Here is a 71,113-nt window from a genome sequence, read left to right as displayed (position 1 = left end):
GATATTAAAAGGATATTAGAACATCTGAAAGGAAATGGTGACGGAAAGGTGAAGCAGAACCGTAAGAAAGGCTCTGCAAACACGTCTCCTACCAAGTCAGGTTCTCCTGATCGGGGAGAAGATAAGAACAAATCAAAAAACTAGGTGTGGCGATGAATGATTCAGGCCACACTCATCGCTCTGTTTCTGAATGTCGATGGTCTGAGAAACCTGAACCCTATGTCATGATTCCTACTGGACCAACTAGAGCTGCTGTCAAATACCTAATAGATAGAGGTGCACAAATTACAGTGCTAAATGCACAACTAGCAAAGCATCTGAAAATCTTGCCTTCCCGGAGAAAGGTAAACATAACAGGTGTTACAGGACAACCTGAAACATGCTATTTAGCCAAAGCACAACTGTGGCTACCTGGGGAGAAAAGAAGTACCCTGGTAGAGTTAGCATTGGGCTCATGTAAACATAATATCCTTGGATTTGATGTTCTAGCAGGTAGAAGATGGCATCTTCCTGACGGAACATTGTGGAGCTTTGGTGCTTATGAAGTGAGGAATAAGAGGCAAAGGTTAGTCCGTACTTATGTTCGCTTGTTGCAAACAGCTCCTCCATTGCCAAAGTCACACATTACTTGTGTTGCACAGTATCCATTGCCAGCTGCAGCTAAGCAAGGTATCACTGAAGTGATAGCTGATCTTGAAAAGAGACAGATTATCACTAGAACTCATTCTCCTTACAATTCACCTGTTTGGCCAGTCCGAAAACAGAATGGCCGATGGAGATTGACAGTAGATTTCCGGAAGCTAAATAGTAACACTCCTCCTCTTACTGCAGCAGTTCCTAGTCTTTCATCCACAGTGACAGCAATCCAAGCGGCTTCTCACACCTGGATGGCGACTCTAGACGTGAAGGACATGTTCTTCATGGTGCCATTGAGAGAAGAGGACAAATCACAGTTTGCTTTTACCTGGCAAGGTATTCAGTACACATTCAACAGTCTTCCACAAGGGTACAAACACAGCGCAACCATTGCACACAATGCACTTGCAGCTTTGCTTGACACTGTTCAGCTTCCTAAGGATGTTAAGATGTACCATTACATTGATGATATCTTGGTGGGAGGGAATGACAAGGAGCAAGTTGGTGCAGTGGCTGAGAATATCCGAGAGCTGTTGACTAACCAGGGTTTGACCATTCCAAAGGAAAAGTGTCAAGGTCCAAGTCAAGAGGTAAAATTCCTGGGATCATGGTGGGTAGCAGGTGCAGTGTCTGTGCCAGACGACACTCTTCAGAGCATTGAAAAGGGTCAAATACCCCAAAATAGAAAAGAGTTACAACAATTGTTGGGTACTCTGGGTTACTGGAGGAAACACATTCCAGGTTTCTCTGTAATTGCCCGTCCTCTGTATGATTTGCTTAAGAAGAACAAGCATTGGGATTGGACTCCAGAACATTCTGATAGCCTGAGGTTTCTCAAGGATGAACTAAAGGCATATCAGAAGTTGGGGCCCTTACACCCAAAAGATGCCCTGAGGGCTGAATGGGGTTTTTCCGCGAATGCCTCATACTGTGGAATTTTCCAGAGAGGACCCAATGGTCCTAGTAGAGCTCTCTTGTTTTCCTCAACAGCATTCAAAGAGGCCGAGATTCGGTACTTGGATTGGGAAAAGGGACTTCTTTCCCTAACTCGAGCTGTTAAGGAAGCAGAAAAGCTTCGTACTACACAAGATGTTGTAGTGCAAGGCCCATTTCCTCTGCTAAAAGCGATCCTTAAAGGATCTCCTCCACCAGAAGGAATTGCCCAAAAGGCTACTGTTAGAAAGTGATATGCCTACTTAGAGGGAATTTCACAGCTGATGCCGCTGAAAGAGGGACCTACAAAGGTATCCAAACTACAGCAACCCATAAATCCTGATAAAGCTCTGATTGGTCAGCCATATAAGCCTTCTCCTATTCAGGTAGCCCTAGAGATGACCGCAGACTCCGACAAATCGGGAGTGTGGTTCACAGATGCATCCTCTCGGAGGGTGGGGGCGAAGTGGCACTACAAAGCCGCTGCCTTGGAGATTGCTACAGGCTGGACCATCACTGAAGAAGGTGATGGCAGTGCACAAGTAGGGGAGTTGCGTGCTCTCATGCTAGCAGCCGAGAATGGAGCAACAACTATTTACACTGATTCTTATTCCACGTTCAAAGGCGCCACTGAGTGGATTTGCCAGTGGGAAGCGAATCAGTGGAAGGTGTCAGGTGCGGAAGTCTGGAGAGTCGAAGACTGGAAAAGGCTATTAGAGATTGGCCGATCCAGACCCCTCAAGGTTGGTTGGGTAGAAGGGCATTCCAAAAAGCAAACACCAGCTGCCGCCTGGAATAATCAAGCTGATTTCCTGGCAAAGATCAACATAGTGGATGAGGAGAAAAGAGAGTGGTGGAGATTAGCTGAGTGGCTTCATATTAAAAGAGGTCATTCAGGAGAAGCAGACCTTTACTTCGAGTGTAGGTCTAGAGGATGGCCAGTTTCTATGAGTACCTGTAAGGAACTCATTTCATCTTGTCCACAGTGTAGAATCAGGCTTAAAGCAAATCATCCCAATCTAGCTCCAGCACAGCATATCAGAGGGGACAAAAGGTTATGGAGCACATGGCAAATTGACTATGTGGGACCCTTAAAGCCCTCACACGGGAAGAAATACATACTGGTGGGGGTGGAGGTGGTTTCAGGATTAGTCATGGCTACAGCAACTAGTGCTGCCACAGGAGCTCAAACTATTGAGGTCTTGAAGCAGTGGTTTAGTGTCTTGCCAATGCCAGAGTACATCCAAAGTGATAATGGATCTCACTTTACAGCATCTTCTGTACAAGACTGGGCTAAGAGTGAGGGGATTACATGGGTATTCCATACTCCCTATTATCCTCAAGCTAATGGTATTGTAGAGAGAACAAATGCTTTGATTAAGAAACATGCCATGGTATCCAAAGGTAACTGGGATAAACGCTTGCCATACGCAGTTTTCATTGTAAACAACAGATGGGGTAATTATGGTAGTCCTAAAATAAGGGCATTTTGTCCTGACAATCCAGTGGAGAATGTTAGTCATCCACCGGATAAATCTCAGCACCCTCAACAGTCATTACACAAATTACAGGTGGGACAACCAGTAATGGTAAACTTACCTTCAATTGGAGTTGTGCCTATGACCCTGACAAAACCAAATGGGTTGTATGCTTGGGAAGCAACTGATGTAAGTGGGAAGACTCATCGTATCAGTGCACGATGGATTCTCCCAGACTTCTGAACTGCTTTTGCATATACCAGGTTTTCTGCTTTGTAAATATTCAATAAAGCTTTGTTTATTCAGGGGGGTGGGCATAAGTATTAAGTTAGTTTAAATTAGAGTTATGCTTATGTATTAGTTATGGTAAGAGTTAATTAAAAGTTGTATCTCATTTTTGCTTTTTCGATTCTTGGCTTAATGTGAGCCAGGGGGTGGAGTATGTCATGGAGAGTAGCAAAGCTCTCTCAGCTTTTGCTATATTGTGTAGTTTCTAATGTCTCACATTCAAGCAGAAAGCATCAAAAAACCCAAAACAATCTTTCAGTCCCATGGGAAGGTTTCGGCCTAAGGCAAGTAGAGGGTAAACACTGGCCATGTTTTCCTTTTACTTGGCGTCAAAGTGGGATGAGAGTGGCCTTGCTTTCCAGACAACAGGGTATTGTTTTGGTTAGTAGAAACGACTTTCTCAAGCCTGCCCCACACCTGCAGGTGGGCTGGCTTGAGGAGTGGTCTTTATATTGTTTAGGTAATGTTGTCCAATTGTATAAGTTGCTTACTGTTTTTTACCAATGTATGTGAACAACGTAAAAGTGGTCCGAATTGTGGGCTAGTCCTATTTTGGAACATTATAAAAATGGTGGACAGGCCAGGATCGAGGCCCCTTGCCCTTGCCCTTGCCTTCTGGGTTTTTCCAGCCTTTCTGGTTTTTTCCCGTCCTTCTGGACCTCATCCTCACTCCTGTCCTTCCTCGAACTTCTAACAACAACAAACTGCTTGCCGATCTAGCCTCGCCTCGGGCGGACACGTAGAGCCACAGAGGCAGGAAGCCTGCACATGCCTGGACCCTCACCGGGAGAAAGGGACTCCCTACCAAGCTACAGACTGTGAGTAGCTGACGAACTATTAACTCAAACCAGAGACTCAAAGAACTCTCTTTAAACATCATAGACTCTTTAATTTGCCATTTTCGGAAATGTTACTTTGACCTCGATCGAAAGAATTCACAGTGGTGGTGTAGTTTCGGGAAGAGGGAATTCGCATTTTTGCAATAAATCACTGATAAAATAGTCAACGTCTCGCGTATTTCCCCCATAAACTCTGCCACAAAACTGCGTTCCACGACAATTCCAAAGATAGAAATGGACTCTGTCCCTTTGCAATTAGATGGCAATAAAGTACACTCAGCTCCTGTGTCAACTAAAGCCCTGTATTTCCAAACTCTTGAACTGCCAGGCCACCTAATGAATACATTCCAATAGATTTGGTTCTCTCCACTATCCCTTTCCTCCTCCTGGCTGGAGGCAGGGAACCCCTAATGCTGAACATGGCATGTAGAGTGTACACAGTGATTGGTGTTGTTGTGAGAGGAACTGCAACTGTTGGAACAATTGCAGTTGCACTCGGGAGCTGAAGAAGTGACAGCTACTTTCCTGGCACTATTGCCTCTGTTTCTGCCACTCTGCAGATCCCTGACTCTCTTTGAAAGAGCTGAAGTAGGTTGACCATCCCATTTGTTCATGTTCTCCCCGTATGTGTCACGCAGAAGTATCCACAGTGACGCACGTGATTGCTGCTGTCTGGGTGGAATTTGTCTCCTCCTGGGCTGGAATTGCCTTGCAGGAGGTGGGCGTCTGTTCCTGATGACAGAAACATGCACCCATTCAGATGATGCAGGAATGGTGTCCTTTACCAGATTGGAAATGGAGGTTTTAAGGTCCTCCTTCAGTTCTTTCATGCTCTCTTTAATCTCTGTGGTCATAGTTTGTATGGCAGAGATTAGGCCAGAGTGTGACAAGCTGTCCTCTATCTGCCTGAGCTGATCAGTGAATTCACCAACAGTGAAAGACCTTCCATTATCACTCCTTGGTAGAAATTTACTGGCCAAGATGTTAGCATAGGATGTAGGAGCAAGCTTAATAAGCTTCTTCATGAGACCTGTTCCCAAAGGAATATCATCAGGCTCATGAGTACCATGATCTCCATAAAGCACTTCCTTCACAGCAAACTCCTTCAGAAGCTTAATTCCCTGCTCAACGGTGTTCCACTTCTTGGCAGCCCATGGCAAATCATCTCGGGAAGGATATCTCATAGCCACAGCCAACAGAAGGCGTGTCCACAAGCTAACCCTACCAAGAGGACTTGCTAGGTGTTTGTCCACTCCACTCTCCTTGGTGAGTGGTCCCAGCTGCTTAGCAGACTTGTCTCCTACCTGCAGGGCATTAGCACCAATGCCACGGCATCTCACTAGCCAGCTCAGGATTGGTTCACCTGATTCCCTTGAGTATTCCTTTCTAACTTCCCTGACTTCTCTGAGTGGATCATTGGAGTCCTGGATTTCATCGTCCTCCTCTTCCTCCTGTTGATCTGGTTGTCCCTGGCCTAACAGAACCTTCCTCATAGCGCTCTTAAACTCATGGGAACCATCCTCTCTCCTGGCAGCTAACCTCACAGCACTCCTCTCACTTGAATATTGTTGTCTCAGCACATCTACAAGGTCTCGCAGACTAACTATCTCCTCCTCCTCCTCTTTCTGCTGATCATCAGAGGTCTCCTCTCTTACATCCTCCTGTGAACCACTCTTTGTCTTAGCTTTTGCCTTAGCAGGTGCCAGAAGGGCCTGAACAGCAACAGACTTGGATGTGTCTGCTGGAGGGTTTGAATCATTAGGGGTCTGACTTGGAGCTTGTGAGTTCAGATCTGCCTTACTTTTAGTAGGAGGATTTTGGTTCAGGTCTGCTGACTGGGGGTTCGAATTGGCTGAGCTGGTGTCATTAGGATTTGGACTGACTGGGCTAGTGTTACCAGCATTAGTGGGATTATTTGCCTGTCCTCCTGGGATGCCTGCCAAGCCTGACATGTTATCATTGTTGCTAGGAACATTCTGATTTTGGGTACCTGCCTGTGCTCTTGGGACTCCTGCCAATCTCTGCGGATTGTTGTTGTTATCATTATTATTGTTTATGTTACCGGCAGGAACATTGGCTGTGTTCCCAGATTTTGGAGAAGGAGGGCAGAGGCTGGCAGGGGGGAAGCAGATAACTGTGTTCCCTTGTTTTGTTGTGAAAGAGACTGCTTCTGAGACACAGAATTTTTCCTAGTTCTTACAGAAGCTGGTTTTGACACAATTGTTTTTCATTTCACTGCCCATTATCTAGTTCTTTTACCAAAACATTATAGCTTGCTTCAAACTAGCACACTGGGCAACCCATTCCACGCTGCTCATTCAGCACTCTCATGCTGAACAACTTCCTCTTTACATCCACTCTGACTCTCAGCATCTCCAGATTCGTTCCATTCCCCCCCAGTTCTGTCACCTACTTACAGCCTGAAAAGTCCCTCCCCAGCAGTTTTGTAAGCCCCCTTAGATCCTGGAAGGCCACAAGAAGGTCACCTGGGAGCCTCCTCTTATGCAGACTGCATAGCCCCAAATCTTTCAGTCTGTGCTCACAGCAGAGCTGCTGCAGCCCTCTGAGCATCCTTATGGCCCTTCTCTGGACAAGCTCCAGCATCTCCATATCCCTCTTGTAATAGGGGCTCCATTGCAGAAAAGGGCAAATAAGAGAGTCTGTGTTTTAAAAAGAATTCTTTGAGTCTTTAGAAGTTACTCAGTCCTTAGATAAGAGTTCGTTGGCTACTCACTTTTCAATGCAGTTCAGCAGAGTTTCGAGGTGTTTATGAAGTTCAAGGCATTGTCTGAACCTTTCCACAGGATCGGGCCCAGGCAAGCCCTGGCTTCAGAGGATCAGGCGTCCGCTGGTCTCGTGGTAAGCAGGTTCAGCAGGGTGAGAGACCGTAGGAGCTGGAGCAGCATGAGCGAGAGTGGACGAGCGGATGAGCAGGCGAGCAGGCTAGAAGGCTGAGGCTGAAGCTGAAGCAGGCGCAAGCAGGCTCCCAATCAAGGCAGACACACCATTTTATAATGTTCAAAAGAGGTGTGCTCACCAGTTCAGGCGAATTTTACGTTACTTTTACAGATTGGTGCAAAGTTACAACCAACTGGTACAATTGGACAATTCTTACCACAAACAACCCGTAAGACCACCCAGAGTTCGGCCCCCTGGCAGGTGTTGAGCGCACATGAGAACCAAGGTCCCCTCTAACCAAAACAGAGCCATTGTTTACCTTTTATCTGCACTAGGGAGGAATCTTCTCAGGGGCTAGAAATATTGTTTTGGTTTTTTCGATGGCTTTTGGCTTACAATGTGAGACACTGTAACATTCACGGCAAAGGTCCTACAAAAGAGCTTTGCAGCTTTGCTACCCTCCATGACAGTGGTGAGAGTTGAAAATATTAAAGTTAATAAATATAAATTCTTATAAAATATCCTCTTGCACCAATTAATTTCTTTCCTCCGCCACAACCGGCGCAGGCAGCAGAATCCCCCTCCGCAACAGAGGCCTTGCTCAGGTCCAGGTAAATGACATCAGTTACTTGTCCCTCATCTATTGATATGGAGTTAATGAATTGTGCTAGTTTGAAGCTAGCTAGAATGTTTTGGTATGCTATTTTGAAGCAGGCTAGAATGTTTTGGTGAGAAAAACTAGATGATAGGCTGTGAAAGGAAAACAATGGTGATGTCTCCTTCCCTTGGAGTCTTGCTGAACAAGAATGTAAACATTAGATAACATTCTCGCCATTTTGTGGCACTCTGGGGCTGGGCTTTGACTGAGCTGCAGCTCCCTAACCTCACCTGCCACTCACCTTTGCTTCTTAACCTTTTGGCTGAACCTCTATTCTTCCTTAGGACTGGGGTAAGGTTGAGAGGGGTAGGGGGAAGGTGCAGGGGTGGTTGAAAGCCCCTCCTGGGGACTCAGGTTTCTGGGAGGGGAGTTATGTTTCTATATTACTTTTACCTTGTATATTTCTGTCTATAACTGTATATACTGTAAATATCTGCTTGTATATTGTGCCAGCTGTAAATAAATAGCTTCATTTATATTCCCAGAGCAGGCTGAGTCTAGTTGGATACTCCTAAAGTGTGGGGGGGCAGGTAACACCCAAACTATCACATGAATATAATTAATTAATGGAGTAATAATCATATATAAGTTATCTAATTAATATAGAAATCCAACACCCCCCCTCAAACAGCAAGACTGCCCAGGAGGGCTCCCAACCAAACCCTCCTTTCTTTTCCCCCCATCCTTATCTCAGCAATCACCAGATAAGCCCTCATAAAGCTTACATGACTCCTTTTGCAGATAAGCAGAGGTGAGATGCCACAGCTGACAAGGAGGTTGGAGGAAAGGGTTAGATAGGGTTACACAGATTAAGGCAGACACAGTGAGCAAGGCAAGCTGCAAACCACAGGCAGGCAGAGACCAAAGTGAGAAACTTTGTTATGGCTTTTTATAGCTCTCAGCAAAGCCAATGGTGGTACAGACATCGCTATCAGGTTTTTTTCAGCCAAGGATCTCATTTCCCACATTAAAATATTCCAATTAGCCTCAAACCAGCACCTTCACGGAGACCTCACCGCACATGAATATGAACCACAAGAGCCCTGCAAAGTTCTGTTTCATCTCCTCTGAGGAGCAGAAGAACTGTTTGCTGAGTGAGTCAGTGGCAGTTCTGAGGGGTGCCAGGGAAAGGAGTGATTTGCACCTGGACTTTGCTGCATGTCACCTAGAGACTGACTCATGTTTGATGCAGGAATCATGTGTCCTGGAGTCCTGTATACCCCTAAATTGCTCTCCTTCCATGGCTTGAATGGGAGAGAAAAAGCCGCCTGGTTCCCCCCCCCCCCACCTGCCCTGCAGGCGTGAAGGGGGTGAGCAAAGGCTTTTCCTTCCTGAACGAGGGGTGCCCTGTGCAGTGCCCAAGCTGGAATCGGGCTAGGATTGGCTGTATCCTTCACGCCTAAGGAAGTGGTAACTCTGCTCTTTGTCTAGAGAGGGTATAAATATTGGGGCACTTCCCACCTTTGGGGTTCCCACCTTGGAGTTCACTCCTGCCTGAACTTCGTGCCTGCCTGAGAGTTCTCCCCCCCACTCTCACCTGGCCTGGATACAGAAAGAGCTTCAAAGGACTGCTACAGCCATTAAGGTCCCTTTGTGAAAAGTCTAACGACCATTAATGACCCTCCTGCAGCTGCTGAAAGGGAACGAGAGGGACAGGCCACGCAAGGAAGTCAGCCTGACCGTGAGTTATTTTGGCTCAGCTTTATTAGTAAGAAAAATGCTATTAATTAATAGCTAAAGCCTTTTCCAACTTCTGACTTCCAAAATAGTCAGATTATTGATGGCATCCCTTTAGATATTCTCGAGGCAACTGAATCTGTTAATGAAACTAAATTAATTTCTGTATATATAATTTTGGGGGCAGGCTTTTGGGAAAATAAAATGTCTTGGGTTCAAACTGCAGGTTCCCAGAGACTCTTATAAATTTAAGAGACCCAATGACAATTTATAGAATTTATAGAGTGCCCTCCCCTCTTCCCCCTCCTTTCCCCAAAAGACAGGGAGAGAGATAAAGGTAGGGACACCCAAATAAATCAATCTCACTCGATTTGGATGTTAAAAAGGAAAAGTTTAACAATAACTTAGAAACAATAACTTAGAAAAAGGGATTGGAGGTAGGGAGTTTACAAAGTATAAGGAAGGGAAAACAGCAAAATACAAACAGGGATGGATACAACCCGAGTAGTGTGATGGTGTCTCTGCCTCGTGGCTGCCACGTGGTGTGCTGGTATGCAGTATCAGGGTATGTGTGTGTAGCGTGCACGCAGGAAAAAGAGGGTGAGGAGCAGGAAGTGCTCCCCTTTTATACCGCAGGAAGTGGGGGGAGTGGGCTAACCATCACCTGGAGTGTGGCCCACCCCTGGGGAGGGGCCAAGACCCCTAGGGTCAGGTTCAGGGTCACTCCCCCAGGAGTGTTAACCCTATACATTCCACCCCTTGGTTAGACCACTTCCACCTTCCTACGAACAGTCTTCTTCTCCAAAGATGGGAAAAGTGTCCAAGGGTTAAGAGTTCGTGAAGTTCTTCTCAGTCCCTGGCTGTATCCCAAGGCGATGTGCTCCTCTGGTCCGGTGCAGGTTGGTGAGGTGTGAGCAGGACAGGAACAGAAGAAAAGTCAGTGAAACAGGAACAGTTCTTGTTGGAACTCAGCAAAGAGTCTTTTCCCTCTGTGAAGAAAACATCAAGAACAGTCTTTTGGTGTCTGGCATCAGGGGAACAGGTGTAGATGAGATGGCTGTAGACATCCTCTGGAGGGAAATCAGGAACAGTCTCTCACTGCAGGGCATCAGTGACGAATCAGATGCAGGGTTCTGGTTGGACGCCGTGGTGTGATGCGATGTTGTAGGACTCTGGATAGCTGCTGGTGTGATGTAGCTTCTGTTGGATGCCGTGTAGTGGTGAGGGTATAACTACAAAAACAACTTGTAACCCCTTATGAACTATAATACAAGAATTGAACAACTATGATACAACTATGATACAACTATAATACAAGATAACCTGAAATATCTGGAACACATGGAATCAACTCTGAGATTTCAAAACCTTTTCAGCTAAAGAGAGATTTCTCTGGGGGACACACTCAATAGTACCAGTTTCCATCATCACCCAGTATGTGTGACCAGGACCCTATGCAGATACCACCCCTTTGATAGGTTTTCCCCCACCAGAGGCAGGAGCAACCCACACAGTCTTTCCCAGTAGATTCCTTTCACAGACCACAGGAACTCCATCTCCCTCAACTATGGGCAGTAGGGCAGACTGAGCAGGACCAGCTCTGTTAACTGTCCCCCTGCTGTTCACCAGCCAAGTGGCTTCTGCAAGGTGCTTCTCCCAGTTTCTGAGAGTTCCACCTCCCATAGCCTTCAGGGTGGTTTTCAGCAGGCCATTGTGTCGCTCAATCTTTCCTGCAGCTTGTGGGTAGTATGGGATGTGATAAACCCATTCTATCCCATGCTCTTTTGCCCAGTTGCTTACAAGGTGGTTCTTGAAATGGGTCCCATTGTCTGACTCAATTCTCTCTGGGGTACCGTGTCTCCACAGGATGTGGCTCTGCAGGCCCAGAATGGTGTTACGGGCAGTACCATGAGGTACTGGGTAGGTTTCCAGCCACCCCGTGCTTCCCTCCACCATGGTTAACACATACTGCTTGCCACTGCGAGACCGAGGCAGAGTGATGTAATCAATCTGCCAGGCCTCCCCATACCTGTACTTTGACCACGTCCCCCATACCACAAAGGCTTCATGCGTTTAGCTTGCTTTATGGTGGCACAGATGTCACATTCATGGATAACCTGAGTTATGGCCTCCATGGATATGTCCACGGATCTGTCTCGGGCCCATTGGTATGTGGCATCTCTTCCTTGGTGACCAGAAGAATCATGTGCCCACCGAGCTAAGAACAGTTCACCTTTGTGATTCCAGTCCAGGTCAATCTGGCAGATGTGGGCAGCCAGGTCAGCTTGGTGGTTATGCTGCTGCTCTTCAGTGGCTCTGCTCCATGGGATGTGAGCGCTGATGTGTTGAATTTTAACTGGTCGGTTGTCCACTTACTCCAAGTGGCATCTGTGGCATGGTGCGGAGATGAACCCTTCCCTTTAAACATCCAAGTCAGGACTAGAAGCTTTGGAGCTAAAAGGAGTGGTGACTCTGTCCCAGTCACCTCAGAGGCAGCTCTGACTCCCTCATAGGCAGCTAGGATTTCTTTCTCTGTGGGGGTATAATTGGCCTCTGAGCCTTTGTACGCCTTGCTCCAGAACCCCAGTGGGCGGCCTCATGTCTCATCAGGAGCTTTCTGCCATAGGCTCCAGCTAGGACCATTCTCACTGGCTGCTGTGTAGAGAATGTTCTTAATCTCTGGGCCGGTTCGAACTGGTCCCAAGGCCATGGCATGGACCACCTCTCGTTTGATCTGGTCAAATGCCACCTGCTGCTCAGGTCCCCACCCAAAGTTATTCCTCTTTCTTGTAACGTCAAAGAGGGGTTTCACAATTTGACTGTACCCGGGAATGTGCATCTTCCAAAAGCCCACAAACCCCAGGAAGGATTGAGTCTCCTTCCGGTTAGTGGTTCCACCATAGTGGCCACTTTATTCACCACATCCATAGGGATGTGGCGTCGGCCATCCTGCCAGCGAACTCCCAGGAACTGGATCTCTCTGGCAGGCCTTTTCACTTTGCTTCTCTTAATGGCAAAACCAGCATCCAACAGGATATTAATGATCTTCTCACCCTTCTCGAAGACCTCCTCTGCTGTCTCACCCCATACAATGATGTCATTGATGTACTGCAGATGTTCCGGAGCTCCACCCTTCTCCAGTGCAGTCTGGATGATGCTATGGCAGATTGTAGGGCTGTGCTTCCACCCTTGAGGCAGTCTGTTCCAGTGGTACTGGACTCCTCTCCAGGTGAAGGCAAACTGTGGCCTACATTTTTCTGCAATGGGGATGGAGAAGAAAGCATTAGCAATGTTGATTGTGGCATACCATTTGGCCTCCTTCATTTCCAGTTCATACTGCAGCTCCAACATATCAGGCACGGCTGCGCTGATTGGAGGAGTCACTTCATTCAGGCCTCTGAAGTCCACAGTCAGTCTCCATTCCCCTTTCTCCTTCCGCACTGGCCATATCGGGCTGTTGAAGGGCGAGTGGCTCTTGCTGATGACAAGCTGCTGCTCGAGGTGGCGAATCAGCTGCTGTATGGGTAGCAGGGAGTCTCTGTTGGTGCGGTATTGCCTGCGATGAACTACACGAGAAGCAATAGGTAACTTGACATCTTCCACCTTGTGTGTACCAACCACGGAAGGGTCATCTGACAAGCCAGGCATGATAGACAGCTGCTCTTTGTCTGCAGTCTCTACAGCTGCTATGCCAAAAGCCCACTTGTTCCCCTTCGGATCTTTAAAGTACCCTTCCCGGAGAAAGTCGATCCCCAGGATGCAAGGTGCATCAGGGCCAGGCACTATGGTGTGCTTCTCCCACACATTCCCGGTGAGGCTTATCTCAGCCTGCAGCACAGTCAACTCCTGAGACCCCCCTGTGACTCCTGCAATTGTAACAGTTTCAGTCCCCCTGTGGCTGGAGGGGATCAGAGTGCATTGGGCACTGGTGTCTGCCAACGCTCTGTACTTCTCGGCTTCAGAAGTGCCAGGCCATTTCACAAACACGTCCCAATATACTCTGTTATCCCTGGCCTCCGCCTGGCTGGAGACAGGGCACCTCTAATTCTGAGCAGTGTGACCGCATGAGGCACATGGACCTGAGTTACTGGCTTCACCACCCCTTGGGCGAGAGGGCTGCCTGCGGGACACTGGGGCAACCCCTCTTCTGGAGGAGTTATTCCCTGTGTTTGTCCCCTGCAGTTCCCTTACCCTGGCCCATAGAGCTGAGGTGGGCTGGCCATGCCATCTGTCCATGTTTTCCCCGTGTTCACACAGTATCCTCCAGAGTGAACCCCTGTGTGTACCCTGTCTGTTCTGGGCTGGTCTCCTGCGGGGAGGAGGAGCACGGTGTGTGTTCCTTACAGCTGAGACTTGCACCCATTCTGAAGGTGAAGAGCAGTCGTCCTCTGCCTTCTGCAGTTCAGAGAAAGAGGCTTTTAGCTCGTTCATTTCTTGGGTGAGGGTCTCTACAGTGGCAATTAAGGTTTTCCTCGACAAACTGTCTTCAAACTGTCTCAGGTCATTCACAAACTCCCTGATTGTGGGAAGGTTGTTGGGGTCTCTGCCCAGCAGCAGTGCTCCCAGTGTAGGGGCATATGTGGAAGGGGCACACTGGGTCAGTTTCTTTAAGAGGGCTGGCTTCATGCGGACATCATCAGGGTCCGAGGGTATCTGGCCGGGTCCATAGATTATCTCCTGTACAGCCATTTGCCTCAGGTATGAGATACCCTGTTCCATATCTCTCCATTTAAGGGGATGGAAAATCATGTCATCCTTAGTCGGGTACTTGTACCTCACGGCGATGAGAAGCCTGGCCCAAAGTGAGTGGGTACCATCGAGCCTTCCCAGCTCCTTATCCACACCTCCATCCCTCGACAAGCATCCCAGCTGCTTTGCCTCCCTCTGATCAAGGTCCACGGTTTCTGCTCCTGCATCCCAACATTTCAAAAGCCAGGCTAAAAGGGACTGTCCGTTTGCCCTTGCATACTCCTGCCTTGTGTGCCTGATTTCCTTTCTGGGCGTGGAGCTGATAAGGATAACTCCATTATCAGGTCCATTTCCAGCTGGTTGCTGTTGCTGGGGGGTGCTGGTTCCCAAAGAGGTCCCTTGCCCTGGATCTGTGTCTGTGGGAGGGTTCGGGTTTGATCTGGCTGGCCGCGTGGTAATTGGAGCCAGATGGAGGGGGCTGGGCTGTGGGGGCAGGGTCCGGGGGGCTGCCCTGGGTGGGACCGGGGGCGGAGTTCGGGGCGGAGCCGCGCTAGGGGCGGTGCCTGCGCTCGGGGCGGCCGGACCAGTCTGACCTGTTGCCCACCCCCCGCAGCTGCAGCTCGGGCAGTGAGGGCCACCCCTCCCCCTAAGCATCCTAATGGCGGCGCCCACCCGATACTTCCACGTGTCCATGTTCAGAGCTACCTTGTTAATTCCCAAACCCACATTTACACACAGTGAAATAACAACTATCCAGTAGCATTTCTCCCCCAAAATATCTGGAGCTTCTGTGTCCCAACACATATACTCAGATTGATTCCATGTTCCAGAAACATTTCTAAACACAGTGAGATTACTAACAGAATTCAGGAAATAGGCATAGACTCGGACAGGCAAATGCTTAGAATATTCCCAGAGCATATCAATGACAATCCAGAAGACATAGTAACTTATAAACTTTAACAGCCAGGACCAAAAGAGCCATGCAAAAGCGTGAATGATGAAGACTCTCAGAATATCCATTTTTTTAACTTCCAAATCTTCTCTGAAAGAATTCTTTCTACCTAGCCCCACGTTGGGCGCCATATAAATTGTCTTGGGTTCAAACTGCAGGTTCCTAGAGACTCTAATAAATTTAAGAGACCCAATGACAATTTATAGAATTTATAGAGTGCCCTCCCCTCTTCCCCCTCCTTTCCCCAAAAGACAGGGAGAGAGATAAAGGTAGGGTCACCCAAATAAATCAATCTCACTCGATTTGGATGTTAAAAAGGAAAAGTTTAACAATAACTTAGAAAAAGGGATTGGAGGTAGGGAGTTTACAAAGTATAAGGAAGGGAAAACAGCAAAATACAAACAGGGATGGATACAACCCGAGTAGTGTGATGGTGTCTCTGCCTCGTGGCTGCCACGTGGTGTGCTGGTATGCAGTATCAGGGTATGTGTGTGTAGCGTGCACGCAGGAAAAAGAGGGTGAGGAGCAGGAAGTGCTCCCCTTTTATACCGCAGGAAGTGGGGGGAGTGGGCTAACCATCACCTGGAGTGTGGCCCACCCCTGGGGAGGGGCCAAGACCCCTAGGGTCAGGTTCAGGGTCACTCCCCCAGGAGTGTTAACCCTATACATAAAATAACTCTATTTTGGTATAAAAATTCCTGACTCGGCCACATTAATTCCCTGCCTCTGCAATATCATGGTACAGAATAAAGGGCTGGAATGTGCTGGTTTGACCCAGGTCCCCTTAAGAAACCCATAGATTTCTCCAGAAGGACCAGAGAGGTCCAGGAAGTGGACCCCAGATATGGTAAATTTATTATTCAATCCCATAATGCTGGTATCACTTTATCAGTCGGCAGCAAAGTCAAACCTTTCTCTTTTCTCTGTCTCTTCCTTCAGCTCTCTGGAGGGAGTCTCATCTGGGTGACTATGGAAGAGTAACCTGCCTGTGGCCTCCAAAGCTACAGGGAATTGCTAGCTGCACAATCAGGCCTGCTTGGGCCTAACATGATACAATGTGGGGGGAGAAACTGAGCACTGGTGGTTTGTGGTTTAGCTTGGCTGGGGGGAAGGCTTTGGAGGAATTTTCATGTCTCCTGTGCCTGTATCAGGTGTTCAGGATTCCTGCATGCTGTAGTTTTCTCCTTGCACATCTTTCAATACACTTTTCTGTATTGCTCTCCAATTCAGCAAGAGACTTTTTAGTTTACTGCCTTTGAGAGTAAAATAATTTCTAACTTCTCTCTGCTCTATAAACCATCACCAACAGGTCACAGGGCACCAGTGCACCCCCTCCTCAAGACAAGGCTATAAAAGGGGCAAGGCCAGCCCAAGGTGTTCAGCCCTCACTGGGGGAATCCAGACACCTTCTATCAAGTTTCTTCTCTGGATGCAAGAGAGCTTCTCCTGACCTTCTCTTTCTCTTTCCCATTTCTTCCCTTCCTCCTACTTCACTGTTAAACAGGAAGTGTTCACTTTTGTATTAAGTTCTGTTGCTGGAAGTGAAGCTTTTTATTCTGGAGCTCTGCCACACCAAACCCAGGCACACTTTGTGTGTTAGGCCAAGCATCGAGCAGCCATTGTGCAGCACTCTCTGACTCCCACCCTGTGTTCCCCAATGTGGCCGTTTGAGCTGATCCTCTAGCTCAGACATAGGGGAAAGATGAACATTCCAGGGATAGGCCACAAAAGTGGCAACAATAGATAAATTAATATAATTTCATTGGAGCATCAAGAACTTAATGTCTAGAAGCACAGCTTGTTTCTCCCTTCTCTCCTGTTGACTTCTGCTGCTGCAGCTTGGCCTATCGTCCTGGCTGCTGTTTTGGATACTGCTGCTTCTGCTGCTTTGCCGCCGCTTGACCCCTCCCCCATCTCCCTTAAGGTTATTGTATTGTTTTGTTTTCTTCCTTCCTTCTCTAGTTATTATCTCTCTTTACATTGTTATACTTATACTATAAGAAAATACAATTTCATCTTTCCCTGACTTTCAAAAAGGGGGGGGGTCTGTGTTGCAAATTTTTCTTCCCGGGGGAGGGATCAGCCCAAACATGGGACAGAATTCTTGGTGCCCAACGTGGGGCACAATCTTGGCTTGGTTTTTTTTCCCCTTTTGATTGATAATCCGAATAAGAACATCAGGGAAAAATGAAGTTGTTTGATATATTCTGGGCTATTATTGCCTCAATTCTGACTCTATCGGTTCAGCAGTGTTTTACAGCTATGGTGCACTACCAGGTGTGTTCATTCTTCACTAAGATGGTCTGGGACTCGGTAAAAGCTGTGCTAAGGAAGGTTGGAGATGTTGTTAGGAATGTTTTAGGGTTTAGGAATGTCATTGAGGGTGTGCCATATGTGACATTGGTGTCAGAGACTAGGAGTTATTTGGAAGAGATGAGCTACCCAGTAGCCTGCCTAATATGTGTGAACTTGATGTTTTTGGCTGCTATTGTAGGTCTGATTGCAGTGTGGAGATGAGAGAGATGCAGGAACAAACAGGCTGTAAGTGAGGTTTTTACCTTCTCTGGAGGCAATAGCAGGGAGTTAAGGGTTAAAGAAACAGTCTGTGACCGAAGCAGAGGAGGGAGGGCCACAGCACTGGGCAGACGGACTGCTCACAGAGCAGCAAAACGTCCTGCCTCGGAGCCTTTGAGAGGAGGAAAAATTGTTGGACATGGCCCGTACCCCACTGACCCTGAAGCATGGAGGCAGGAAACTATCTGGTTCCCGTTCATACTGAATAGAACAGAGAAAAGTAAAGGTAGAAGCGATGGAACCCCTGCAGAAGTGCAGTCACAAAGGGCTGCAGCGGCAGCAGATCTGGCTGCAGATGGTGTGGGCTGTGGCAACGTTCCTCGCACAGATAACGTTGAGGAACTGGTTTGTGGAAAATGCGACTCGAATGTTTTGATCTGTAGGAGGGTTGCTGACACCAGAGCCTCTGCCAGTAGAGAGGTTGCTGAGGCAAAGACTCTTTCGCCTGCAACCAGGGGACCGGAAGCGGTACCAGGGGATGCGGCGAGGTCCTCGGAAGGCAAGCCCACTAACGCCATCGAGCCTGCTAATGCCACTGCTCCTGCCTTAGCCCTGCTTGTCTCTGCTGAGCCAGCTGCTGTTGCTGCTGTGGGGAAGAGTCCTTCTGCCTCAGCCTCAGCCCCACTACCACATGAGGAACAGATCCAGGCAGACAAACAAAATTCAGATGATTCAGTAAAAGCCACCTCCCAGAGTAAGATGCAGTTTACTTTAGATAAGGTCTCCCTTGCCCCGGTTAAAACGAGGAGAAAAATGGCAGCTAGCCTTGGGGGTCGAGATAGCTCAGATGACGATGGGGATAAACCAGAGCAGGGTGGGCAAAGGGAAGAGGATCCAGGAGAAGGTACATCAGCTGGTGTGAAGGCCAGTACCCTTGTGGGCACAAGGAGTGGAAAGGCTAAAGCAAAAGAAAAATATATTCAGGAGATGGATGATAGTGATGATGAGGAGGGAGCCCCGTTGCCAAGGAAGGAGGTCAGGCATATTAGGCAAGACTATGCCCGGAAAGAGCGAGAACTGCTGATGAGTTGGCTGAACAGATGCTGGGATGGAGGCATGGACACCATAAAAATAAACCCTCCGACAGTAAGGCAGTTGGGAGTTTTCTCAAGAGACAATTGCATAGATAAGCACTTAGGACATCTCGGTGGCAACTCTAACCTCTGGTCATGCATATTGACAGCTGTGGTACTGCGGTACCCCAGCAGGGATGATTTACCCTGGAGACCCTTACGCTGGAATACAATTGAACAGGGGGTTCAGTGCTTGCGAGAGATGGCCATAAGAGAGCTAATCTATGGAGATTATACAACGGAGGACCCTGAGGAGATACCAATGAGCCGAGCTCTCCTAAAGAAACTTATTCAGCTCACCCCCTCTAATTATGCCCATACATTGGCAAGTAAAATGGTGGGGAAAGATGATGCAACAACTTCTATGACTGTGGGTGAATTCGCTGATCAAATGAGGCAAATGGAGGATAGCCTTACAGTTAATGCTATGGTGTCAGCCATAAATACTATGACTGAAGAGATTAAAGATAGCATGAAACAACTCAAGGAGGAATTTAAAACCTCCCTATCCCAGTTGGCAAAGGACAGTGAACTTTCTTCTTCACCCTCAGAGTGGGTACATGTCTCGGCCATCAGGGATAGGCGTCTTCCTAGAAGACCAATTCAGCCTAACTCACTAAAAAATAGACAACAGTCACGTGGGTGTCTGTGGTTAATCTTATGTGACCAGTTTGGTGAAAACATGGATAAATGGGATGGAAAACCTACCTCACTTCTCCTAAAAAGATTGAGAGAGTTACAGAGTGAGAAGCCTAAAAGAGTAGTTGCCTCAGTTTCCCCACATGACTCAGATGGTTCTGGCGATGATTCAACTAACACCATTAAACACTGTGCCAATTGCAATTGTAATGGCCAACATTAGGGGGGCCCTGCCTCACACCAGGCGGAGGCCAGGGACCAGGAAGACAACAGGATATACTGGAATGTGTATGTTAAATGGCCTGGTACCTTGAAAATTCAGAAGTACAGGGCTCTAGTGGACACGGGTGCACAATGCACATTGATGCCTTCAAATGGTAAAGGAATGGAGTCTATTACTATTTCTGGAATTACAGGAGGCTCTGAAGAATTGACAAGGTTAGAGGCAGAGATGAGTTTGACTGGGAGTGACTGGTGCAGGCATGCCATTGTAACGGGTCCAAATGCACCTTGCATCTTGGGAATTGACTTTCTGAGAGAAGGGCGCTTTAAGGATCCCAAGGGTTTTAAGTGGACCTTTGGAATAGCAACTGTAGAAGATAAACTGAAGTTGTCTGCTAGGCCTGAGCTCTCAGATGAGTCTGCAGCTGTTGGGCAGCATAATGTGGAGGATGTGAAGTTGCCAGTTGCTACTCAAATTGTACACCACAGGCAATATAGAACAAACCGTGACTCTTTGGTGCCCATACATGATCTGATTTGTCATCTGGACTGCCAGGTTGTCATTAAAAAGACCCATTCACCTTTCAATAGTCCCATATGGCCTGTGCGAAAGGCAAATGGAGAGTGGCGACTTACAGTTGATTTCTGTGGCCTAAATGAAGTGACTCCGCCCATGAGTTCTGCTGTGCCAGACATGTTAGAACTCCAGTATAAGCTGGATTCCAAGGAGGCCAAATGGTATGCAACCATAGACGTTGCTAATGCTTTCTTTTCTATTCCGATAGCAGAAGAATGCAAGCCTCAATTTGCTTTCACTTGGAGGGGGATTCAGTATACATTTAACCATTTGCCCCAGGGGTGGAAGCACAGCTCAACGATCTGTCATGCAGTGATCCATGACGCATTGGAGAAAGGTGGAGCTCCAGAGCATCTGCAGTTAATTGATGACATCATTGTCAGGGGGAATACAGCGTAAGAAGGTTTTGAGAAAGGTAACAAAATAATTGACATTCTGCTGAAGGCAGGTTTTGCAATAAAGTGAAACAAGGTGAAGGGACCTGCTAGAGAGATTCAATTCTTGGGAATTCGTTGACAAGATGGTCACCATCACATTCCAATGGATGTGATAAATAAAGTTTCTGCCATGGCAAATCCCACAAATAAGAAGGACACATTGTCTTTCTTGAGAACAGTTGGATTTTGGAGGCTGCACATCCCTGGATACCACCAAATTGTAAAACCTTTATATGATGTAACTTGAAAGAGGAATAACTTTCAGTGGGGACCTTGTGCTAGTTAGAAGCAAGCTGGAATATTTTGGTAAAAGAACTAGATAACGGGCAGTGAAATGAAAACAATTGATGTCAACTTCTCTCACAGTCTCGCTGAGAGCTCTGGGAAGAAGAAAGACTCTTTCTCCATTATGTCACTCACTCTTGCTTTTGCCTTAGACCGAGACACATCTCATTAACCTTGCTCCCACTAACCTTGCTCCCTAACCTCTTGGCTGCACGTCTCTTCTTCCTGAGAACTGGGGTAAGGTTGAGAGGGCCGGGGGGAGGTGTTGGGGTGGTTTGAGAGCCCCTCCTGGGAACTCAGGTTTCTGGGAGGGGAGTTGTGCTTTTGTATTGTTTATCCTTTGTATATTTCTGTATATAATTGTATATAACTGTATATATTGTAAATAGCTGCTTGTAAATTCTGCTAGCTGTAAATAAATTGCTTCATCTATATTCCCAGGGTCCGTCTGAGTTAGCTGGGGCAAATTCAAAAGTGTGTGTGGGGGGGTAAGAGCCCAAACCATCACATTTTTAATTGGCTTTCCCAACGTGGGGCTAGATATAGTTGAGTGATTGGAAATTAGCTCTGGGAATTAAGATGAAGCTAATCAAGCAGCTATTGTATTTGGTTGGTGCATTGCTCTGGTCTGGTTTTGTTTACTTGGCATTTAATTGGATAAAAGCTCAAATTGTTGCTTATTTCATTGATCTGGCTTATAATAAGGCTAAAGCTAAGGTTTCAGATATGTTCTGGAGCTGGGGTGATTTGATTCTTGGTTATGCTGGTTTTAATATCTCTGAGAATATTACCAAAGACATTACAGGAGCTCTGGTCAGTAATATGACAATCAATGGAAATTCTGCTTTAAATATGGCTCTAATGAGAGTTATTCAGCCTAAGACAGGAATTCCAACTGTTTGCTTAGGGACATGCTCGTGTAAAACTGTTTTTCTTCCCACAGTTTTTAATATTTGCCTCATGATTTTAATATTCATATTAATTTTGGCATTATTGGTAAAAAATTCAAAACCAGCTTCTGTAAGAACTAGGAAAAATTCTGTGTCTCAGAAGCAGTCTCTTTCACAGCAAAACAAGGGAACACAGTTATCGGCTTCCCCCTTGCCAGCCTCTGCCCCTCCTTCTCCAAGTGCTGGGAACACAGCCAATGTTCCTGCCACTAACGTAAACAATGATAAGGATAACAAAAACAATAACAGGCAGAGTTCGGCAGGAGCCCTAGGAGCACAGGCAGGTATCCAAAATCAGAATGTTCCTAGCAAAAATGATAACACCTCAGGGTTGGCAGGCATCCCAGGAGGACAGGCAAATAATAATACTACTAATGCTGGTAACGCTAGCCCAGTCAGTCCAAATCCTAATGACACCAGCTCAGCCAATTCGAACCCCCAGCCAGCAGACCAGAACCAAAATCCTCCTCTTAAAAGCAAGGCAGATTTGAACTCACAAGCTCCAAGTCAGACCCCTAATGATTCAAATGCTCCAGGTCAGACTCCTAATGATTCAAATCCTCCAGCAGACACATCCAAGTCTGTTGCTGCTCAGGCCCTTCTGGCACCTGCTAAGGCAAAAGCTAAGACAAAGAGTGGTTCACAGGAGGATGTAAGAGAGGAGACCTCTGATGATCAGCAGAAAGAGGAGGAGGAGGAGATAGTTAGTCTGCGAGACCTTGTAGATGTGCTGAGACAACAATATTCAAGTGAGAGGAGTGCTGTGAGGTTGGCTGCCAAGAGAGAGGATGGTTCCAATGAGTTTAAGAGTGCTATGAGGAAGGTTCTGTTAGGCCAGGCACCACCAGATCAACAGCTGGAAGATGACATCCAAGGCTCCAAGGATCCACTCAGAGAGGTCAGGGAAGTTAGGAAGGAATACTCAAGGGAATCAGGTGAGCCAATCCTAAGCTGGTTAGTGAGATGCCGTGGCATTAGTGCTAATGCCCTGCAGGTAGGAGACAAGTCTGCCAAGCAGCTGGGACCACTCACCAAGGAGAGTGGAGTGGACAAACACCTGGCAAGTCCTCTTGGTAGGGTTAGCTTGTGAACACGCCTTCTGTTGGCTGTGGCTATGAGATATCCTTCCCGAGATGATTTGCCATGGGCTGCCAAGAAGTGGAACACCGTTGAGCAGGGAATTAAGCTTCTGAAGGAGTTTGCTGTGAAGGAAGTGCTTTATGGAGATCATGGTACTCATGAGCCTGATGATATTCCTTTGGGAACGGGTCTCATGAAGAAGCTGATTAAGCTTGCTCCTTCATCCTATGCTAACATCTTGGCCAGTAAGTTTCTAGCAAGGAGTGATAATGGAAGATCTTTCACTGTTGGTGAATTCACTGATCAGCTCAGGCAGATAGAGGACAGCTTGTCACATTCTGCCATAATCTGTGCCATAAAGACTATGACTACAGAGCTTAAAGATGGTATTGAGAATGGCATTAGAAATGGCATGAACGAACTGAAGGAGGATCTTAAAAACATTACCAATCTGGTAAAGGATACCATTCCTGCAACATCTGAATGGGTGCATGTTTCTGCCATCAGGAACAGATGCCCACCTCCTGCAAGGCAATTCCAGCCCAGGAGGAGACAAATTCCACCCAGACAGCAGCAATCACGTGCGTCACTGTGGATACTTCTGTGTGACACATACGGGGAGAACATGAACAAATGGGATGGTAAACCTACTTCAGCTCTTTCAAAGAGGGTCAGGGATCTGCAGAGGGGTAGAAACAGAGGCAGCAATGCCCGAAAAGTAGCTGTCACTTCTTCAGATCCTGAGAGCAATTGCAATTTTTCCAACAGTTGCAGTTCCTCTCACAACAACACCAATCATTGTGTACACCCTACATGCCATGTTCAGCATTAGGGGTGCCCTGCCTCCAGCCAGGAGGAGGAAAGGGATAGTGGAGAGAACCGAATCTATTGGAATGTATTCATTAGGTGGCCTGGCAGTTCAAGAGTTTGGAAATACAAGGCTTTAGTTGACACAGGTGCTCAGTGTACTTTATTGCCATCTAATTGCAAAGGGACAGAGTCCATATCTATCTTTGGAATCACTGGTGGATCTCAAGAGTTAACTAAGATACAGGCTGAGATCAGTTTAACTGGTAAAGAGTGGAAGACACATACTATTGTAACTGATCCTGATGCGCCTTGCATTTTGGGATTTGACTTTTTGAGACAAGGTTGTTTCAAAGATCCTAAGGGTCACAAATGGGCTTTTGGAATAGCATCTGTAGAGATTGAGGATGATAAATTGAAATTGTCTATTAGACCTGAACTTTCTGATGAATCTGCAGTTGTGGGACATCATGACATAGAGGATCTGGAAGTGCCAATTGCAACTCAAACTGTTCATCATAGGCAGTACAGAACTAACTGTGATTCTTTGTTGCCCATTCATCAGCTGATTCGTCAACTGGAGGATCAGGCTGTCATCGAGAAAGCTCATTCACCTTTCAACAGTCCCATCTGGCCTGTGCGTAAACCTACGGGCGACTGGAGACTGACAGTTGACTTTCGTGCCCTCAACGAGGTGACACCACCCATGAGTGCAGCTGTGCCGGACATGCTGGAACTCCAGTACGAGCTGGAATCGAAGGAGGCTAAGTGGTATGCAACCACAGACATTGCTAATGCTTTCTTCTCTATTCCCATAGCAAAGGAATGGAGGCCTCAGTTTGCATTCACCTGGAGAGGAATCCAGTACCAGTTCAATCGTTTGCCTCAGGGGTGGAAACACAGCTCAACCATCTGTCATTCAGTCATCCACAATGCACTGGAGAAAGGTAAAGCTCCAGAGCACATCCAGTACATCGACGACATCATTGTGTGGGCCCAAACTGCTGAGGAAGTCTTCGAGAAAGGTAACACAATCATTGACATTCTGCTGCAAGCAGGTTTTGCCATTAAGAGAGACAAGGTCAAAGGACCTGCCACAGAAATTCAGTTTCTGGGAGTGCGGTGGCAGGATGGTCGCCGTTACATTCCTCAGGATGTGATTAACAAAGTCTCTACCATGGCAGTTCCCACCAGTAAAAAGGACACTTTCTTTTCTTGGTGTGGTGGGATTTTGGAGACTACACATTCCTGGTTTCAGTCAGATTGTCAAACCTCTGCATGATGTGACTCGTAAGAGAAACAATTTCAAGTGGGGACCTGAACAACAATCAGCCTTTGATCAGATCAAATGAGAAATAGTCCATGCAGTGGGCTTGGGACCTGTGAGATCTGGTCCGGACATTAAGAACATTCTGTACATGGCTGCCAGTGACAATGTCCAACTTGGAGTCTTTGGCAGAGAGCTCCAAATGAGACACGTGGTCGTCCACTTGGTTTCTGGGGACGTTGTTACAGAGGTTCAGAGACAAATTACACTGCAACTGAGAAAGAGATTCTAGCAGCCTATGAGGGAGTGAAAGCAGCTTCTGAAGTGATTGGAACTGAGTCACAATTGCTTTTAGCTCCTAGACTGCCAGTTCTTAACTGGATGTTCAAGGGCAAAGGTTCATCACCGCATCATGCCACAGATGCAACCTGGTCTAAATGGATGGCTTTGATAACCCAACGAGCACGAATGGGTAATCTTGACCGACCTGGTCAGGTGGAGGTGATCACCAACTGGCCGGAAGGCACAGACTGTTCCAAACCTCCGGAGGAGAAAATAACTCGTGGTGAGGAAGCTCCTCCCTATGGTGATCTCTCTGATCAGGAAAAGAACTATGCTTTGTTCACAGATGGTTCCTGTCGTCTTGTTGGGAACAAGCGAATATGGAAGTCAGCAGTTTGGAGTCCAACCAGGAGACTTACTGAAGCGAGAGATGGGGAAGGAGAATCCAGTCAGTTCGCTGAGGTAAAAGCTGTTCAACTTGCTCTTGATGTGGCTGAACGTGAGAATTGGCCTATCCTTTACCTCTACACCGACTCCTGGATGGTAGCCAATGCTCTATGGGGTTGGCTAAAGGACTGGAAGAAGCATGGTTGGCAGAGGAAAGGAAAGCCTATTTGGTGTGCTGATCTATGGCAGGACATTGATGCACGGCTGGAGAAAATTCCAGTGAAGGTGCGGCACGTAGATGCACACATGCCTACGAGCAGAGCTACTGAGGAACATCAACATAACCAGAAGGCAGATCAAGCTGCTAAGATTGCTCAAGTTGATACCAACTCTGAACTTGACATTGACCTTGATTGGAAACACCGAGGTGAGCTGTTCTTATCTCGGTGGGCCCATGACTCATCTGGACATCAAGGCAGAGATGCAACATACAGATGGGCTCGCAATAGGTCAATTGACTTGTCCATGGACGCTATCACCCAAGTCATCTATGACTGTGACATTTGTGCTGCTATTAAGCAGGCTAAGCGATTCAAGCCCTTATGGTATGATGAGAGATGGTCAAAGTACAAGTATGGTGAAGCCAGGCAGATTGACTACATCACTTTACCTCGATCTCGTTCTGGCAAGCAGTATGTGCTAACGATGGTAGAAGCCAGCACTGGATGGTTGGAAACCTATCCAGTTCCACATGCTACTGCACGTAACACCATTCTTGGTTTGGAGAGACAGATCATGTGGAGACATGGAACTCCAGAGGGAATTGAGTCAGACAATGTGTGCTAGTTTGAAGCAAGCTGGAATGTTTTGGTAACAGAACTAGATAACGGGCAGTGAAATGAAAAACAATTGTGTCAACTTCTCTCATAGTCTCGCTGAGAACTCTGGGAAGAAGAAGAAAACTTTCTCCATTTTGTCTCTCACTCTTGCTTTTGCCTTAGACCTGGTCACATCTCATTAACCCTGCTCCTACTAACCTTGCTCCCTAACCTCTTGGCTGCACCTCTTTTCTTCCTGAGAACTGGGGTAAGGTTGAGAGGGCTGGGGGGAGGTGTTGGGGTGGTTTGAGAGCCCCTCCTGGGGACTCAGGTTTCTGGGAGGGGAGTTGTGCTTTTGTATTGTTTATCCTTTGTATATTTCTGTATATAATTGTATATAACTGTATATATTGTAAATAGCTGCTTGTAAATTCTGCTAGCTGTAAATAAATTGCTTCATCTATATTCCCAGGGTCCGTCTGAGTTAGCTGGGGCAAATTCAAAAGTGTGTGTGGGGGGGTAAGAGCCCAAACCATCACATTTTTAATTGGCTTTCCCAACGTGGGGCTAGATATAGTTGAGTGATTGGAAATTAGCTCTGGGAATTAAGATGAAGCTAATCAAGCAGCTATTGTATTTGGTTGGTGCATTGCTCTGGTCTGGTTTTGTTTACTTGGCATTTAATTGGATAAAAGCTCAAATTGTTGCTTATTTCATTGATCTGGCTTATAATAAGGCTAAAGCTAAGGTTTCAGATATGTTCTGGAGCTGGGGTGATTTGATTCTTGGTTATGCTGGTTTTAATATCTCTGAGAATATTACCAAGGATATTACAGGAGCTCTGGTCAATAATGTGACAATCAATGGAAATTCTGCTTTAAATATGCCTCTAATGAGAGTTATTCAGCCTAAGACAGGAATTCCAACTGTTTGCATAGGCACATGCTCATGTAAAACTGTTTTTCTTCTCACAGTTTTTAATATTTGCCTCATGATTTTAATATTCATATTAATTTTGGCATTATTGGTAAAAAATTCAAAACCAGCTTCTGTAAGAGCTAGGAAAAATTCTGTGTCTCAGAAGCAGTCTCTTTCACAGCAAAACAAGGGAACACAGTTATCGGCTTCCCCCTTGCCAGCCTCTGCCCCTCCTTCTCCAAGTGCTGGGAACACAGCCAGTGTTCCTGCCAATAACGTAAACAATGATAAGGATAACCAAAACAAGCCGCAGAGTTTATCAGGAGCCTCAGGAGCACAGACAGGTACCCAAAATCAGAATGTTCCTAGTAAAAATGAAAACAAGTCAGGGTTGGCAGGCATCCCAGGAGGACAGGCAAATAATCCCACTAATGTTAATAATACTACTAGTGCTGGTAACACTAGCCCAGTCAGTCCAAATCCTAATGACACCAGCTCAGCCAATTCAAACCCCCAGCCAGCAGACCAGAACCAAAATCCTCCTGTTAAAAGCAAGGCAGATTTGAACTCACAAGCTCCAAGTCAGACCTCCAATAATTCAAATGCTCCAGGTCAGACCCCTAAGGATTCAAATCCTCCAGCAGACACATCCAAGTCTGTTGCTGCTCAGGCCCTTCTGGCACCTGCTAAGGCAAAAGCTAAGACAAAGAGTGGTTCGCAGGAGGATGTAAGAGAGGGGACCTCTGGTGATCAGCAGCAAGAGGAGGAAGAGGAGGCAGTTAGTCTGCGAGACCTTGTAGATGTGCTGAGACAACAATACTCAAGTGAGAGGAGTGCTGTGAGGTTAGCTGCCAGGAGAGAGGATGGTTCCCATGAGTTTAGGAATGCTATGAGGAAGATTGTGTTAGGCCCGGCACCACCAGAACAACAGGAGGAAGAGGAGGAAGATGACATCCAAGGCTCCAAGGATCCACTCAGAGAGGTCAGGGAAGTTAGGAAGGAATACACAAGGGAATCAGGTGAGCCAATCCTAAGCTGGCTAGTGAGATGCCGTGGCATTGGTGCTAATGCTCTGCAGGTAGGAGACAAGTCTGCCAAGCAGCTGGGACCACTCACTAAGGAGAGTGGAGTGGACAAACACCTAGCAAGTCCTCTTGGTAGGGTTAGCTTGTGGACACGCCTTCTGTTGGCTGTGGCTATGAGATATCCTTCCCGAGATGATTTGCCATGGGCTGCCAAGAAGTGGAACACCGTTGAGCAGGGAATTAAGCTTCTGAAGGAGTTTGCTGTGAAGGAAGTGCTTTATGGAGATCATGGTACTCATGAGCCTGATGATATTCCTTTGGGAACAGGTCTCATGAAGAAGCTGATTAAGCTTGCTCCTTCATCCTATGCTAACATCTTGGCCAGTAAATTCCTAGCAAGGAGTGATAATGGAAGATCCTTCACTGTTGGTGAATTCACTGACCAGCTCAGGCAGATTGAGGACAGCTTGTCACATTCTGGTATAATCTGTGCCATAAAGACTATGACTACAGAGCTTAAAGATGATATTAGAGATGGCATTAAGGAGAGCATGAAAGAACTGAAGGAGGATCTTACAACCTCAATTTCCAATCTGGTAAAGGATACCATTCCTGCATCATCTGAATGGGTGCATGTTTCTGCAGTCAGGAACAGACGCCCACCTCCTGCAAGGCAATTCCAGCCCAGGAGGAGACAAATTCCACCTAGATAGCAGCAATCACGTGCGTCACTGTGGATACTTCTGCGTGACACATACGGGGAGAACATGAACAAATGGGATGGTAAACCTACTTCAGCTCTTTCAAAGAGGGTCAGGGATCTGCAGAGTGGCAGAAACAGAGGCAGCAATGCCAGGAAAGTAGCTGTCACTTCTTCAGCTCCCGAGTGCAACTGCAATTGTTCCAACAGTTGCAGTTCCTCTCACAACAACACCAATCATTGTGTACACCCCACATGCCATGTTCAGCATTAGGGGTGCCCTGCCTCCAGCCAGGAGGAGGAAAGGGATAGTGGAGAGAATCGAATCTATTGGAATGTATTCATTAGGTGGCCTGGCAGTTCAAGAGTTCAGAAATACAGGGCTTTAGTTGACACAGGTGCTCAGTGTACTTTATTGCCATCTAATTGCAAAGGGACAGAGTCCATATCTATTTTTGGAATCACTGGTGGATCTCAAGAGTTAACTAAGATACAGGCTGAGATCAGTTTAACTGGTAAAGAGTGGAAGACACATACTATTGTAACTGATCCTGATGCTCCTTGCATTCTGGGAATTGACTTTTTGAGACAAGGTTGTTTCAAAGATCCTAAAGGTCATAAATGGGCTTTTGGAATAGCATCTGTAGAGATTGAGGATGATAAATTGAAATTGTCTATTAGACCTGAACTTTCTGATGAATCTGCAGTTGTGGGACATCATGACATAGAGGACCTGGAAGTGCCAATTGCAACTCAAACTGTTCATCACAGGCAGTACAGAACTAACCGTGACTCTTTGTTGCCCATTCATCAGCTGATTCGTCAACTGGAGAGTCAGGCTGTCATCGAGAAAGCTCATTCACCTTTCAACAGTCCCATCAGGCCTGTGCGTAAACCTACGGGTGACTGGAGACTGACAGTTGACTTTCGTGCCCTCAACGAGGTGACGCCACCCATGAGTGCAGCTGTGCCGGACATGCTGGAACTCCAGTACGAGCTGGAATCGAAGGAGGCTAAATGGTATGCAACCACAGACATTGCTAATGCTTTCTTCTCTATTCCCATAGCAAAGGAGTGCAGGCCTCAGTTTGCATTCACCTGGAGAGGAATCCAGTACCAGTTCAATCGTTTGCCTCAGGGGTGGAAACACAGCTCAACCATCTGTCACTCAGTCATCCACAATGCACTGGAGAAAGGTAAAGCTCCAGAGCACATCCAGTACATCGACGACATCATTGTGTGGGGCCAAACTGCTGAGGAAGTCTTCGAGAAAGGTAACAAAATCATTGACATTCTGTTGCAAGCAGGTTTTGTCATTAAGAGAGACAAGGTCAAAGGACCTGCCAGAGAAATTCAGTTTCTGGGAGTGCGGTGGCAGGATGGTCGCCGTTACATTCCTCAGGATGTGATTGACAAAGTCTCTACTATGGCAGTTCCCACCAGTAAGAAGGACACACTTTCTTTCCTTGGTGTGGTGGGATTTTGGAGACTACACATTCCTGGTTTCAGTCAGATTGTCAAACCTCTGCACGATGTGACTCGTAAGAGAAACAATTTTGAGTGGGGACCTGAACAACAAGCAGCCTTTGATCAGATCAAGCGAGAAGTAGTCCATGCAGTGGGCTTGGGACCTGTGAGATCTGGTCCGGACATTAAAAACATTCTGTACACGGCTGCCAGTGACAATGGTCCAACTTGGAGTCTTTGGCAGAGAGCTCCAAATGAGACACGTGGTCGTCCACTTGGTTTCTGGGGACGTTGTTACAGAGGTTCAGAGACAAATTACACTGCAACTGAGAAAGAGATACTTGCAGCCTATGAGGGAGTGAAAGCAGCTTCTGAAGTGATTGGAACTCAGTCACAATTGCTTTTAGCTCCTAGACTGCCAGTTCTTAACTGGATGTTCAAGGGCAAAGGTTCATCACCACATCATGCCACAGATGCAACCTGGTCTAAATGGATGGCTTTGATAACCCAACGAGCACGAATGGGTAATCTTGACCGACCTGGTCTGGTGGAGGTGATCACCAACTGGCCGGAAGGCACAGACTGTTCCAAACCTCCAGAGGAGAAAATAACTCGTGCTGAGGAAGCTCCTCCCTGTGGTGATCTCTCTGATCAGGAAAAGAACTAAGCTTTGTTCACAGATGGTTCCTGTCGTCTTGTTGGGAACAAGCGAATATGGAAGTCAGCGGTTTGGAGTCCAACCAGGAGAGTTACCGAAACGAAAGATGGCGAAGGAGAATCCAGTCAGTTCGCTGAGGTAAAAGCTGTTCAACTTGCTCTTGATGTGGCTGAACGTGAGAATTGGCCTATCCTTTACCTCTACACCGACTCATGGATGGTAGCCAATGCTCTATGGGGTTGGCTAAAGGACTGGAAGAAGAATGGTTGGCAGAGGAAGGGAAACCCTATTTGGTGTGCTGATCTATGGCAGGACATTGATGCACGGCTGGAGAGAACTCCAGTGAAGGTGCGGCACGTAGACGCACACATGCCTAAGAGCAGAGCCACTGAGGAACACCAACACAACCAGAAGGCAGACCAAGCTGCTAAGATTGCTCAAGTTGATACCAACTCTGATCTTGACATTGACCTTGATTGGAAACACCGAGGTGAGTTGTTCTTAGCTCGGTAGGCCCATGACTCATCTGGACATCAAGGCAGAGATGGAACATACCGATGGGCTCGCGATAGGTCAATTGACTTGTCCATGGACGCTATCACCCAAGTCATCTATGACTGTGACATTTGTGCAGCTATTAAGCAGGCTAAGCGAATCAAGCCCTTATGGTATGGTGATAGATGGTCAAAGTACAAGTATGGAGAAGCCTGGCAGATTGACTATATCACTTTACCTCGATCTCGTTCTGGCAAGCAGTATGTGCTGACGATGGTAGAAGCCAGCACTGGATGGTTGGAAACCTATCCAGTTCCACATGCTACTGCACGTAACACCATTCTTGGTTTGGAGAGACAGATCATGTGGAGACATGGAACTCCAGAGAGAATCGAGTCAGACAATGGCACTCATTTCAAGAACAATCTTGTGAAAAACTGGGCCAAAGAGCATGGTATTGAATGGATCTATCACATACCCTACTATGCACCAGCTTCAGGGAAGATTGAACGCTACAATGGTTTGCTGAAAACCACCCTAAAAGCCATGGGGGGTGGAACTCTGAAAAACTGGGACAAACATTTAGCACAAGCTACCTGGTTGGTAAATAGTAGAGGTTCAGCAAACAGAGCAGGACCTGCACAATCAGATTTGGTCCAAACAGTAGACGGTGATAAAGTTCCTGTTGTACGTGAAAAGAATCTGTTAGGGAAAACTGTTTGGGTATTATCTCCTTCGGGCGAAGGGAAACCTGTCCGAGGGGTGGTTTCTGCTGAAGGTCCTGGTCATACATACTGGGTAATGCAGGAGAATGGTGAAATCCAGTGTATTCCACAGAGAAATTTAACCTTAGCTGAGAGAGTTTAAATTCAAGTTGTTAGGAGTTTTCTGTTCTAGGTAACATCGGCGCCCAACACTGAGAGAATCTACGATAGAATCTACAGTACGTGAGCACGAACCCAACATCACCTGGGAGTCCCTGTTCTGAGCTTTTGAATCACCTACATCTGATTGAAGTGTGAACTGAACTTGTATATATTGTTTTAGTGTAAATATTGATTTAGATTAGATTGGATAATTCTCAGCGATACTCTGAGCGAAGTAGACAGGGGTGGATTGTGCTAGTTTGAAGCAAGCTGGAATGTTTTGGTAACAGAACTAGATAACGGGCAGTGAAATGAAAAACAATTGTGTCAACTTCTCTCATAGTCTCGCTGAGAACTCTGGGAAGAAGAAGAAAACTTTCTCCATTTTGTCTCTCACTCTTGCTTTTGCCTTAGACCTGGTCACATCTCATTAACCCTGCTCCTACTAACCTTGCTCCCTAACCTCTTGGCTGCACCTCTTTTCTTCCTGAGAACTGGGGTAAGGTTGAGAGGGCTGGGGGGAGGTGTTGGGGTGGTTTGAGAGCCCCTCCTGGGGACTCAGGTTTCTGGGAAGGGAGTTGTGCTTTTGTATTGTTTATCCTTTGTATATTTCTGTATATAATTGTATATAACTGTATATATTGTAAATAGCTGCTTGTAAATTCTGCTAGCTGTAAATAAATTGCTTCATCTATATTCCCAGAGGCCGTCTGAGTTAGCTGGGGCAAATACAAAGTGTGGGAGGGGCGGGGTAACCCCCAAACCATCACACAATGGCACTCATTTCAAGAACAATCTTGTGAAAAACTGGGCCAAAGAGCATGGTATTGAATGGATCTATCATATACCCTACTATGCACCAGCTTCAGGGAAGATTGAACGTTACAATGGTTTGCTGAAAACCACCCTAAAAGCCATGGGGGGTGGAACTCTGAAAAACTGGGACAAACATTTAGCACAAGCTACCTGGTCGGTAAATAGTAGAGGTTCAGTAAACAGAGCAGGACCTGCACAATCAGATTTGGTCCAAACAGTAGACGGTGATAAAGTTCCTGTTGTACGTGAAAAGAATCTGTTAGGGAAAACTGTTTGGGTATTTTCTCCTTCAGGCGAAGGGAAACCTGTCCGAGGGGTGGTTTCTGCTGAAGGTCCTGGTCATACATATTGGGTAATGCAGGAGAATGGTGAAATCCAGTGTATTCCACAGAGAAATTTAACCTTAGCTGAGAGAGTTTAAATTCAAGTTGTTAGGAGTTTTCTGTTCTAGGTAACATCGGCGTCCAACACTGACAGAATCTACGATAGAATCTACAGTACGTGAGCACGAACCCAACGTCACCTGGGAGTCCCTGTTCTGAGCTTTTGAATCACCTACATCTGATTGAAGTGTGAACTGAAATTGTATATATTGTTTTAGTGTAAATATTGGTTTAGATTAGATTGGATAATTCTCAGCGATACTCTGAGCGAAATAGACAAGGGGTGGATTGTGCTGGTTAGAAGCAAGCTGGAATGTTTTGGTGAAAGAACTAGATAATGGGCAGTGAAATGAAAACAATTGATGTCAACTTCTCTCACAGTCTCGCTGAGAGCACTGGGAAGAAGAAAGACTCTTTCTCCATTTTGTCACTCACTCTTGCTTTTGCCTTAGACCGAGACACATCTCATTAACCTTGCTCCCACTAACCTTGCTCCCTAACCTCTTGGCTGCACGTCTCTTCTTCCTGAGAACTGGGGTAAGGTTGAGAGGGCCGGGGGGAGGTGTTGGGGTGGTTTGAGAGCCCCTCCTGGGAACTCAGGTTTCTGGGAGGGGAGTTGTGCTTTTGTATTGTTTATCCTTTGTATATTTCTGTATATAATTGTATATAACTGTATATATTGTAAATAGCTGCTTGTAAATTCTGCTAGCTGTAAATAAATTGCTTCATCTATATTCCCAGGGTCCGTCTGAGTTAGCTGGGGCAAATTCAAAAGTGTGTGTGGGGGGGTAAGAGCCCAAACCATCACAGACCTGAACAACAAGCAGCCTTTGATCAGATAAAACAGGAAGTAGTTCATGCAATGGGTTTGGGACCTGTTCGAACTGGTCCAGACATTAAGAACATTCTGTATACGGCTGCGAGTGATAATGGTCCAACCTGGTGCCTATGGCAGAGAGCCCCACGAGAGACACGTGGCCAACCACTTGGTTTCTGGAGTAGAGGATAGAGAGGGTCAGAAGTAAACTATACACCAACGGAGAAAGAGATCCTTGCTGCTTATGAAGGTGTGAAAGCTGCTTCAGAAGTAATAGGAACAGACTCTCAGCTTCTTTTGGCTCCCAGATTACCAGTTTTGAACTGGATGTTTAAGGGAAAGGGGTCATTGCCACATCACGCAACCAACGTTACCTGGTCTAAGTGGATGGCTCTCATCACACAGCGAGCACACGTGGGGAGTTTTGAATGACCTGGCATAGTGGAGATGATCACCAACTGGCCGGAAGGCACAAACTGTATAAATCCTCCAGAGGAGTGAATAAATTGGGGGGGCTGAGGAAGCTCCTCCTTACTGTGATTTGTCTGAAGAAGAAAGGAACTATGCTCTATTTACTGATGGTTCCTGTCGCCTTGTTGGAAACAAATGATAACGAACAGCTGCAGTTTAGAGCCCTGTGCGAGCAGTGGCTGAAGCAAAAGCTGGAGAAGGTGAGTCGAGCCAGTTTGCAGAGGTGAAAGCTATCTAACTTGCTCTTGATGTGGCTGAGCATGAGGACTGGCCCATGATTTACCTCTATACTGATTCATGGATGGTGGCTAAAGCCTTATAGGGTTGGCTAAAGGACTGGAAAACAAATAATTGGCAACGGAAAGGAAAGCCAATTTGGGCTGCTGACTTATGGCAGGACATTGCTACCCGTCTAGAGAAAATCCCTGTAAGAGTACGACACATAGACGCTCACATGCCCAAGAGTAAAGCTACTGAGGAACATCAGCACAACCATCAGGCAGATTTGGCTCCCAAGGTGCTTCAAACCGATGTGAATTGTGATTTGAATTTAGATTGGGAACACTGAGGTGAACTGTTCTTAGTCCGGTGGGCCCATGATTCCTCAGGACATCAAGGCAGAGATGCTACCTACCAATGGGCTCGGGATAGAGCAATCAACATCTCCATGGATGCTATAACACAAGTTATACATGACTGTGATATTTGTGCTGCTATTAAACAAGCCAAGCATCTGAAGCCCTTGTGGTATGGTGAGTGATGGGCAAAGTACAAATACGTTGAACCCTGGTAGATTGATTACATCTCTCTACCTCGTTCTCGGACTGGAAAGCAATATCACAGTATCACAGTATCATCAGGGTTGGAAGAGACCTCACAGATCATCCAGTCCAACCCTTTACCACAGAGCTCAAGGCCAGGCCATGGCACCAAGTGCCATGTCCAATCCTGCCTTGAACAGCTCCAGGGACGGCGACTCCACCACCTCCCCGGGCAGCCCATTCCAGTGTCCAATGACTCTCTCAGTGAAGAACTTTCTCCTCGCCTCGAGCCTAAATTTCCCCTGGCGCAGCCTGAGGCTGTGTCCTCTCATTCTGGTGCTAGCCACCTGAGAGAAGAGAGCAACATCCTCCTGGCCACAACCACCCCTCAGGTAGTTGTAGACAGCAATAAGGTCACCCCTGAGCCTCCTCTTCTCCAGGCTAAACAATCCCAGCTCCCTCAGCCTCTCCTCATAGGGCTTGTGCTCGAGGTCTCTCCCCAGCCTCGTTGCCCTTCTCTGGACACGCTCAAGCATCTCGATGTCCCTCCTAAACTGGGGGGCCCAGAACTGAACACAGTACTGGAGTCCTGTACCCCTAAATTCCTCTCCTGCCCGGACTTCGGGGGGAAAGGGGAAAAGCCGCCTGGTTCCCCCCCCCTCGCCTGCCCTGCAGCCGTGAAAGGGGGAAGGACTGCCCTGTGAAGGGGGGGGCAACTGCCCCGTGAGTTCCCGCGCTGAAGCCAGGCTGGGATTGGCCGTGCGCTTTCGCGCCTAAGCTGTGGTAACTCTGCCCTTTGTCTAGCGAAGGTTATAAATATTGGGGGGCTTCCTGCCTTTGGGGTTCCTGCTTTGGATTTTGCCCGTGCCTGGACGTATGTCTTTGCCTGAGCTCACACACTCCCCTCGTCTGGACTGCAGAGACCTTCAGGAATTCGCTTTCCTGTCGACACCTTTGTGTGCCTAATGACCCTTAACAACCCTTAACGACTCCTGCAGCCGCTGGAAAGGAAGAGAGGGACAGACCGCACGAGTCAGCCTGAGTGAGTTATTTGGCTTAGCTTAATTTAGTAAGAAACCGCTATTAATTAATAGCTGAGTCCTTTTCCAACTTCTGACTTCTAATATAGTCAGATTATTGATGGTATCCATGTAGATTAATTCTCATGCAACTGAACCTGTTTATTAAACTAAATTAATCTTTGTATATATAGTTGTGGGGGTGGGTTTTTTGAAAAATAAAAAAATATCTATTTTTGATAAATTCTCGACTCGGCCACGTATTCCTGCCCTCCGCAACAAGTACTCAAGGTGTGGTCTAACCAGTGCAGAGTACAGGGGCAGAATGACCTCCCTGCTCCTGCTGACCACACCATTCCTGATGCAGGCCAGGATGCCATTGGCTCTCTTGGCCACCTGGGCACATTGCTGGCTCATGTTCAGGCCGGTATCAATCAGCACCCCCAGATCTCTCTGTCTGGCTTCTCTCCAGCCACTCCGACCCCAGCCTGTATCTCTGCATGGGGTTGTTGTGACCAAAGTGCAGCACCCTGCACTTGGAGCTATTGAACCCCATCCCATTGGACTCTGCCCATCTGTCCAGGTGGTCAAGGTCCCGCTGCAGAGCCCTTCTGCCCTCCAATCCAGTCACATCTGCCCCCAGCTTAGTGTCATCTGCAAACTTGCTGATGACTGACTCCATGCCCTCATCCAGATCATCTGTGAAGATGTTAAAGAGGATGGGGCCCAGCACTTATCCCTGAGGGACACCACTAGTGACTGGCCGCCAGCTGGATGTGGCACCATTCACCACCACTCTCTGGGTCCGGCCCTCCAGCCAGTTCCTAACCCAGCACAGAATGTTGCCATCCAAGCCATGGGCTGACAGCTTAGCCAGCAGTTTGCTGTGGGGGACAGTGTCAAAGGCCTTGCCGAAGTCCAAACAGACCACATCCACAGGCCTCCCCATATCCACCAAGAGGGTCACCTGATCATAGAAGGAGATCAGGTTGGAGAGGCAGGATCTGCCCTTCCTAAACCCATGCTGGCTGGACCTGAGTCCTTTGCCATCCCTCAGGTGCGCTCTTATCACCCCCAAGATAACCTGCTCCATCAGTTTCCCTGGCACTGAGGTCAGGCTGACAGGTCTGTAGTTCCCAGGTTCCTCCATCCCACCCTTCTTGTGGATGGGAACCACGTTGGCAGTTTCCAGTCTCCTGGGACCTCTCCAGTGAGCCAGGACTGCTGGAAAATGATGGAGAGCAGCTTGGCCAGCTCAGCTGCCAGCTCTCTCAGCACCCTGGGATGGATCCCATCTGGTCCCATGGACTTGTGGGTGTCCAGGTGGCTCAGCAGGTCCTGAACTAATTCTTCATGAATTTCCAGGGGAACACACCGCTCCCCGACCCCATCCCCCAGTTCATGAGGTCACTTGCCTCCTCAGTATGTGCTGACCATGGTGGAAGCAAGCACCAGATGGCTGGAAACCTATCCAGTTTCCAATGTGACTGCACGTAACACCATTTTGGGTTTGGAAAGACAAATACTGTGGCGACATGGAACTCCAGAGAGAACTGAATCAGATTATGGTACCCACTTTAAAAACAATCTCATAAAATCTTGGGCCAAAGAGCACGGCATTAAGTGGATCTATCACATCCCCTATTATGCACCTGCCTCAGGCAAAATTGAACGCTACAATGGCTTGCTGAAAACAACTTTAAAGGCAATGGGGGGAGGAACCTTAAAGAACTGGGAGAAACATCTAGCCCAAGCCACGTGGGTAGTAAATAGTAGAGGTTCCACCAACTGAGCTGGCCCAGCTCATTCAGAGGTCTTACAAAAGGTAGAAGGTGACAGGTTCCTGTCATTCATGAAAAGAATTTGTTGGGCAAGTCTGTTTGGATATTCTCCCCTTTGGGGGAGGCTACACCTGTCCGAGGGGTGGTTTCTGCTGAAGGACCTGGTCATACATATTGGGTTATGCAGAAAAATGGTGAAATACAATGTGTGCAACAAAAGAATCTGACATTGGCAGAAAGAATGTAGAGATGTTATTATGAGTTCTTTTGCAGATGATTGTGGTGCCCAAAAGCCATGAAGAGCCCGCTATCCATGAGCATGAGCCCTGAGAGTGCCAAGAGTCCTGCTCTGTTCCACTCATTGAAGAAAACATCTGACTGTTATAGAAAAAACCATTGAGCTAGCCAATGCCTGACACAGAAGGAAATAAGAAGATGAATGACCAAAAATTGAAGGAAGATGCTTGAAGCCTGGACAACGACCATCTACGATACTGCTGTTATCCCTAGTTACATAGAATGACTTGATGCTGCAATGATGAATTATATTAAAGGGGTGGACTGTGGCCGTTTGAGCTGATTCTCTAGCTCAGACATAGGGGAGAGATGAACACTCCAGGGATAGGCCACATAAATGGCAACAATAGATAAATTAATATAATTTCATTGGAGCATCAAGAGCTTAATGTCTAGAAGCACAGCTTGTTTTTCCCTTTTCTCCCACTGGCTTCTGCTGCTGCAGCTTCACCTGTCTTCCCTGGCTGCTGTTTTGGCTACTGCTGCTTCTGCTGCTTCGCCGCCGCTTGACCCCTCCCCCATCTCCCTTAAGGTTATTGTATTGGTTTTTTTTCTTCCTTCCTCCTCTAGTTACTATCTCTCTTTACATTGTTACACTTATACTATAAGAAAATAAAATTTCATCTTTCCCTGACTTTCAAAAAGGGGGGGTCTGTGTTGTGAATTTTTCTTCCTGGGGTAATGGAAGCCCAAACCTGGGACACTCAAATAGAGCTGGACTCTGGAACTGCATTCAGTAACTCATGGATAAGGATGCAAGGCAGAGCAGAGTCCTCCTTGGATGTTGGCCACAGAAGAAGAGGCTTGGCCTTAGTGATGGCTCAGCTTTACACTGAGCATGATGAAGATGGAGTAGAATCCCTTATTGGTCACTTTAGGGACACCTGCCCTGTCTGCTCCTCCCTGCAAGTGCAGCCTGCTGCTCTGTGTCCCAAAGTGGGACACAGCATTGAGCAGAGGTGTATAGGGTTAACACTCCGGGGGGGGCATAACCCTGAACCTGACCCTAGGGGTCTTGGCCCCTCCCCAGGGGTGGGCCACACTCCAGGTGATGGTTAGCCCACTCCCCCCACTTCCTGTGGTATAAAAGAGACAGGAGCTTCCTGTCTCTTCCTCTCTTTCTTTCGCTCCCTCTCGACACACACACGCACACTGCATACCAGCACACCACGTGGCAGCCACGAGGCAGAGACACCATCACATTGCTCGGGTTGTATCCATCCCTTTTTGTATTTTACTGTTTTCCCTTCCTTATCCTTTGTAAACTTCCCTACCTCCAATACCTTTTCTAAGTTATTGTTAAACTTTTCCTTTTTAACTTCCAAATCAAGTGAGATTGATTTATTTGGGTGTGCTTATCTCTCTCTCTCTCTCCCTATCTTTGGGAAAGGAGGGGGAAGAGGGGAGGGCACTCTATAAATTCTATAAATTGTCATTGGGTCTATTAAATTTATTAGAGTCTCTGGGAGCCTGCATTTGAACCCAAGACAATTTATTTGGCGCCCAACATGGGGCTAGGTAGAAAGAATTCTTTCAGAGAAGATTTGGAAGTTAAAAAATGGATATTCTGAGAGTCTTAATCATTCACGCTTTTGCATGGCTGTTTTGGGGCTGGCTGTTAAAGTTTATAAGTTCCCATGTCTTCTGGATTGTCATTGTTATGCTCTGGGAATATTCTAAGCATTTGCCTGTCCGAGTCTATGCCTATTTCCTGAATTCTGTTAGTAATCTCACTGTGTTTAGAAATGTTTCTGCAATATGGAATCAATCTGAGTATATGTGTTGGGACACAGAAGCTCCAGATATTTTGGGGGAGAAATGGCACTGGGAAACTGTTATTTCACTGTGTGTAAATGTGGGTTTGGGAATTTACAATGTAGCTCTGAGCTGGAACACGTGGAGACCTCGGGTGGGCGCTGCCATTAGGATGCTTAAGGGGATGGGTGGCTCTCACTGCCCTGGCTGCAGCTGCAGGGGGTGGGTGACAGGTCAGACTGGTCCGACGGGTCAGGCAGCCCCGAGCACAGGCACCGCCCCTAGCGCAGCTCTGCCCTGAACTCCGTCCCCGGTCCCACCCAGGGCAGCCCCCCGGACCCTGCCCCCACAGCCCAGCCCCTTCACCTCGCCCCCATCACCACGCGGCAAGTTAGATCAAACCCAAACCTTCCCACAGACACAGATCCAGGGCAAGGGACCTCTTCGGGAACCAGCACCCCCCAGCAACAGCAACCAGCTGGAAATGGACCTGATAATGGAGTTATCTTTATCAGCTCCACGCCCAGAAAGGAAATCAGGCACACAAGGCAGGAGTATGCAAGGGCAAACGGACAGTCCCTTTTAGCCTGGCTTTTGAAATGTTGGGATGCAGGAGCAGAAACCGTGGACCTAGATCAGAGGGAGGCAAAGCAGCTGGGATCCTTGTCGAGGGATGGGGGTGTAGATAAAGAGCTGGGGAGGCTCGATGGTACCCACTCACTTTGGGCCAGGCTTCTCATCGCCGTGAGGTACAGACATCCGACTAAGGATGACATGATTTTCCATCCTCTTAAATGGACAGATATGGAACAGGGGATCTCATACCTGAGGCAAATGGCTGTACAGGAGATAATCTATGGACCCGGCCAGATGCCCTCGGACCCTGATGATGTCCACATGAAGCCAGCCCTCTTAAAGAAACTGACCCAGTCTGCCCCTTCCACATATGCCCCTACACTGGGAGCACTGCTGCTGGGCAGAGACCCCAACAACCTTCCCACAATCAGGGAGTTTGTGAATGACCTGAGACAGTTTGAAGACAGTTTGTCGAGGAAAACCTTAATTGCCACTGTAGAGACCCTCACCCAAGAAGTGAACGAGCTAAAAGCCTCTTTCTCTGAACTGTAGAAGGCAGAGGACGACTGCTCTTCACCTTCAGAATGGGTGCAAGTCTCAGCTGTAAGGAACACACGCCGCCGTGCTCCTCCTCCTCCTCCCCGCAGGAGACCAGCCCAGAACAGACAGGGTACACACAGGGGTTCACTTTGGAGAACACTGTGTGAACATGGGGAAAACATGGACAGATGGCATGGCCAGTCCACCTCAGCTCTATGGGCCAGAGTAAGGGAACTGCAGGGGACAAACAGAGGGAATAACTCCTCCAGAAGAGGGGTTGCCCCAGTGTCCCGCAGGCAGCCCTCTCGCCCAAGGGGTGGTGAAGCCAGTAACTCAGGTCCATGTGCCTCATGAGGTCACACTGCTCAGCATTAGAGGTGCCCTGTCTCCAGCCAGGCGGAGGCCAGGCATAACAGAGTATATTGGGACGTGTTTGTGAAATGGCCTGGCACTTCTGAAGCCGAGAAGTACAGAGCGTTGGTAGACACCGGTGCCCAATGCACTCTGATCCCCTCCAGCCACAGGGGGACAGAAACTATTACAATTGCAGGAGTCACAGGGGGGTCTCAGGAGTTGACTGTGCTGCAGGCTGAGATAAGCCTCACCGGGAATGTGTGGGAGAAGCACACCATAGTGCCTGGCCCTGATGCACCTTGCATCCTGGGGATCGACTTTCTCCGGGAAGGGTACTTTAAAGATCCCAAGGGGAACAAGTGGGCATTTGGCATAGCAGCTGTAGAGACTGCAGACAAAGAGCAGCTGTCTATCATGCCTGGCCTGTCAGATGACCCTTCCGTGGTTGGTACACACAAGGTGGAAGATGTCAAGTTACCTATTGCTTCTCATGTAGTTCATCGCAGGCAATACCGCACCAACAGAGACTCCCTGCTACCCATACAGCAGCTGATTCGCTGCCTGGAGCAGCAGCTTGTCATCAGCAAGAGCCACTCGCCCTTCAACAGCCTGATATGGCTGGTGTAGAAGGAGAAAGGGGCATGGAGACTGACTGTGGACTTCCGAGGCCTGAACGAAGTGACTCCTCCAATCTGCGCAGCTGTGCCTGATATGTTGGAGCTGCAGTATGAACTGGAAATGAAGGAGGCCAAATGGTATGCCACAACTGACATTGCTAATGCTTTCTTCTCCATCCCCATTGCAGAGGAATGTAGGCTTCAGTTTGCCTTCACCTGGAGAGGAGTCCAGTACCACTGGAACAGACTGCCTCAAGGGTGGAAGCACAGCCCTACAATCTGCCATAGCATCATCCAGACTGCACTGGAGAAGGGTGGAGCTCCAGAACATCTGCAGTACATCGATGACATCATTGTATGGGGTGAGACAGCAGAGGAAGTCTTCGAGAAGGGTGAGAAGATCATTAATATCCTGTTGGATGCTGGTTTTGCCATTAAGAGAAGCAAAGTGAAAGGGCCTGCCAGAGAGATCCAGTTCCTGGGAGTTCGCTGGCAGGATGGCCGATGCCACATCCCTATGGATGTGGTGAATAAAGTGGCCACTATGGTGGAACCACTGACCGGAAGGAGACACAATCCTTCCTGGGGTTTGTGGGCTTTTGGAAGATGCACATTCCCGGGTACAGTCAAATTGTGAAACCCCTCTTTGACGTTACAAGAAAGAGGAATAACTTTGGGTGGGGACCTGAGCAGCAGGTGGCATTTGACCAGATCAAACAAGAGGTGGTCCATGCCATGGCCTTGGGACCAGTTCGAACCGGCCCAGAGATTAAGAACATTCTCTACACAGCAGCCAGTGAGAATGGTCCTAGCTGGAGCCTATGGCAGAAAGCTCCTGATGAGACATGAGGCCGCCCACTCGGGTTCTGGAGCAAGGCGTACAAAGGCTCAGAGGCCAACTATACCCCCACAGAGAAAGAAATCCTAGCTGCCTATGAGGGAGTCAGAGCTGCTTCTGAGGTGATTGGGACGGAGTCACCACTCCTTTTAGCTCCAAGGCTTCCAGTCCTGACTTGGATGTTTAAAGGGAAGGGTTCGACTCTGCACCATGCCACAGATGCCACTTGGAGTAAGTGGATGGCTCTGATAACTCAGAGGGCTAGGATGGGGACTCTCGAGCGCCCAGGCATTGTGGAGGTCATCACCAACTGGCCAGAGGGCACTGACTTTGGAAAGCCAGCAGAAGAGAAGGCAGTGACCCGTGCCGAGGAAGCCCCCCCATACAGTGACCTTCCTGAGGAGGAAAAGGCATATGCTCTGCTCACAGGTGGATCCTGCCGCCTGGTAGGCAGCAAGTGGAGATGGAAGGCTGCCATCTGGAACCCCACACGCAGGGTTGCAGAGGCAAGGGACGGAGAAGGTGAATCCAGCCAGTATGCTGAGGTGAAAGCCATCCAGCTGGCCCTGGACATTGCAGAACGAGAGCAGTGGCCAATGCTCTACATCTACACCGACTCATGGATGGTAGCAAATGCCTTATGAGGATGGCTGAAGGAGTGGAAGAGAAATGATTGGCAGAGAAAAGGGAAGCCTATTTGGGCTGCTGACCTCTGGCAAGACATTTCTGCATGCCTGGACAAGCTACCAGTTAAAATCCGACACATCAGTGCTCACATTCCAAAGAGCAGAGCCACTGAAGAACAGCAGCATAACCACCAAGCTGACCTGGCTGCCCACATCTGCCAGATTGACCTGGACTGGAATCACAAAGGTGAACTGTTCTTAGCTCGGTGGGCACATGACTCTTCTGGTCACCAAGGAAGAGATGCCACATACCAATGGGCCCGAGACAGATCCGTGGACATATCCATGGAGGCCATAACTCAGGTTATCCATGAATGTGACATCTGTGCCACCATAAAGCAAGCTAAGCGCATGAAGCCTTCGTGGTACGGGGGACGGTGGTCAAAGTACAGGTATGGGGAGGCCTGGCAGATGGATTACATCACTCTGCCTCAGTCTCGCAGTGGCAAGCAGTATGTGTTAACCATGGTGGAGGGAAGCACGGGGTGGCTGGAAACCTACCCAGTACCTCATGCTACTGCCCGTAACACCATTCTGGGCCTGCAGAGCCACATCCTGTGGAGACACGGTACCCCAGAGAGAATTGAGTCAGACAATGGGACCCATTTCAAGAACCACCTTGTAAGCGACTGGGCAAAAGAGCATGGGATAGAATGGGTTTACCACATCCCATACTACCCACAGGCTGCAGGAAAGATTGAGCGACACAATGGCCTGCTGAAAACCACCCTGAAGACTATGGGAGGTGGAATTCTCAGAAACTGGGAGAAGCACCTTGCAGAAGCTGGTCCTGCTCAGTCTGCCCTACTGCCCACAGTTGAGGGAGATGGAGTTCCTGTGGTCTGTGAAAGGAATCTACTGGGAAAGACTGTGTGGGTTGCTCCTGCCTCTGGTGGGGGAAAACCTATCAAAGGGGTGGTATCTGCAGAGGGTCCTGGTCACACATACTGGGTGATGATGGAAACTGGTACTATTGAGTGTGTCCCCCAGAGAAATCTCTCTTTAGCTGAAAAGGTTTGAAATCTCAGAGTTGTTTCCATGTGTTCCAGATATTTCAGGTTATCTTGTATTATAGTTGTATCATAGTTGTATCATAGTTGTATCATAGTTGTGTAATACTTGTATTATAGTTCATAAGGGGTTACAAGTTGTTTTTGTAGTTATGCCCTCACCACTACACAGCGTCCAACAGAACCTACATCACACCAGCAGCTATCCAGAGTCCTACAGCATCACATCACATCACATCACATCACATCACACCACAGTGTCCAACCAGAACCCTGCATCTGATTCGTCACTGATGCCCTGCAGTGAGAGACTGTTCCTGATTTCCCTCCAGAGGATGTCTACAGCCATCTCATCTACACCTGTTCCCCTGATGCCAGACACCAAGAGACTGTTCCTGATGTTTTCTTCACAGAGGGAAAAGACTCTTCCCTGAGTTCCAACAAGAACTGTTCCTGTTTCACTGACTTTTCTTCCGCTCCTGTCCTGCTCACACCTCACCAACCTGCACCGGACCAGAGGAACACATCGCCTTGGGATACAGCCAGGGACCAAGAAGGACTTCAAGAACTCTTAACCCATGGACACATTTTCCCATCTTTGGAGAAGAAGACTGTTCGTAGGAAGGTGGAAGTGGTCTAACCAAGGGGTGGAATGTATAGGGTTAACACTTCGCGGGGGGGGGTGGTGTGTAACCCTGAACCTGACCCTAGGGGTCTTGGCCCCTCCCCAGGGGTGGGAACACTCCAGGTGATGGTTAGCCCACTCCCCCCACTTCCTGTGGTATAAAAGAGACAGGAGCTTCCTGTCTCTTCCTCTCTTTCCTTCGCTCCCTCTCGACACACACACACACACTGCATACCAGCACACCACGTGGCAGCCATGAGGCAGAGACACCATCACACTGCTCAGGTTGTATCCATCCCTTTTTGTATTTTGCTGTTTTCCCTTCCTTATCCTTTGTAAACTTCCCTACCTCCAATACCTTTTCTAAGTTATTGTTAAACTTTTCCTTTTTAACTTCCAAATCGAGTGAGATTGATTTATTAGGGTGTGCTTATCTCTCTCTCTCTCTCCCTGTCTTTTGGGAAAAAGGAGGGGGAAAAGGGGAGGGCACTCTATAAATTCTATAAATTGTCATTGGGTCTATTAAATTTATTAGAGTCTCTGGGAACCTGCATTTGAACCCAAGACAAGAGGCCTTGGTCTGCACACCAAGCCTTGGCAGTAACTCTGCATATCAGCATTCTCACTGCCAGGAGCAGCCTCTGTCTGTGCAAACCTGTCCTGAGCTTCAGGAAGCACCAGCACAGAGCACAGCCTGAGCTGAGAAGTCAGATCCCTGAACAGAGCTGGTCCTGCTCCAGCTCAAACCAGGATTCCCCTCCTTGTTTGTCCTGAAGAATCCCAAAGGGTCACATAATCATACATTGATTTGGCTTGGAAGAGACCTTTAAAGCTCATGGAGACAAACCTGCTTGCAATGATCAGGGACATCTACAACCAGAGCAGGTTGCTCAAAGTCCCTTCCAGTCTCACCTGGCATGGTTCCAGGATGGAGCATCTGCCCCCTCCCTGGGCAACCTGGGCCAGGCTCTCACCGCCCTCAGTGCCAAACATTTCTTCCCTCTCTCCAGTCTGAATCTCCCTCTTTTAGCTCAAACCATCAGCCCTTGTCCTGTCACAACAGGCCCTGCTCAAAAGTCTGTCCCCAGCTCTCTCCTTGGCCCCTTTAAGCACTGCCAGGCCCCACTTCTGGTTTCCCCTTTTCCTATTGGTTCCCCACTTGACAGCTCTGGTCTGAACCCCACAGCCCAGGGACAAGGCACAGGAAGGTGCTGCCCTTCATTCCTCTTGCATTTGGCTGCCCTGAGGACACTCAGGTCTCCCTCTGCACCCAGGGAAATATTCCCCTGAAGTCGACCCCACTGAAGGCAGGAAGCAAAGGAATCATTTAGGTTGGAAAAGAGTCTTGAGACCATCACATGCCATGGCCTGAGGGTAGCATCCCCACGGTGACAGTTGCTGGCAATTCAGTCGTGCCTGGAGAGGCTGAAGCACAGCCCAGAGGATGAACACAAAGTTCCCAAAGCTGGGCCACACCTGGTAGGGGACAGGGGAACATCCAACCACTGTCTGGTGCCCACAACCTGCCCTCCTGCTCTGTGATCGGGCTGAGCCAGAGAAGGCTGTGGGCTGAGGAACAGGAAGGCCTCTGGGCTCAGCATGGAGCTCTGAGATCCATGAACCCAGAATGCTGAGCCCATGGGACAGGGAACTGCCACTCCTCCCAAAGTGGGGCAGAGGACCCAGGGGTCCCAGCTGCCTTTTCATGCTCCTCACCTGCCCTCACCCCAAAACACCAGAGTGTTTCACCCCTCCCAAACACCTCATGCCCATGGTCTGGCACTGCTGCTGCCTGCATCTCCCAGCCTCATGGGAGCATGCTCCAGGGGAACCTCCTTTGGACAGAGGCCCCGAGGCATCTGGGCTCCCATCCCTTCCCTCAGCCAGTCTGCTCCTCACTGTGGTGCTGCAGAGGATGCAGGTGTTGGGGCCATGGCAGAGGAGGGGGCACATGGACAGGGACACTCAGAGCTTTGCTGAGGGAGTTTATTATCATGGCAGAGACATGGGCCAGGGCTCCCAGGGGATCAGGTGTGGTCATCCAGGGATGATCCTCATGCTGCTGGAGAGGCACAGGACAAGGATGTCACCAGCAGTTCCAGTCCTGAAAGAGAGAGACCCTCAGTGTCAGCTGGGGCATGAGAGGAGCCTTGTCCCCACTGTGTCTCTTTGCAGAGCCCAGGGGAAGGAGAAAGCAATTGGAGCCCTCAGTATACCCAGGAGAGGCTTTGGCTCTCCTGAGATCCAGATGTCACCAGAGCCCTGGGACACCTTTAAATCTCCCAGAGCCCTGCCCAGTCCTCACTGTGACCGTGGGGGTCTGTGTGGCACCAGAGCCCCTTGCTGGCCCATACAGTGACCCTCTGGGTCTGTAGAGCCCCACTGAGCTCATGCAAAGGCACAGGGCCAGCTCTGTCCTGTGCATGCTGGGATAGAGATCAGGGACAGTGCCCTCTCTTTCCCTCTCCCACACCCAAGGTCTGCCCAGCCCAGAGGGCTCAGGGATCCCCAGGGCCCAGGATCCTTTGTGGGGCTAGAGATGAACTGGTGCTGCTCACCTAGACAGCAGCAGCTTGAATGGCTTTGGCAGCCTCTAGCAGCTCTACCAGATCATCAAGCACAGGCAGCTGGGGAGAAAGGGAGGTTAGGGACAAGTCTGGCTGCACTGGCATGTACTGGGAGGATGGGGGAAGCAATGGAGTCCCTGGGGAAGATGCCTCTGGGATAGATGAGCTTGGATGGGGGTGCACAGAGAGCAGTGAGAGTCCTGGGCAGGGGCCCACCTGGTGTGTGGTGGCCTACTGGGGTATCCTCGGCTGTGCTGGGTTGTGCTGGGATGGATGGGATTGTGCTAGTCTGAAGCTAGCTAGAATGTTTAGGTGAGAAGGACTGGATCACAGGCTGTGGAAGGAAAACAATGGTGATGTCTACTTCACTCAGAGGCTTGCTGAGATGTATAAAAACCAGAATCAAAACATAGATAAGGCACTTCTGCTGGGGAACTGCCTGAGTTGCATTTCTCTCTCCAGCCTCTCTCTGCCATTCATCCACTTTGCTTCCTACCCCCCCAGTCAAACCTCCATTCTGCCCTGGGACTAGGATAAGGTTGAGAGGGGTAAGGAGAAGGTGAAGGGGCAGTTGGGAGTCTCTCCTGGGGACTCAGGTTTCTGGGAGGGGAGTTGTGTTTCTGTATTACCTTTTGCCTTGTATAGTTCTGTCTACAACTGTACATGCTGCAAAGATCTGCTTGTATATTGTGCTGAGCTGTAAACAGAAGCTTCATTCAATTTCCAGAGCCGGCTGAGTCTAGTCTGGGTGACTTCCAAAGTGGGGGAGGGGGAACACCCAAACCATCACAGGAATGCAAAGGGGGCCCTGGGGAATGGCTCCTCCCTGGGAAAGCACTGGGCTGCAGAGGAGTTCTCTGGAGTCACAGTGCCATGCACTGGGGTGTACTGGAGCACACTGGAATGCTCTGGAGTGTTGTGGCCATGGGAAGGGAGGATCTGGGGCCAGCAGAACTCATGCTACCTGCCTTGGCACTGTCCACTGCCCTGACTTTGAATATGTTCACCTGCAGGGAGACATCGTCGGACACTGGGATACCTCCAAGTCCCAGCAAGACATGGGAGGACCAAAATGCCCTGCAATTCTCCAGGCTGGATGCCCTCCAAGTCCACCTCACTGCTCAGATCCAACTCAGAATTTTCCTCAGTATCATCCAGGAGTGCCTATGGAGGGAGAGCAAAGGGGTGAGCTGCAGTGGACCTCACTGGAGTTCCAGGTGGGCCACAACGGCCCTCGGTCCCACCAGGCCAATGGCTTTCCTCTAGTCTGAAGGAGAATCTCTCTTCTGCTCCCCTCAGCCTCATTCCTCCAAGTTCTCCAGGAATGCCTCTTCATGAACCCACCAGGGGTGGGGATGGAGATAGGAACAGCACCTCAGAGAGGATGGGGTTGTGGAAGGGGGTCCCAAAGACAGGGCACAGGGGGGATTAGTGGATCCCCAGGGACTGGGCTGGAGGCATTGAAGGGACAGGACTGTGGGATGCAAGAGAAGGGAAAAGGAATTCCAAACAAGGGCACATGGGGACTTCAAGAGAGGTGGTCAGTGGGAGCAGAAGGAAGAGGAGTGCAAAGGATAAAATCAAGGGGACTGAGATAGTGTTTGGGAGGGGCCATGGCAGGAAGAGAATTTTGGACCACTGCTGCAATGGACAGGATGGAAGGCAAAGGGCTGAGGGGCAGAAATCTGTTGGAAGATCTGTAAATATTAACTGCACTCCAGAGCTGCATCCAGAGAGCTCTGCCTATATGCTTTAATACCTATGGATACTGAGGCTGCTGGACAGGAACAGCAGGGTAGGTACTGGGGAAGGAGCTGTCCTGCTCCCATTCTGGGGGACTCTGAGGCACTTCCATAGAGGCTGACAGCATCTGTTTCCTTCAGCTGTGATGGCCTCACCACGATGCTTCATCTGCCCACAGAGATGTGGCAAAGCTGGATATGCTGCCAGGTCAGGACTCCCCTCTGTTCATCCTGAGCCCAGACACCTCCATCCCTAACAGACTGGCAGCACTCAGCTGAGACACACCTCCAAAGCAGCACAGTCCCCAGGATAGGGATGAAACAGAGCCTAGAGCAGAGGTCCTGGGCCTGTTCCCCACCCTTAGTGCCATGGAATCCCATCTGAGATTCCCATGAGACCCCTCCAAGACTGCCTCTGGAATTCTCTGTGTTCTCCTCAACATACCTTTGAGATGCCCACAAAGCTTCTCAAGATCCTCACAGGAGTCCTCCCTGAACTAGCCACATGGCTGCAGCCCTGGCCCTGGGGAAGCAGTGCCCCCAAAAGCAGCCTCTGGGGAAGAAATGGCAAATGAAAAGGAGCAAAAGACAGCACTTTATTAGAGTTGGGATTTTCGTTATCACTGGGATGAGGTTTTTCTTTAACTTCTAGGAAACCCTAAGTGTTGGGGAGCAAACAGCCAACTCCCAGCCCAGCTGCAGCAGTGGCACCAGCTGTGGCAACTCAGCACTCTAATTATTCTCCGCAGCACTAATTGGTGCTGAAAAGGGGAGGGAGCTGTTTGTGTCTGAGAAAAGCAGGTGAAAAGAGGCAATTTCAGTTCAATCTGCTGCAAAAGGTCCCCCAGGGGACTCAGGTTTACCCTGAAAATGCTGTGAGCTTTGTACTTCTGTGTCACTTGGTGTGGGTTGGTCACAGGCATGGATTCGAATGTGCCGGGCGAGGTTGGACCTGTGACTGTAGCTCTTGCCACAGCTGGCACAGGTGAAGGGTTTCTGACCTGTGTGAACATGGCGGTGATGGGTGAGATCAGATCTGCGGGTGAAGCTCTTACCACAGTCCCCACAGACATGAGGCTTCTCACCAGTGTGCACACGGCGGTGCTCAGTTAATGTGATCCTGTGGCTGAAGCTCTTACCACAGTCACCACACCCATATGGCCTCTCACCTGTATGCACACGGTGGTGCTGGGCTAATGTGAACTTGCGGGAGAAGCTCTTACCACAGTCACCACAGACATGAGGCCTCTCACCTGTGTGCGTTCGGCGGTGAAAGGTGAGATGAGATCTGCAGGTAAACTTCTTACCACAGTCACCACAGACATGGGGCCTCTCACCTGTGTGCACACGGCTGTGAAGGGCTAATGTGAACTTGTAGGAGAAGCTCTTACCACAGTCACCACAGACATGAGGCCTCTCACCTGTGTGCACTTGGTGGTGAAGGGTGAGATGAGATCTGCAGGTGAAGCTCTTACCACAGTCACCACAGACATGAGGCCTCTCACCTGTGTGCACACGGTGGTGACGGGCTAATGCGTACTTGTAGGAGAAGCTCTTACCACAGTCACCACAGACATGAGGCCTCTCACCTGTGTGCACACGGTGGTGACGGGCTAATGTGTACTTGTAGGAGAAGCTCTTACCACAGTCACCACAGACATGAGGCCTCTCACCAGTGTGCACATGGTGGTGCTGGGCTAATTTGTGCTTGTAGGAGAAGCTCTTACCACAGTCACCACAGACATGAGGCCTCTCACCTGAGTGCACTTGGTGGTGAATGGTGAGATCAGATCTGCAGGTGAAGCTCTTACCACAGTCACCACAGACATGAGGCCTCTCACCTGTGTGCACACGGCCGTGCTGGGCTAAGGCGGACCTGTAGGTGAAGCTCTTACCACAGTCACCACAGACATGAGGCCTCTCACCAGTGTGCACACGGCGGTGCTGGGCTAAGCTGAACCTGCGGGTGAAGCTCTTGCCACAGTCAGCACACTGGAATGGCTTTTCCCCAGTTCTGTTTTGGTGGTTCTGGGTGAGACTGAATTTGGAGCTGCAGCCCTTGCCACAGTCAGCACAGCCATGTGGCCTCTCACCCCTGTGGGTCTGCCTGTGCCGCACCAAGGCCGAGTGGTTGCTGAAGCTCTGCAGGCACTTTTTGCAGCTACTGGTGATGACCTCAGGATCTGGCAGCTTCTCCTCGCTGCTGCACAGCCCATGGCCCTCAGAGAAGTGGTTGCAGAGGTGCTGGCTGCGGTCAGAGCTGCCACTGAGGCTCTTGCTGCTATCACTGCAGTTGCACAACCTCTCACTGGCGTGGACATGGCAGTGCTGGAGGAAGTGAGAGATGTGGCTGAAGGTCTTGTCACAGCTGGTGCAGGCAAACAGCTTCTTGCCAGTGTGCACATGCCAGTGGGCGATGAGGGTCTTGCTCCAACAGAAGCTCTTGCCACAGCCGGCACAGCGGTACGGCTTCTCACCGGTGTGGGCACGGCGGTGCCGGAACAGGTGGCAGCTGACGCTGAAGCTCTTGCCGCACTCGCTGCAGCTGAAGGGCTTCTCACCAGCATGGACCTGCCAGTGAGCAGTGAGCATCGAGTTCCCCTGGAAACTCTTGCCACAGTCACTGCAGGCATGAGGCCTCTCACCGGTGTGGACACGGCGGTGCTGGAGGAAACACAAGCTGTGCCGGAAGCTCTTGCTGCACTCGCTGCAGGCAAAGGGCTTCTTCCCGGTGTGGCTGTGCCAGTGGGCGATGAGAGTCAGGCTGCGAGTGAAGCTCTTGCTGCAGCCACCACAGGTGTACAGCTGCTTCCTGCTGTGGATCCTGTGGTGCTGGGTGAACTTGGACCTGAGGCTGAAGCTGTGCCCACAGCCACCACAGACAAAGGGCTGGGCACTGGGGTGGGGGCAGTGAGACTTCGCCACCTCCAAGCTGGGTGGGAAGCTCTGCCCACACTTGGGGCACTGAGTTGGCTGCTCCAGTGGCACAGAGGAGGCTGATGTGGCTCTGCACTCCTCCTCCATATCCTCCTCCTCTTCTTCATCCTCCTCCTCCACTTCATTCTCCTCTTCTTCCACATCATCTTCTTCATCTCCCTCATACTCACTGTCATCCTCCTCCTCATGTAGTTCATCCTCCATGGCCTCCTGATCTATGTCTTCATTACCTTCTTCCTCAAGGCTGTGCTTTGGCTCCTCTAAATTATTGTTCAAATGGTTCTCCTCCAGGATTTCATCTGTGCCCTTCTGGGCAGCCATGCAGCTGGGGGGGACGGGACACCCCTGTGCCCTCAGGTAAGGACATGAGACCCAAGTGCCTGAGAACAGAAGGAAGGACACTGTATGTGACTTCCTGCAATGGAAGGGTCAGATTCCCAGTTCCTGTGCTGAGTCCTCTGGACCCCATGTTTCATACCCACCCCAACACCCCTGCCCTGGACATGCAACTGACCCCAAACCACCTGGGAGACAGGCAGCTCAGCCCACAGATTCCCAGCACAACCAATTACTCTTAAAGCCCCAAGAGAGGTGAGATATGGTGGGGAGGATGAAGGGGGTTGGGAGGTGTCCAGAAGTCAGTGTGTGGCTGTGAGGAGAGGAGGCAGCAGCGACCAGCTCAGCTCTGGGCACTTGTTTTGGCTTCTTTTTCCCTTCTTTTCAGGTGCCAAGGAGCTACCTGCTCCACAGCTCCTGAAGAGAGGAGGAGATTGGGCTGCCTACGTGTCTGAGCACAGTGATGTAGCAGAGGGAGAGGTTGCAGTAGAAACCACTTGACAACCAAAGAGAAGGTGGCATGTGGCTGTGAGGAGGCAGCAGCTGCCTGCTCCTGACAGGGGAAAAAAACACCAAAAAGAAGCTGGGGAGGACAGGGCAGTACCAAAAGCCATGGGTACTGCTTGGGCAAAGGCTTGCAGAAAAACAGGGGGCACCCAAACAGTGGCCCCACTGTGCTAGTTTGAAGCAAGCTAGAATGTTTTGGTGAGAAAAAGTAGATAATTGCCTGTGAAAAGAAAAAAAATTGTGATGTCTCCTTCCCTCACAGTCTTGCTGAGAGGTATGGGAACAAGAAGGCTAAACACCAGATAGCACTCTCGCCATTTTGTCTTCACTCTCTGGCTGGGCTCTGGCTGAGCTACATCTCCCTAACCTCATCTGCCACTAACCTTGCTTCTTAACCTCTTGGCTGAACCTCTATTCTTCCTTAGGACTGGGGTAAGGTTGAGAGGGGGAGGGGAAAGTGCAGGGGTGGTTGAGAGCCCCTCCTGGGGACTCAGGTTTCTGGGAGGGGAGTTGTGTTTCTGTATTGTTTTTATCTTGTATATTTCTGTATATAACTGTATATACTGTAAATATCTGTTTGTATATTGTGCTAGCTGTAAATAAATAGCTTCATTCATATTCTCAGAACCGACTGAGTCTAGTTGGGTATTTCTAAAAAGTGTGGGGGGGCAGGGTACATCCAAACCACCACATCCACACAAGCAGGCAGATGTTCAGGCAGCTGGTTGCAGTGAGTGCTGGAGCCTGGCACTTGCTCTGGAGGATGGCAGGGACAAGAACTGTGTTAGGTGTGAGCAGATCAGAGACCTGATGGACATGGTGGCTGAACTAAAAGAAGAGGTGGAAAGACTCAGAACTACAAGAGACTGCAAAAGGGAAATTGACTCTTTCCATAATCTAATCCCTACAAAACCTGAACTGTGGTCACCTCTCAGTGGAGCAGGGGGACTGATACCCTCCCATCAGCAAGTCTCTCACCCTCCATCTAGTAACTCACATGAGCAGGGCCAATGGGAACAGGTCTCCACCCAACAGAGAGAACGCAAACAGAGCAAGTGAGCTACTTTAAGAAGCACTTTACCCACAGTGCACTTGCAGAGTAGGTATGAGACTGCAGGAGGAACAGGTCAGCAGCAAGGAGGAGGACTCAGAAAGCCCAGAAACTGCACCAAAGGCAGGTTGCCTCAGGCCAGCCATCAAAACCCATCCTGAAATGAAACCTCCACAGGTCATGTTACAGGAGACTCCCTAACAAAGGGAGCAGGAGGCCCAATCTGCAGACCAAACCCACCTCATAGAGAGGTCTGCTGCCTCCCTGGTGCCCAGCTAAGGGACACTGGAGGTAAAATTCCCAACCTGGTGAGTCCTTCAGACTACTGCCTACTTCTGATCTTTCAAGTGGGTAGTGATGATGCAACAGTGAGAGGCTCATGATCAATTAAGAGACTTCAGGACCTTAGGGCAGCTGCTAAAAGGACTAGGAGCTCAAGTTGTGTTCTCTTCTCTCCCTCTAACATCAGCAATGCACAAGGGAACGTTTAGGAAGAGCCAAAGAGCTCAATTCATGGCTCCAGGGCTGGTGTCATCAACAGGGATTTGGATTCTACACCCATGGCTTGGTGTACAAGGCACCAGAGCTGCAAACAACTAATGGGATGCACTTGTCCCAGGGGGGGAAAAGGATCCTGGGGCAGGAATTGGCAGGGCTCCTGGATAGGGCTTTAAACCAGATTTGAATGGGGAAGGGGTTAACAGTCTCCTGCTGACTGGTGACAATGGGGCAGCTCACCAGAGGCAGAGCGAATGAATGCCCTCAACTTGCTGCCCTGAAGCAAGCCAGGGATGATGCACCAGGACAATCTGAGGAAATCAAGGGGGCTTGGCACAAGAGGAGGCAAGAGCCAGCCCAGCTGAAGTGCCTCTATGCAAATGCACAGAGCTTGGGCAACAAACAGGATGAATTAAGAGCCACTGTGCTGCTGGGATGCCATGACATAGAGTGTTGCAGAATGGCTAAAGGAAAATGGACATGACCTAAGAGGTGGGCAAGCAGGACGAGTATATGGAACTAAATTAAGGCTGTGCTAGGCCACACTGAAACAAAGACATATTGAATAAACAAAGGCAGCATTCAATATAACTAGCTAGGGAGGTGCTGTCCTTGACAAGTCAGCAGACAACTGAAGCAGAGCAGGATACAGCTAACTCTGAATAAGATAAGAAGTAGTTTGCTGCTTGCAGCTGCACGTAGCAAGTAGGTGCACCATGCAAATGGGGTATTTAGGGATTCAGCCATTTAGCTTCTTACATGTATGCATATATTATCTGTAACACATGTAAGCACACGGCTACTAAATAAAGTTGTCACTCGCTTTTGATCCACACTGGATTGTGCAGTGTCCTTTCATATTGAGTTCAGCCCTTCTCCGTGAGATCTGCCTCACCACAGATTGGTGCCCGAAACAGGGACCCTGATTTGGGGTACCCTAGGAGACACGGAGGAGGACAGGCCGGCGTAACAGGCCACCGGAGGAGAGCGACACCCGCTAGCAAGACGAACCTAGGACAGGGTGGCGGACCAATTAGGGGGGCCCGAGGCTGATGATAAGAGGGCCAGCCTTCATCGCTGCAAGGGGGGCAAGCGGGACGCTGCGTCATGGATAAAGAGGTAGCCCTTTCCTTGCTATCTTGCTTTGTAGAAAAGCGCAAAGTGAATTTTAATACTGTCATGGAGAGTAGCAAAGGCTCTCTAAGCTTTTGCTATATTGTGTAGTTTCTAGTGCCTCACATTCAAGCCAGAAGCATCGAAAAACCAAAACAATCTTTCAGTCCCATGGGAAGATTTCTCCCTAGGGTAAGTGAAAAGTAAACACTGGCCATGTTTCCTTTTCACTTGGCCTTGCTTTCCAGACAACAGGGTGTTGTTTTGGTTAAGTAGAAACGACTATCTTAGGCCTGCCCAGCACCTGCAGGTGGGCTGGCCTGAGGAGTGGTCTTTATATTGTTTTAGGTAATGTTATCCAATTATATAAATTGCTTACTGGTTTTTACCAATGTATGTGAACAACGTAAAAGTGGTCCGAATTGTGGGCTAGTCCTGTTTTGGAACATTATAAAAATGGTGGACAGGCCAGGATCGAGGCTTTTTGGCTCTTGGCTTTTTGCCTTTTGCTCCTTTTGCCTTTTTCCTGCTTTTTGCCTTTTGCTCTGGATCTCACCCTCGCTCCTGTCCTTCCCCGGACTTAACAACAACAAACTGCTTGCCGATCTAGCCTCGCCTCGGGCGGACGCCGAGTCGCAGAGGCTAAAGCCTGCATGCCTGGACCCTCATCGGGAGAAAGGGACTCCCTGCCAAGCTACAGACTGTGAGTAGCTGACGAACTATTAACTCAAACCAGAGACTCAAAAGAACTCTCTTTAAACATCATAGACTCTTTAATTTGCCATTTTCGGAAATGTTACTTTGATCTCAATCAAAAAGAATTCACAGTGGTGGTGTAGTTTCGGGAAGAGGGAATCCGCATTCTTTGCAATAAATCACTGATAAAATAGTCAACGCCTCGCGTATTTCCCCCATAAATTCTGCCGCGAAACTGCGTTCCACGACAAATACCAAGTATTTGCCAGGACTTTGCACATACGGCTATGCTAAGGGTTTTTCAAAACCCCTGAGTCATATTTTGATGAAGCAGAATGGAGGGCGTTTGGCAATGACTCGGTTAAAGACTCCTCAGAACTGTGTCGGAAAGGAGAGGCAGCTGTTCCCAGCCTTGGAGTCGGAAGCCCCTGCCACAGGGATCCCCATGCCAAGTGGCAAGCTCGGCAGCAAAAGCTCAGATACAGGTGGAAGCGAGAAATCTGAGGAGCCCGATGAGAACCTGCAGTGTAGAAGCTGGAGTAAGACCACGCATAAAAAAGCAGAATTGTCTCACATGGAAGCAAGCACTCAACCAGCAACATAATCAAAGATTTCTCAGTTTAAAAAGTTTCTCAGCACTCCTGCAGCCGTGCATACCAACTTTGCTGAGTGCCGCTGGTGACCTGCCCACAGGACTCTGCTAAGCACCTGACAACGCAGACCTCCCCCCCCCTGCGTCTCTACCGACAGCAACAGAGGAAAGAGAAAAAAAAACACCAGAGAGACAGAGGGACGATCAACAGAGAAGAAAAAGTAGAAGCAACGGAGACAGTATGGGATGGGGGCTGAGAGACCGGATGGCTCAGACGAGCGATACGAGCCTCCCTTCCCCTCATCCCCCGGCGTTATCACCTTCCCCCGCTGCCCTCCCTCTCTCCTGTGTTTTTCTTTCCCTTGCAGTTGCTGCAAACAAAACTATTTTGTTTCTTAAAGAAACAAGCTGAATTTGTGATAGCTATTTCGTGACTTGATAAGATGTTTATTTTAATAAGTTTTAGAATAATTTTAGAAGGGTAATTGGGATAAGACTTAAGCAATTAAAATAGAGTATGTTAACTACTTGACAGCTGCACATGTTTAATAGTTAACATAATAGAATATTACAGTAAGAGTTGTTTGTAAGTGTATAACTTCTAATTTAAGATTCTTTTCACTTTTCTGGTACCAGAGTATTTTCAAAGGAGCTCCATGAATGTAATATCTTCCTGATTTTCTTTGTTTTTTTCTCAGTACTGAGTTAATGGTTTCATTTCCTTTAGTTGATGTATGTTTTAAGTTGACAGATAATATAATTAAGGATAAGAGTTTGTAAATATAATTGTAGAATTTTAGGATATAAGGATATTGTAGAATATTTTTAATTTTTTTCTGTATATTTAGATAGCACTGGGATTATGTATAACTCAAAAAAAAAAAAAAGAGGGGAGAGAATAGAGAATAGAGGAAGGAAGGAAAGGAAAGTAGGAGAAGGAAAAGAGAACGCTGAAATTTCTGTGGTTGCGTCATATGGACTAGACCAGTGGATCTGTTAGCCTGGGCAATGAATATGTCTGCATTTGTTCTTGTATTTGGTTGTGTTTGATCACTTATCCTCACAGGCCTTAAGATGGAGACCAGCTTGAGTATGATTAGCCTGTTTTTTCCTAAAGTGAGCAGAAGTCTTGCTCAGATGGCAGAATTGTGGAAAGGAGTTGACAGGAGTACTGACAGGATGATTGTGTGTGTATGGATCATAAGGTTTTGATCATGGTTAACGAATTTGGATATTTTCATGAGTTTTCAGTGATTGTGGTTTAATGGAATAGATTCAGTTTAGTTCCTTTTGTAAAGGCCTAGCCCAATTAATTGGCACAGATGGCAATGTGCTTGTCTTATTTTTGCAAGGGTCCTGCAGAAAGATGACAAACACTGCCTTAAATTCTTAAAACAGAAAAAGGACTGTGGGAAAAAGGCCTAATAGAGTATCCTGAAAGCAACATCTAGGGCATATCTTTGTATCGTATTTAGAAATTAGTAGTTCTTAAGCACTATAGACCGACACAGCTCATAGCTTAGGAGTGTGATGAAAGCATCAAGGTTACTGAGAACTAGAGTGAATGTAGAACTATGGGAGTCTGAGGAAGAATATTGGACAGCAGATACATCTGCGACTCTACAACATCAATTGCCACACAGAACCAATGAAGATGTGGCACACCTGCACTCTCCTGTGACTGTGACATTTGTCTGGACTTTTGGTCTTTTGAACAAATGACTTACCGTTGCTTGCAGAAAATGCTTTTGGGATTGTTAGCTAAGCTTGGGCTGTTAGCTTGCCAAACTAATGCTACTAGTGAAAGCTGTAACAGGTTTATTCTCTTTCTGATTTTAGCACTATGGTTGTAGCGATTTTGAGGGAATATGATGCTTTAATCTCTCGGATCATGGGGAGTCTATCCATAAACAGCTTGCTTGGCTGAAAAATCATACTAACCACATTGTTGCTAATGAAAATCCCTTTGACCAGTGGCTAAGATCAACTTTTGGAGGTTTGTCTCCCTGGATACTACAGCTTATTAAGGAGGGCCTCCACCTGCTGGGAACAGTACTGCTTATGCTTATATTACTACGCATAGGGTATGGATGCATTCTGAGGGGTGTGGATCGAGTTACCGGGGGTACAGCCCTGCTTGCCCAAAAAGAAAAGAGGGGAATTGTTGCAGAATGGCTAAAGGAAAATGGACATGACCTAAGAGGTGGGCAAACAGGATGAGTATATGGAACTAAATTAAGGCTGTGCTAGGCCACACTGAAACAAAGGCATATTGGATAAACAAAGGCAGCATTTAATATAACTAGCTAGGGAGGCGCTGTCCTTGATGAGTCAGCAGACAACTGAAGCAGAGCAGGATACAGCTAACTCTGAATAAGATAAGAAGTAGTTTGCTGCTTGCAGCTGCACGTAGCAAGTAGGTGCACCATGCAAATGGGGTATTTAGGGATTCAGCCATTTAGCTTCTTACATGTATGCATATATTATCTGTAACACATATAAGCGCGCGGCTACTAAAGTTGTCACTTGCGTTTGATCCACACTGGACTGTGCAGTGTCCTTGCATATTTGAGATTAGCCCTTCTCCGCGAGATCTGCCTCATCGCAATAGAGGCTGTTACTGAAACTTGGTGGCATGACTGCCATGACTGGAATGTAGGGATAGATGGGCACAAGCTCCTTAGGAAGGATAGGCAGGGAAGTAGACCTCTTTATCAGTCACCAGCTGGAATCAGTGGAGCTCCAGCTGGGGAAGGACGCTGAGATGGTTGGGAGTGTATGGGTTAAAATTAAAGGGAAGACAGGGCAGGGTGATGTTACTGTAGGGGTCTGCTACAGGCCACCTGACCAGCAGAACCAAACAGATGAGGCCCTTCACAGGCCAACAGAAGCAGCTTCCAGGTCACAAGCTCTGGTCCTCATGGGGACATTTTAACCACCCTGACATCTGCTGGACGGACAACACAGCAAGGTATCAGCAATCCAGGACATGCCTGGAGTGCACAGATCACAACTTCCTCCTTCAAATGGCAGAGGAACCACCAAGAAAAGCTGCTATGATGGACCTTGTTCTCACCAACAGGGAAGGGCTGGTGACCTCAGTCCTCACTGCAAAGGCCTCCAGCCACACTCCTGGAGCCATGGAAGATAATGGCAGGGGCTGGAAGGAATTGCTGCCCATTGTAAGTGAAGATCAGGTTCATGATCACCTGGAAAACATGAAAGTGTTCAAGTCTGTGGGACCTGATGGGATACACCCACAGGTGCTGAGAGAACTGGCAGATGAGGCTGCTAAACCCTTCTCTGTTCTATTCCAAAAGGCCTGGCAGTCTGGTGCAGTCTCCACTGACTGGAAAAGGGGAAACAGAACTCCCTTTTTCAAAAAGGATAGGAAGGAGGAGCCAGGGTTCTCCAGGCCAGGCAGTCTCACCTCTGTGTCCAGTAAGATCATGGAGCAGATCCTCCCGGAGGCACTACTAAGACAGGAGAATAGTGAAGAAGTGATTGGTTACAATCAGCATGGCTGCACCAAGGGTAAATCCTGCCTGACAAACCTGGTGGCCTTCTATGAACAGGTCACAACATTCATAGATGAGGGCCAAGTAACATGGCATTGACCTGGCCCTGAGCAAGGACTTTGACACTGTCCCACATCACATCCTGGTCTCCAAGCTGGTGACACATGGGTTTGATGGGTGGACCACTGGATGGATAAAGAACTGGCTTGATGGCCACACCCAAAGAATGGCTGTCAAGGGGTCCATGGCCAAGTGCAGAGCAATGTCAAGTGGAGTCCCTCAGGGATCAGTCCTGGGACCAGTCTTGTTCAACATTTCTGTGGGTGCCATGGACAAAGGCATTGAATGCAGCCTCAGCAGGTTTGCTGCCCACACCAAGCTGTGTGGAGCAGCAGATACGCTGGAGGGCAGGAACCCATCCAGAGAAACCTGGACAGGTTGCAGAGGTGGGCACAAGCCAACCTCAGGAGGTTCAACAAGACCAAGGGCAGGGTCCTGCAGCTGGGTCAAGGCAACCCCAAGCACAACTACAGGCTGGGCAGTGCCAGGCTGGAGAGCAGCCCTGAGGAGAGAGACTTGGGAGTGCTGGTGGATGAGAAGCTAAACAGGAGCCAGCAGTGTGCACTTGCAGCCCAGAAAGCCAATCAGAGCCTGGGCTGCAGCAGCAGAAGTGTGGTCAGCAGAGCCAGGGAGCTGATTCTCCCCCTCTACTCCGCTCTGCTGAGACCCCACCTGGAGTATTGCATCCAGCTCTGGAGCCCCTGGGACAACAGGGACGTGGAGATGCTGGAGCATGTACAGAGAAGGGCCATAAGGATGCTGAGAGGGCTGCAGCAGCTCTGCTATGAGGACAGACTGAAAGAGTTGGAGCTGTTCAGTCTGCATAAGAGGAGGCTCCCAGGTGACCTTCTTGTGGCCTTCCAGGATCTGAAGGGGGCTATAAGGAAGCTGGGGAGGGACTTTTTAGGCTGTCAGGGAGTGCCAGGACTGGGGGGAATGGAGCAAAGCTGGAGGTGGGGAGAGTCAGGCTGGAGGTAAAGAGGAAGTTCTGCACCATGAGAGTGGTGAGAGCCTGGAATGGGTTTGCCCAGGGAGGTGGTTGAGGCCTCATGGCTGGAGGTGTTTAAGGCCAAGCTGGCTGAGGCTCTAAGCAGCCTTGCCCATAGTAGGGTGGTTGGAAGTGGCTGATCCTTGTTGACCCTTCCAACCCTGATTCTGTCATTAGCAGGGCACTGGGGGCTTGCTGCTTCCCCAAAGCTGCATTCTTTGAGCAAGGGCAGATCTGCTAACTCTGACCTTGTCAAGCCTGGAGGCCCAGGGCTGATGGAGAAAGAAGGACACAGGCAGGAGGTGTCAGGGGAGTGTTCTGACCCAAGCAGGGCTTGGGTGTTTGAGCTTCCAGGGTCAGCTGCTGCCACCACCACTTGAGGTAGAAGTCAGTCAGAGCCAGACAGCTGCTGAACTAAGCCCTCCCACACCCTGCAGCCTTGACCCTACTTGACCCATCCATTGGTCCATCTGCACTCACTCTGTGCCCCCCAGAAGTCACCCAGGCCCCTGGGCTGATTTAGACACCCAGCATGGCCCAACAGGAGCCTCTGGATGAGAGCCCAGACGAGAGCACCCTGGAGAACAAGTTGGAGGAGCTCAACTGCAGCCCCAAGGAGGAGGAAGAGCAAGAGGATGACAAGGAGAAAGACACAGAGAGGCTGAGAATGAGGAGGAAGATAAAGAGTACCAGAACAAGAAGGATGAGGACAAGGAGAAGAATGAATCTGCAGTGCCCCTCTCTGTGCCACTTAATCAGCCAAATCAGTGTCCAAGTCCCAGCAGAGCTTCCCACTCAGTCCAAAGCCAGCACAGCACCAGAGGCCCCACCTGGGTACCAATCATTTGTGTTCAAAGCTCTTCCAAAATACTTACAAAGGTTAATAATGGCCTGAAAAAAAACCCACAAAAATCCTTTCAAAACTCATCCAAACCCTTACAAAGTCATTCAAAGCTCCTAGAAACTCTTCAAACAGCTGATTCTGAAGAGCTGTCAGTGAGTCTCCAGGCTTAGTGATGTGTTTGACACTTCAAAATTGCTTAAAGAGGTTTACATCTGCCCTACAAATCATCAACATTGCTGCACAACTCCTAAGGGCCCCAGAACATCACTAAACTGCTTTCAAAACTCTTAGAAGTTCCTAAAGCTGCATTAAAACCTCTTCTAATGGTGCTGGAGAGATGTTCAGGAGTTCTGCCTTTTCCAAACGCTTCAAATAGGCCTGAGAAATCAAGAAAATGTCTTAAAAAGCTCTCCAGAAGTCACACAAATCACTTGGAAACTCTAAAACCTCGCTCTCTAGAGATGTGGATGACTTTCTGGGCTTCTTTAAGCCTTCCACACCCTTCTAAGTGCTCCAGGAGGCTTAAAGCTGCCTTAAAAACCACCAACACCTGTTTAGAACTCTTAAGGACACAGCAAAACTCCTGAGGAGCTCTCTGGCCCTCAAATCTCTTCAAAACACCACCTAAAATAATCAGAATTTATTATGAGGTCATTAAAAGCTCTGCAAAACTCCTAAAAAAACTAATTTGGCAGAGATCTCAGTGAGTTTCTGTGGGGTTGGGGGGGGCAGGACAGTCTGTGGGGTTGGGGGTTGTGGGGCTGGAGAAGCTCTGTGGGGATCTAGGGGCTGTGGGGTTTGGCTTCAGAGCTCCTGGGGTGCTGCTGGGGGTGTCTGTGGGGTCCAGCAGCACTCTGTAAGGCTATGGGATGGAGTCTGTGCAGTTATGGGGGGGCTGCAGGGTTATGGGGACGTCAGGGGGGGTCTGGTGGGGGCTGTGGGGTTGGGATTGGGATTCCTTGGGGCACTTGGGGGGAAACCTGTGGCTGGGATTGGAATCCACTGAGGCTGGGGAGGGTTCTGGGGGTCTATAGCATTTGGGCTTTGATGGGGCCTGGCTGACCCAGGCATGCTGGGCAGGGCAAGGCCACCTGGGCACTAGAGACCCCTGAGGTGTCTCCATCTGTGTGATGTGTCCCCAACAGGGACACCCACAGAGCGATGGGCAGAGCCCTGCACCCAGAGGCAGGCAGAGGCAACCACTTGCCAAGTGTGGGCACCTCTGCCCAGCAAGGCCCTGCAGCCCCTGGGGCTGCAGCAGCAGGAGGTGCCCACTTGTGTCTCTCAGGCCTTCCTCCTGCCTGCTCTCAGCAGCTTCAGCTCCACTTTGCACACACAAAGCCCCTGGAGGCCAGCCTGGGGCTTGCTGCTGCTGCCTCTGCAGCCTGCAGAGCTCTGCCCCTGCCAGCCACAGCCTGCCCTGTCCTGCTGGGGCCCAGCCTGTGCCCAGCTGCCTGCCCTGGGCCTCTGCACCCTGCCACGATGGCAGCAGGGAGCTCCTGCACCTGCCAGCAGCTGCAGTGCTGACCCCAACCCCCACATCAGCCTCCCCAGGACTCCTGGCAGAGGGCTGGGGGTGCTCACCCTGGGCAGGATGGCAAAGGAGCAGCTCTGGGCAAAGGCAGCCTGAAAAGGGCCTGCAGAGACAGCTGGGACCAGAGCTGCCACCCCCATGGCCACCCCCCACCCAAAACCAGCAGCAAGAAACCACCCCACAGGCCCTGGGGGCACCTGAGGAGCACAGAGGTCATTTTGGGGATGCGGGGGAATTATTTTGGGGTCCCTGCAGAGGAGACTGAAATTCCAAGAGGGAAACTAAAGAGTTCCTTTAAGGACTCTCCAGGTCCCAGGCTGCTATTTGAGGTTCCTTGGAGCCATCTTTGGATCCTGAGCTCCCCTGGGGCAGCCTGGGGCAATCTTTTCAACTCCAGGATGCACTCTGGGGGTCCCCAGGGCCATTTGGGATTCCAGTGGAACCTTTTATGGATCCAGAGAGGCTTCTTGGGGGCCATTTTCAGCTTCCACTGCTGAGGTGACCTGGAGCTCAGTGGCCCCCACACAGCTGGGGGGGGGTCCCTCAAAGCTAAGTGGGTCCCACTGAACCTGGGGGATCCTCCCAGGAACGCAGCAGAGCCCAAAACAAAACACCCTGGGGGCAAGCTGGAACCTCCTGAGGAGCAGCATGGGGGGAGGGGGCTGGGGGCAGCCTGCAGTGAGAGGGTCCCCAGACACAGGCAGGGGGCTGGGGGCACTCGAGGCAGTGCTGGCAGCACAGGGCTGGGCACACCACACCCCCACAGCAAGGCTCTGGCGGGCACAGAGGGCTCCGATGCCACCGCCCCCAACACAGCCAAACCGCCCCACAGCTGCCACCGGCCCCAGGCGCTCCCAAGCTCGGGCTCGCCACGGCCACAGCACCCACGCCTGCCACCCCCACCAAAGCCAGCCCACGGCCCGCCCCGGGCTCCCCCCCCCGCCCGGCCCTCAGCCCAGCGCTGCCCTGCAGCACCGCAGCCGCCCGGCCCCTGCCGCCACCAAGCCTCCAAGCCCCCAGGGCTCGCCGCGGACACGAAGCCCCCACGGCAGCCTCTGCCGCAAGCCAGCCCCACGCTCACCGCCACCTCTCCTGCCCACACCAGCCCCCACGGCGCCGCTCCCACCTCAGCTCTGCCGCCAGCCCAGCAGGCAGCAGAGGGGCCAGGGCCAGGCACACAGCGCCAGGGCAGCCCCCGCAGCCCACCCGTGGGCTCCGCTCGCTCACACAGCAGCGGCCACAGGGCGCCTGCAGCTGCCCCGAGCAGCGACAGCGAGCGGCAGAGCGGCACCAGGAGCCCCCCACACGCCCACCCCTCACCGGCCCCACCCGCGCCCACACAGCCGCACACAGCCCTCCCACGGCACCGCACACCCCCACCCTGCACACCTCTGCCGGCCCCACCCGCACCCCACCCGCACAGCTCCCACACCGCCCCCAGCGCCACACACCCACACAGCTCCCCACGGCCTGCCCGCGGCCCCACGCAGCTCCCCACACTCACACCCCCCACACCCGCACACAGCCTCTCACAGCCCCAGCGCTGCCCACTCCCACCCTCACGTCCCTCACCCACACCACAGCCGCACACAGCCTGCCCCACACCCACCCACTGCTGCCGCACAAACCTGCACCCACCCAGCGCACCCACACGCACCCACACGCACCCCACGCACCCCAACCCCACGCACCTGGCCCCGGAGCCCCACACGCCCCTCCCGGACCCAGCACACGACCCTCGGCCCCCGGGGGCTCCGCTCCCCCTCAGCCCCACCGCTGCCCTCTCCCCACCTGGCACACGCGGGGGGCGCAGAGCGGAGGCCGAGGCAGAGCTCCGCGCACAGGACGGTGCCGAGCGCCGGCCCCGGCAGGCTCCTGCCGGCCTGGGGAGCTCAGAGCCTGCGGCGCAGATCTCTGCTCTGCCGCTGCCGCAGCCACGTGCGCCAGGGGCGGGAGCGGAGCGCGGGCCGGAGCGGAAGTCCCGCCCCCAGCCGGGCAGCCGCAGCCAATCAGCGCCGCCCAGAGCGCGGCAGCTCCGCCCCCGAGGCACAACGAGGCACTGCCACTGCCGCCCGCGGCCGCCATCTTTGCCGGCAGCAGCTGCTGACCGCGGCAGCAGTGCCGGAGCTGCTGGCGCCCAGCGGCAGCTGCGGGTCGGGAGCTGCGGCGGGGCGGGAGGGGGCTGAGGGGGCCGCGGAGCGCTGGGGGCGGAGGCAGCGGAGCGGGGAAGGGCCTGGGCGGGCCCCGGGGCGTGCTGAGAGCCGGGGTCGGGGAGCTGCTGGCCCCGGGGCTGCGCGGGGCATGCCGGGAGGGGGAGTCCTGAGCCAGCGCAGAGCAGTCTGGGGGCGGGGGCAGGGGCAGGGGCAGGGCAGGGGCAGGGGCAGGGCTGGGCAGGGGCAGGGCAGGGGCAGGGCAGGGGCAGGGCAGGGGCAGGGTCAGGGCAGGGGCAGGGTCGGGGCAGGGGCAGGGCAGGGGCAGGGGCAGGGGCAGGGGCAGGGGCAGGGCAGGGCAGGGGCAGGGCAGGGGCAGGGGCAGGGCAGGGGCAGGGGCAGGGGCAGGGCAGGGCAGGGCAGGGCAGGGCAGGGGCAGGGCAGGGCAGGGCAGGGCAGGGGAAGGTCTCCACAGCTCCTGAAGATCTTTCCCAAGATCTGAGAAGCTCTTCAGAGGCTTTCAGGAGGTTGGAAGAGATTTTGATGATTTTTTCCAGGCTCATCGGCAGAGTTGAGACTCCAAACTCTCATTCAAGTCTCTGCAGAACTCCTACAAAGAGGTTTTAAAGCCTCTTCAGGAGCTTTTAGGCAACCCTGGGAGATGTGAAAAGATTTCAGTGAGGTTTTAGATGTCCTGAAGGGTTCCAAAGAGATGCTGATGGGAGAAAGAAAGTTCCTATCTCAGGCAGCAGAGAGTGGACCTGGGGCTGGAAGAGGAAGCTTGAGGAGGGGTCTGGAGGCCCCCAGGCCACTGTGCAGCTGCAGGCACACAAATATTTCCCTGAGCCATGCCCCAGGAATGCATCATAGGCAGCAGGAAGAATTGCCTTAGGCAGGGGTGACTTGGTGCCAGCTCCTGGATAAATCCCTGTGGGAGCTTTTTGCCAGGGCTGAGGGACTCTGAGAGTGATCTCCCACCCGGCCCAGAGCAGAGCCAATGGAAATGCTGCTCCTGGAGCACAGCAGCAGAAGTGCTTTGGTTCTGCCATCTCCCCTTGCCCTTGTCCTGGGCCCTGAAGCAGCCCAGGGTCAGGCAGGCATGGACTGGGAAAGACAGAGGCAGAGCACTGAGAGGTCTCCTGGGTGTGCTGGGCCCTCCCTTTCCAGCCTTGCACTGCTCTCCTGTGGCTTGGGAGTTTGTCACCTCCTGCCAGCACACTGCACCTGTGCTACTTAGGACAGGGAATGAGGTGATCTGATCTCCACACACTGTCAGCTCTCCAGGGCACAGAGACCATCTCTGACCTCATCCTCCCAGGTGCAGACTGTGTAGCCAGAGGCCATTTCTATCATCTCCACTTCTCACTCTTTGTTCATTCAGATTCCTCTCACCTCTGCTGCTGCTTTGAGCTGCAGGGAGCAGAAGCTGAGCTGGCTTTGAGTAGCCTCCCTGTGCCCTGAGCCACCTCTGACATTGTGTTTCTCTTTGTCTCTGCCTGCCCAAAGCATTGCTGCTCAGAGCATGCCTTGGGGAGAGACAACCTGCTGAGAGACAGCCTGTGCTGGGCAGATGGCTCCGTGGGGCTTGGGTTGCTGAGGGAACTTGCTCAGCCTTGGCTTTGCTTTGCTTCCCAACAGCAACAATTCCTCTGTGGCTGTGTGCAGCCATTTGTGTCAGGAGAGCAGGGGGGAGCTGTGCCATGGAGCTGTGAGCTCCAGCTGCAGAGAGCACTGCAGGAGTCTGCTGCAAGGAGCAGTGCTGGAAGCCCCAGGTGGGCAGTGAGAGGCATGGGGAGGTTGGAGGGGGAGGAGTGAAATTGTCCATTCAATGTCAGCCCCTAAGGGGCAGCTTCTCCTGCCAGTGCAGACCTCCTGGGCTGGAATCATTGTTGAATTCTCCCCTCTGCTCTAGACTGAAAAGCAATCAAATATTACACTTGTGGCAGAACCAAATGAGCTTTGTTAGGTGCACTTGGACAGCTTGGAGAGAGTTCCAGAGACACAAACAGCTCCTGAGGGCACCTGGGGCTCATTACAGCAACCTCAGGCAGTGAGAGGAGCCTGAAGAAACTGCTCAGGAAGTCAGAAGCAAAACCTCAACTACCTTGAAGCATTGATTGGCCTCACTGAGGGTTGTTACTGACAAAGCCTCCCAGGGCCTCATTAGAGCAGCTCACAGGGGCCATGGCTGCAGGCAAACAAAGGCACAGTGCAGGGCAGCAAACCCTGGGCTTGGTTTGTGAAGCAGAAAGGCCAAGCCCTGACCCCGAGGCCTTGCAAAGGCAGCACCTGAGACCCTCCAAATAAAGTTTCATCTCAGCTGCCATGGGAGCAGAAGCAACTTCCAGAGCTGAGGAGACAAAGGCCTCAATCCTCTTGGGCTTTTCAGAGTGGCCAGAGCCCTTGGCCATTCCCACTGCAGCCTGTCCTGTGCTCTCCCATGCCTGCACCTCTTGCCCTTCAGGCTCCCATCTTGCTTCCCCAGCCAGCTCTCACCCTGACAGTTCCACTCCTTCTCTCAGGGCTCTCCACTCTTGCTGGAGCTGCCTTGGCACACAGCCAGACATGGGCTGCCCACACTCCTGGCTCCCCTCTTGCACCACAGCTCTCTCCTCTGATTCACATTTCTCTGTCCTCAGCCCCAGCCTGCACCTTCCAAGCTGCACTTCCTAAAGGCTTCCTTCTCTGCCCACAGCCAAGCAAAGCTCCAGCAGCTCAAAGCAGCCTTGAGGCAGCAGCACAGCACTCCCTGAGCCTGCAGCCTCCAGAGAGAGCCTCCAAAGTCCATCCTGCAGATCTTCTCTGCAACCTCTCCAGTCCCTCCTCCTTCCTCCAGACCAAGGCACCACACAGCAGACATCACCAATGCAGATGTGGCCACTCCAGTGCTGAGTGCAGGGGAGGACACCCCCCGTGTCTGAGTGGCCAAACTCCTGCTTCCACAGCTGCTCTGCACTTGGCCTTCTTCACTCCCTGCAGGCTTTGCTCCATCCCAGGGCATTGGCAATGGTCCCTGCCAGAGCCTGCGGTGTCTTTTGACTGGGGACAGCACAGAGCAGAACCTCCATCTCCAAACCAACACCCAAGGCCCCTCCCTGCTGCTGCCTCTCAGCTTGGCAGCCACAGCCAAGGCCTGTGCCTGCTGCTGTCCCCTCAGGCACTCAGGGGGCAGGGAGGTGACAACCCAGCCCCAAGCCTCTTCCTACAGTGGCCACCAGGTGCTCAGGGACAGAGACTCACACAAGTGCCTTGCCCACCACAGGCCTTCTGCTGCCTGTTGGGGACACTGGCAGCTGGCAGCCCAACAGCACAGAGCCCTGGCAGGAGTCAGGGCTGCCCTTCAGCTGCTGCAGCAAGAAGTGACCTCGCAGTCCCTCTGCTGCCCTCTTCCTGCTGCTGCCCTCTCAGCTCCTGAGGCAGCAGTGACCTCCCAGCCCCTGCACAGCCTTGTGCCTGCTGCTGGCCCTGAGATGCTGAGGCACAGCTCAGCTCCTCATGGCATTGCCACCCATCTCCTGCTGGTGTCCATCAGCTGCTCAGCCACAGGCCACCTCCTGCTCCTCTTCCAAGGCCATATGGCTGCTCTGGGAGCTGACAGCCTGTGCCCTGTGTCAGAAGCCAAGCAGAGCCAGTCAGAGGTGGGAGGTGTGCAGGTGAGAGCACAGAGCACAGGAAGGATATTTAGGTCTGTGGTGTCCAGGAAAGGGCTGAGGGCTCAGAGCTGCCTTTGAGGTCTGGGTCTCAGGCCAAGGCTGAGGAGAGGCTTTGGTATCCTGCTGATAGTGCTGGGCAGGGCTCAGGAGAGGGCCAGCTCTGAGGGGCAGGGATTTGGTTTGGGCTGGGCTGAGGGCAGGGGTTAAGACCAAGGGGTCGATGTGAGGTGTAAAGGCTGGGGCCAGGGTGAGCAATGGGGACAGAGTCAGAGGCAGGAGGGTTCTGGGGAGAAGCTGAGAGTTAAGGGATGAGGTGAGGGATGGGCTCAGGTCCTTTGGGTTATAGCAGGGGCCTAAAGGCTGGGGAGAATCAAAGATTTGGGTAGGGTTTGGTGGCCTGTCT

General features: G+C 50.0%; 1 protein-coding gene and 1 long non-coding RNA gene across 3 annotated transcripts; both read right to left on the bottom strand.

The window, feature by feature from the left end:
* Positions 1-47,896: 47,896 nt before the first annotated feature.
* Positions 47,897-48,701, bottom strand: LOC135174209 (uncharacterized). The gene is made up of 2 exons (XR_010301794.1): positions 48,483-48,701; positions 47,897-48,028 (listed from the first exon to the last, which is right to left on the bottom strand). It is a non-coding gene; the product is annotated as an uncharacterized LOC135174209 (long non-coding RNA).
* A 2,114-nt stretch (positions 48,702-50,815) lies between these two features.
* Positions 50,816-66,851, bottom strand: LOC135174188 (zinc finger protein 345-like). 2 transcript variants are annotated; one of them, XM_064141412.1, is made up of 2 exons: positions 66,699-66,851; positions 50,816-53,550 (listed from the first exon to the last, which is right to left on the bottom strand). In XM_064141412.1, the coding sequence occupies exon 2, from the start codon at positions 53,489-53,491 to the stop codon at positions 51,056-51,058; it is 2,436 nt and encodes an 811-aa protein (XP_063997482.1). In that variant the 5' UTR covers positions 53,492-53,550; positions 66,699-66,851; the 3' UTR covers positions 50,816-51,055. The 2 variants fall into 2 exon arrangements, with proteins under 2 accessions (XP_063997482.1, XP_063997483.1); XM_064141413.1 differs by lacking the exon at positions 66,699-66,851 and adding an exon at positions 63,405-63,418.
* Between the last annotated feature and the right edge of the window lie 4,262 nt (positions 66,852-71,113).

This window comes from Pogoniulus pusillus, unplaced genomic scaffold (genome assembly GCF_015220805.1).
Source record: "Pogoniulus pusillus isolate bPogPus1 unplaced genomic scaffold, bPogPus1.pri scaffold_50_arrow_ctg1, whole genome shotgun sequence".
NCBI lineage: Eukaryota > Metazoa > Chordata > Aves > Piciformes > Lybiidae > Pogoniulus > Pogoniulus pusillus.
Note: the sequence above shows the minus strand (reverse complement) of the source record. Positions and strands in the feature narration are given on the sequence as shown.

Excerpts from the sequence above, each read along its gene's own strand:
- LOC135174188 (XM_064141412.1), bottom strand. The coding sequence starts at position 53,491 with ATGGCTGCCCAGAAGGGCACAGATGAAATCCTGGAGGAGAACCATTTG.